The sequence below is a fragment of the Eublepharis macularius genome, chromosome 17 (assembly GCF_028583425.1).
Source record: "Eublepharis macularius isolate TG4126 chromosome 17, MPM_Emac_v1.0, whole genome shotgun sequence".
Taxonomy (NCBI): Eukaryota; Metazoa; Chordata; class Lepidosauria; order Squamata; family Eublepharidae; genus Eublepharis; species Eublepharis macularius.
Window position 1 is genome coordinate 12,828,964 of NC_072806.1, and position 71,248 is coordinate 12,900,211.

At 44.8% G+C, this 71,248-nt stretch overlaps 3 protein-coding genes across 4 annotated transcripts; all 3 read left to right on the plus strand.

Moving 5' to 3' along the window:
- Window positions 1-16,855: 16,855 nt before the first annotated feature.
- Window positions 16,856-41,643, plus strand: LOC129345064 (arylacetamide deacetylase-like 4). The gene is made up of 4 exons (XM_055002050.1): window positions 16,856-17,304; window positions 26,748-26,964; window positions 38,216-38,279; window positions 40,851-41,643. Exons 1-4 carry the CDS (start codon window positions 17,128-17,130, stop codon window positions 41,620-41,622), a joined length of 1,230 nt encoding a protein of 409 aa, XP_054858025.1. The 5' UTR covers window positions 16,856-17,127; the 3' UTR covers window positions 41,623-41,643.
- A 3,627-nt stretch (window positions 41,644-45,270) lies between these two features.
- On the plus strand, window positions 45,271-55,384 carry LOC129344700 (arylacetamide deacetylase-like 4). Its single transcript, XM_055001538.1, has 4 exons — window positions 45,271-45,496; window positions 48,564-48,780; window positions 50,734-50,797; window positions 53,681-55,384. The coding sequence occupies exons 1-4, from the start codon at window positions 45,320-45,322 to the stop codon at window positions 54,453-54,455; spliced, it is 1,233 nt and encodes a 410-aa protein (XP_054857513.1). The 5' UTR covers window positions 45,271-45,319; the 3' UTR covers window positions 54,456-55,384.
- A 3,496-nt stretch (window positions 55,385-58,880) lies between these two features.
- CFAP107 (cilia and flagella associated protein 107) lies at window positions 58,881-65,981 on the plus strand. 2 transcript variants are annotated; one of them, XM_055001758.1, is made up of 4 exons: window positions 58,881-59,091; window positions 61,307-61,420; window positions 61,823-62,000; window positions 64,877-65,981. In XM_055001758.1, exons 1-4 carry the CDS (start codon window positions 58,981-58,983, stop codon window positions 65,080-65,082), a joined length of 609 nt encoding a protein of 202 aa, XP_054857733.1. In that variant the 5' UTR covers window positions 58,881-58,980; the 3' UTR covers window positions 65,083-65,981. The 2 variants fall into 2 exon arrangements, with proteins under 2 accessions (XP_054857733.1, XP_054857734.1); XM_055001759.1 differs by having other exon boundaries at window positions 59,020-59,108.
- Window positions 65,982-71,248: the final 5,267 nt, after the last annotated feature.

Consider the following 71,248-nt stretch of genomic DNA (forward strand, 5'->3'; position numbering starts at 1 on the left):
TCACAACAAAAGAAGGGTTTGAATTTGGATCTTCTAACTCAACATTGAAAAGACTACACCAAGCTAATCCTGGCTGCAACCACCTTGGTTGGTGTACCCTTACTTTAGAGCTAAGATATGAAGAAAATCGCTACATTGAGTGCGCACATGCATCCCAAATGCACATTCATGTCGGCGTATGAGCAACTGAACCCTTTAAGGTTGTGGCCATCACCCTTCCCTCTGGGCACCTCCTTTCTCTGCTTTTATCAGCTCCTTCCCAGCCAGGCCCACTTCCTGCCGCCTTTACCTTGTTTATGTGCAGGCTTCATTGACAAATAGGTTAATCAGTGAAGGCTTTCTCTTGCTCCTTGGCAACAGCTGCAGAAATGCTGTGACCAGCTGCCACCTTCTCGCCTGGTTGGCAGCTCCTCACTTCTCTTATCTTGTTCTTCTGCTCTGCCCCAGAGGCTCTGAGCAGGTATGATCTGAGTTCTTCTGAGACTCATCTAGTATCTCACTGAGTTTTACAGTCCCAGATTACCTGACCTTGTTTCTGGACTAGAATGGAGGTGAAAGGTAAGGTGCAGCATGAAACCAGCTCCACCCAGCACCACCTACTCTATTCCATTTTGCCTGGTATTCTACACAGGGTGCAGGACAAAAAGCCCTGGGATCATTATCTCAAACATCTTCGCCTTCTCACACCATTGTTTATTTAAAATATCCAGCCCGATGAAGAGTTCTGCACAATTTTGGTATCGTTATTTTAGTTGATCCTAGTGAATGATATCACATGGGTTTAGTTCTGGATTCATTTCGTGAACTTTCATGGTGTTGGGATTAAATATGAGAGGAGGTTGAATTCGAATCCTCAAATTGCCATGGGTGACTTCGGCCAGACGCTTTCCCTCAACCGTAGCCTCAGAGTTATTGTGTGGATAAAACGGAGGCAGGGAGAAATGCTGTGACCCTCAGGGCTTTCCCGCAATGTATGGATGGAAAAATAATAAATAGATAAATAAAGTAGGCTATAAATATCCACGCCCTGACCTGGATAGTCCAGGCTAGCCCAGTCTAATGGTATCTTAGAAGCTAAGCAGGGTTGGTCTTAGTAATTGGATGGGAGACCACCAAGGAAATCCAGGGTTGCTACAAAGAGGCAGGCAATGGCAAATCACCTCTGCTAGTCTCTTGCCTTGAAAACCCCAGCAGGGGTCGCCATAAGTCAGCTACAACTTGACAGCACTTTCCACCATGATAAATATCTAATCAAAATCAGTAAAGAGTCCAGTAGCACCTTTAAGACTAACCGATTTTACTGTAGCATAAGCTTTTGAGAACCACAGCTCTCTTCGTCAGATGCAGCTGGCCATGGATGGATAAATAATAAATAGATACAGTAGGCTATAAATATCCACACCCTGATGCATTTGACAAAGAGAACTGTGGTTCTCGAAAGCTTATGCTACAGTAAAGTTGGTTAGTCTTAAAGGAGCTACTGGACTCTTTACTATTTTGCTACTACAGACTAACAATTCTAACTCCTCTGGATCTATAATCAAAATCAATAGGCTTACAACCATCATTGCTACCTGCAATTGCACCCATTCTATATTCCCAGATTTTACAACAAGTATTTTGTACGCACAGTTGGTTGTTGTTTTCAGTTCCTTCCGTTTATTGGTATCCTTCCCACCCACTGCATTAACAACGCACGTATGTGCATAGTTAGAAAATAGCAAAACCAACAATGAAACTACCCAGTCTAACTTAGTTATTCCCTTCTCCTTTCTTCAAGAAGCATAAGACAGCATACATAGATTTCCCACCTTATGTCCCCTTATTTTCTTTTCATGCCATCCCCCGTGACATCGGTTAGTTGGAGACACAGGGATTGGCTAAAGGTCACCTGGTGAGCATCATAATAGAGAAGGGAGGAGCATGCATATCAATGAACTGAGATTTTCTTCTGTGTGTGTTATGTGTCATCAAGTTGCTTACAGCTTGTAGTGACCCTATGAATTAATGACCTCCAAAATATCCTATCATTGATAGCCTTGCGCAGATCTTGCAAAACTGAAGACCATGGCTTTCTTTATTGAGTCAATCCATCTCATACTGGATTTTCCTCTTTTTCTACTGCCTTCAATTTTCCCTAGCATTATTGTCTTTTCCACTGAGTCTTGGTTTAACCCATTTTCCTGGTGCATGTGTACAAATGAAACACTGTGCCAAAAAGGAGAAAACTGTGATGCTATCAAAAGTACGATCTCACTAAGACAGTTTTTTTTTCCAAAAAAAAAAAAATTGCAGTATATTATCAAGGCACACATGCCCATTGTGAAATGGGGGGCTGCATGAAGCAGAAGAAGCTGTGACCATCTCTACATGCTCCGATTCCAGTTTCAGTATTAAGCTTAGCTAAAACGGAAAACAAGAGGAGTGGACCCCAAGGCAGAACAAAACAGGCAAACAACTCCCCCCCCCCCCAGTACATGGTTAATAATACCTCTATATCAATTCCCTTCATGCAGATCTTCACAGAATGCGGCTTCCATCCAACATGAGGCAGGGCAGTAACCATTTTCACTCACCTGGAAGAGTTCTCTACTTGATATCCACGCCATCTTCTTGAATGCTCATAATCTGGACGCATGCCTACTGTTACTCATTGTCAGCTTTCCTTGTAGTAGCCGTGCCATGATCCAGCCATTACGGCACGAAAAAGGATCCATTCGTAAAGAGCTGAAATCCATCATCATCTCAGAGAGATGAAAATGTACAACAGAAGCCGGTGATCACCTGTCTGGGATCAAGGCCAAGTCTCAGTGAGGTGGAGAAATGGCTCCAGAAAGAGACAGAAAACCATAACAAGCAGAGGCGGTGTTGAGATTTACACCCACAGTGTTCCCCATAATACCTACTGAGAACCTACCATGATTAGGAAAGGTGTTGCAAAACCATCCTTTGCAACTGGATGCTGTTGATGACATCGCTTCTACACCACTTCTCGTAAGCTGTAAGTACAGATGTTAGCTTTTCTGTCCATGTCCATCCCTCTTGTGCGTGTTCACCCAATGCTCCAGGGAACATGAGCATCTCCACACTTGTGTCCAACCCCCTCTGCTTCATCCCTGAAGAAGAAAAAGGCCCAGAACAACACATGGAAGCTGCTTCAATCGGAGTCAAAACACTGGGCTGTCATGGCCAGCGTTGTTGACTCTGTCTTGACAGCAGTGGATCCCAAGCCACTCAGACAGAATTCTCTTACATCTTCTACAATCTGATCACTTTTAACTGGAGGAACCAGGGACTGAACTCAAAACCTTCTGCATGCAAAACAGACATTCCACCTCCTGAACCATGTCTCCTCTTTACCACTCTGTTGCCCCTTCGGTGATTGATATCTTTGTGAAGTATTCTCAACAAATGTAGCTCATTTTTTTTACACAACTTTCTTTTCTCTTATTTAGGTGATCATTCTACCAGACTGTTGATGTTTATGTTGTGGTGTCTCCTGCTGGCCCATTGATGCCAGTACCAGATGAAGGCTTCAGGGCACCTCTGTTAACCGCAGACTGTCTGGAATAATGACTAAGGATGAGCCAATATGGCAGGGGACATAGTCCTCACTGTCCTCTGAAGACCCCCCAAGTTTCAGAGAGATTGCACCCTGGGAAAGGCATGATCCACGTGTCTCCCCGTTGGCTGTCATTTTCTCTTCACAGTGAAAAAACACGGCTCTCTGCTGGAAGTACTTTGAAGGGTTAAAGCCAGAAGGAAAGGCAGAAGGAGTTCAGACAGAGTTCAGTCCCTCACTGCCTCTGGTTGCCAATGGGATTGATTGCAGCAGGTGCCAGACTATCTGGCTTGCCGAAGGGCTGCCGAAGACAATGAACGGGGCTTTTAATGACCACCTGTTCGTTTAGGATGGGGCCTCATGGACAGCTTGTTCAAGAACAGCAGATTAGGCTGTCCGTGGGTGTTTTCTGTTCGTAATGTCGTAATGTTGTCCGTGCCCATGTCTAATCCTGAATCAGACCAGTGATTTGGCACCGGCTGAATTGTCAACTTTGACTGGTAGTGGCTCTCTAGGGTCTCATGTGCAGGTGTTTCACATCACTTGATTTTAAATTTGACATGTTTTGAATTGCTGAAGCGGAATGGAATTTAGGGATGTGCAACTGGAAAGGTGTAAAACAAGTTCCAACTTAAACAATGCCCCATTGGGAAATATAATTAGACCAGAATAATTTCCAATTGTTCAGAAACTTTCCGATCTGACAGTTTTGAGTCTGGATTAATTTCTCTGGGCAGACAAAGGCAGGAAAGGCAGCAAGAGGAGAAAGTGATTTGGCACGTATGCGCCTAATAAAGGCATTGTCCAACAAGAACAGATTACTAATATTCCTGCCAAACAGGATTGCCCTGATTAGCACTCATCTATACAGAATTTGCACTTTCTGGCAAGCATTACACAACCTTCATGGTTTTGCAAGGGCTTTCTAATTATATAAGTACCTATTTTGTTCAGCTGAGCTGCTTCATGCTCTGGGCTGTATGTTCAACCTCTAAGGTTTGGACAAATCTTTTGCTTGCATACGTCAAAAGGCAGAGCAGACGGGGAGGAATGAAGCAACGTCCTTCCCATGATAAGTAGCTCACAAACAGGGGCAAAGGATTTCCTTGCACATGCTGACATGCAGGTTGTGCTGCAATGACTGGGGGTTGAAGTATAGATGCAAAGGTCTAGGCTTACCCCTTCACAAGCAATATGAATGCCCAGTGGACTGGGAGGATTTTGGAAGGGGCTACAGTTTCCCCCTCCCTAGCTAGCCTACCGACACTGCAGTGGGCTTTGCTTGAACATGCAAGATGGCAGGCAGGATTGGAGGCAGGGTTCCAAGCATGCGCACAAATATCCACCCCAATGATCGGCAGTCTACCTACCTTGCAGGCAGGTGAGGGAATAGAGGCAGAGCACAACATTTCCCTCTGCAATGACAAAGAGAAAACACATACCCTGTATCACATAAGACCGCTCATTGCTGGTGATTGATCAAATCTATCTGAATGGGGGGGTGGGGAATCACGGATTTCAGGATCTGACTCGACCAGGCATTGTTACTGTACTGAACGTACGGCAGCTATAGGTGGCCTGGTGCATGAGTCCTCTGTCCATGTGCAAAGCATGAGAAGAATCTTCTTTTAAACAAAACCGGGTCACAAGCAAGGGTGGGGCTTTGCTTGAGGCTGTAGAGGCCCATCATGTCTGGAAAGTTTGAGATCAAATCTCCAAGAAAGAAAGAAAGAAACCCTGAATTGTGACATGTTCCAAAATGTGGCCCACATTCAATAAAAGTCCAGCTCCACAGAGCCAGTTTGGTGTAGTGGTTAAGAGCGGCAGGACTCTAATCTGGAGAACTGGGTTTGATTCCTCCACTTGAAGCCAGCTGGGTGACCTTGCATCAGTCACAGCTCTCTCAGAGCGCTCTCAGCCCCACCCACCCCACGGGGTGATTGTTGTGGGGATAATAATAACCCACTTCGTAAACCACTCTGAGTGGGTGTTAAGTTGTCCTGAAGTGATATATAAATCAAATGTTGTTGTTGTTGTTGTTGTATTTTCACTTTGAGGATCTGTTGCTTGCTTGGATGCTGAGGCTTTCTTCACCCAGCACAGCAGAGATTTTGGAAGGAGAACCTTGCTCCCGAATCCATCTTGACTCCTAAGTAAGACAAATATCCCAGCTGCAGCTCTGAAGATAGTTGCCGAGTCATGCAATGTCATGTTCACGCTGCTGCTATTTAGATTCCTGCTACAACTTGTCACCTCATTATTCACATCAGGTGTCCCTCACACCTCCGGTTCTGTTAACACACATACAAACACCTTTTTTTTTACCACTACCAAAGTGTTGCAAGGATGGGAAGAAGGGTGCCAGTCAGCTGCTTGACTTCCATGTGCTCAGCATGGGCAATTTCTCATCTCTTCCAATCCCATTAATTCTTGTTTCTCCTCCACTCACCCACTTTACCAATGCGTGCATGCCTGCTGATAAAACACAACAACAACAAAAAAAGGAAGAATAAAAAGCAACCATCTCAATGTGATTGGGCAGCAGCAGTGCTACAAAGATTATTTTTGTGTGGTGTTTTACCAGAACACACAGGCACCTCTGTAAAAACCCTACACAAAAAGCATCAAAATGAAATGTATGTTTACATCAAGGCTGCTTTTTGAACACACGACGCTGCCTTATGTTGAATCAGAGCAGGTCTACATTCCTGTCCTTGACTGGTCCAGTAGACCTAGCCTCTGGTTGGCATTTTCTAATCAGGCTGGCAGTGGCTCTTTAGGGTCTCAGGTAGAAGTCTTTCCTACAGCTACTGCCTGGTTCTGTGAACTGGAGCTGCCAAGGAATGAACTCAAGACCTTCAGCATCCCAACCAAAGGCTCTTCCACTGAGCCGTGACCTCATCACACCTCTGATGTTTTCTCAACATGCATGTGTACATTCTATTTATTACATTTTGTCTTGCTGTGCTCCCAGGAGCTAAAGGCAGCACATGCGATTCCCCTCTCCTCTATTTTATTAGTGTGATGCAGTGATTAGAGTTAAACTCGGACTGGTGAGGTCCATTATCTGCTCACCGGGTGACCTTTGGCCAGATACTCTTTCTTAGCCTCAGGGGGTTGTTGGGAGGATAAAGTGGAAGCACCACTGGTCCAAAGCACCTTGGGATAAAATTACTATATGCATTTTGCAACAGCCCTATGTGATATGCATTTTTACAACAGCCCTATGAGGTAGGTTAGATTAATAATAATAATAATATTAGATTTATATACCACCCTTCAGGATGACTTAACACCCACTCAGAGCAGTTTAAAAAGTATGTTATTATTATCCCCACAACAAAACACGCTGTGAGGTGGGTGGGGCTGAGAGAGCTAATTAATATAATTAATTATGGTTTGACCTGGGTAGCCTAGGAGAGTCCGTTTTTATCAGCTCTCAGAAGCTAAGCAGGGTCGGCGTTGGCTGGAGGGGAAACCTCCCAAGAAAACTAGGGCTGCCGAGGCAGGCAAGGGCAAACCACCTCTGTTAGTCTCTTGCCTTGAAAACTCCCGCAGGGGGCACCATAAGTCAGCTATGAATTGACAGCTATCACATAACTATGATGCTAGCTGACGAGACGAATGGTGCTCTGAGTCTGCCTTTTCTGGGTGAGGGCTGCAAATATAAAATCTGTTGATTTGGATCCTCTTCCCTGTTAAGGATGCTTCCTTCTCACAATATGTATTTATTTATGTCATTTATAGTCTGCCTTCCTCACTGAGACTCAAGGCGGATTACATAGTGTGAGATTAGTACTATGCTAAATTAGTACTATGCTAAAGTTTCCTTGTCTCTCACAACTGCCTTGCAGAAAGAAATTCACTGTGAACTTCCCCTCTTCCCAAGCTTTACTCAAGGCACACAGCCTTGAGTAGCAACCCTACCTCCAGGACAAGATGCCTATCTGTGGAGAAGAATGTACCCAGAGCAGCTTGTATTTCTTGACAATAGTAAGCTGGTTGGTTCAGCGGTGCCCATTGCAATTCATACAGCGATGGGAAGGTGGCGCTATGGTGCACTGGACAGCTGAGCAACCAAATAGAAAATAAGGTTCAGTTGAAAGTATGTAGCACAATCTCGACAGGTCTCAGTAGCTAAGCAGGGTCAGCCCTGGTTAGTACTTAGATGGGAAACTACTAAGGGAGGGGGGGTTGCTACGCAGAGGCAGGCAATGGCAACCCACTTCTGTTTGTATCTTGCCTTGAAAGACTTATGGGGTTGCCATAAATCCGCTGTGACTTGATGGCACTTTCCACCACTATTACAGTTGCCAGCACAGGTTGGAAAATTCCTGGAGATTTGGGGAGTGGAATCTGGAGAAGGCAGGGTTTGGAAAAAGGAGGGACCTTAGTAGGTTATAATGCCATATAGTCTACCCTCCGAAGCAGCCATTTTCTTCAGGGGAACTGATCTGTATGGCCTGAAGACCAGTTATAAATCTGGGAGATCTCCCACCACTACCTGGATGCTGGCAGCCCTAACTATCAAAAAGCAACAGAGACCTCCCCCCCCCCCCAAAAAAAAAGTCCTTACTCTGAGGCTGCAGAAGTGCGTACCACAGATTTTTGGAGGGGGAGGGAATAGTTCCATCAGTGGCTGTAGACCATAATGGCTCTATGAAACCAATATTTAGAGAGGGAAATCTGTTGGGGTCATATCGTGTCCTATGGGCTTTGCAAAATCATCCAACTTGCCACTATGGGAAATGGTGTACAGGAATAGATGTGCCCTTGGACTTGATTCAGCAACTCTTCTTTGATATCCTTATGTCCTCTGTATGTAAAGGTTTCTGGAACATTGGTCATGAGATTCCAAAGCATCACTATGACAGCAATTGACGAATTGTTGAAGTCCACCCACTTGAAAGCAAAGAGCAGAGGTTGTGAATATATTTGGCAAGAGTTTTTTTTTTTTTGTTCCACCAGGTGTCACCAAAGCGTCAAAGAAAACGAGGTGCCAAACTTGCAGGCAGCATGAAACTTCATTGATCCTCAGGTTGTGGATACATTTGTTTCTTTCGTAGCTTTTTATGGCATGTCTACACCATTTAATGCCATCTATACATTAAATACTTTATATATGCAATGAACCTGAAGTCATGGCAGTATCGCACCAATGCTCTTGGTGGCATAAACATTGATGATTTTATGTATTTATGAAGCACACACATTTATAAGCACACTTTTCTCCCATTGAACTCAGACCCAAGGCCAGTAACAGATTAAAAGACAGATAAATCACAAAGAGTTGAAAATATCAACATTTTAATACTGTGATGAAAAAGAAAGTTTTTCCTACCTCTGTTATTCTCTTAAATGCCTTTAGGACGCTTCTTAAATAAATTGGATAATCAGAGTCTGAATTTACCCGTGCTCAAAGGGAAGTAGGATTTGGGGCACGTATATTGTTGGTGAGCAATATATGAAATTAGTAACAAAGCCCGTTGTGGGGGGGGGGAATACAACAGGCTCTAGAAAAGGCAGGTGGACCAGGCATTGCTGCCTCTGGCCATCCTGGCCATCCTGCCGCTGTGGCTCCCCTCTGGAGGGGTGGGCAGGCTCGCATGGCCATTTTGGAGCAGCGGTGCCTTCTGGAGGCCTCATTGGCCCCAATGCACATTTTATCCTGTTGCTCCCGTGCAAGCGCACCAAGATAAAAGTGCGTTGTCTCGAACACACTTTCTCAATTATATAGATAGATTCTCCTTTCTCTGGCAATTGACTTAAAGTGGGTAACAAGGAATTTTAAAAACAACCTGTTAAAAAAAGACATGCAAAAATGAGATTGCAGAGAAAAGACCATAAAAGTTAAACGTCGACAAAACCACAAACAACAGTAGCCAGAATGTTTAAGCCATTTCACAGGCCCTTCTAAACAGCTCTATCTCACATAATTTCCTGAAGGTCAACACTTTGGTACCGTGTTCAGAAAGAATATTTTACAAAGTGGGAGAATTCCTCGGGAAAAAACTCAAGACCAAGCAGATTTAGCAACCTTATAGGCAGGGACAGAAAAGAAGGCACTGGTTAAACTACTGGAGCTGCCACACAAGCTCGTATTGGGAAAGACATTTGAATCAATATTCCTGCCCCTCTACGGACACCATTTTGTGCTTTTCAGCTCACCCTCCTCCAAAGGAGCTCCTGGTTCTCCTCTCCTCCACAATAGCCCTTGAGGTCAATTAGACTGAAATGACTGGCTGAACATCTGGAGAGAGGCTACAGCTCAGTGGCAGAGCATCAGCTTTTTATGCAGAAGGTCCCAGGTTCAATCCCCGGCACCCTCAGTTAAAAGGACCAGGTAGGAGGTGATGTAACAAACCTCTACCCAAGACCTGGGAGAGCCACTGACAGTCTGAGCAGACAATTATAACCTGAATGGACTCATAGTCTCACCCAGGATAAGGCAACTTTGTGGGATGGGGCCATAGCTCAGTAGGAGAGCATCTCCAGGTAAAAAGATAACAGCATATCCAGGTAAAAGGATCAGGTAGTAAGTGACATGTTTTGCCATCTTCTGGGCATGGAGCAGGGGTCACTGGGGGTGTGGGAAGGGGAGATAGTTGTGAATTTCCTGCATTGCAGGGGGTTGGACTAGACGATCCTAGAGGTCCCTTCCAACCAGCAGCGTAGCATGGGTTGCAATTCGGGGCAACTCCCAGCAGGAGGTGGTGCCTGTGAAACCATGTGTGCATGCACGCTCCTGGGCCCTTGCACAATAAAGTCACTTCCAGGAAGTGACAGCATCGCACAGGGCACAGCTGCCCCCCACGAGCGCTCTCCTGATTTGTGGCCACTCATCTCCTCATCCCTTACCCCTCCACCGCAGCCACTTGCCACAGTCGCCCACACCACCACCGCCCGCTTGGCACACTCCTTAGCTAGCAGACACAGAGGGCCAATTCAGTGCCCAGCAAGCCGGCCACCCCATCAGCACGGCAGGTGGTCAGGGTGGTGCAGGTGTCTTCCCAGCTCCTGCAGACATGGCACAGGCTCTCCTCAGTGACAGTCGCCCCCTAATAATTTTGCACCTGGAGCAACCGCCCCTCTGCCCCCCATGCTATGCCACTGTTTCCAATCCTATGATTCTAAAGATTTCTGCCTAAGACCCTGGAGCGCGGCTACCAAGAAGACCGAGAGTCTGATTCAGTATAAAGCAGTTTCATGTGCTTCAGGTGTTCAAGTGGACACAGTAAGTTTCATGGTAAGTGGGGATTTTGAAACTGGCTGTTCCTGGCCCTAGCCCTACATTCTAACCACTACACCATTTCAGATTTTTAAGGCATTTCGTAGTTCCTGCCCCCTGTGCCACTGGAGGAATTTTTCAAGTTTTTTAAAACTGGCAATTGACATATCATTTAATGTGATTAAAGGATAACAACCTACTGGGTTTTCTAGGTCTTATTTAAAAAGAAGAGTAAGGCTCTAGCCTGTTTCATTGTGGAGATATAAAGGGAAAGGCATATTTCTGCAACACAAAAGATTTGCTTTTTATATGAAAGCTGAGATTCAAGTAACATGATAAGAGAGATTGTTACAACAATGTGCTAATTGTTATAACAACAACATATGCATAACAATATGCTAATTACTGATTTAACACTCCCCCCCCCAAACCCTCCAGTCATAGGGGAAATGGCTGCCGGGTGGGGGGGACTGGGGCAAGGAAAAAGGAGTTAATGCGGGCAGGACTTGGAAGATCTGTATTTCCTGTCCTTATGGATGCCACCCCAGCTTTGCCGTAACCTTTCACAAAACAGTAGAGCCCAGCAGATTTGGGAAGATAGCAGGAAAGATAAGGAAAATCTGAGAGGTGGGGAATGCTGTGAGGAAGCCGGAGGAGGGAGGGGGGTCATTGCTAAGGCACATGTTTTTCTATGTCCTATGATAGCCACAGGATGATTGTGGCCAGCATCTAGGAGGAAACAGGCTCAGCAAGGGAGTTAGGAGGAAAGATGATAAACACTCATGAGTCAAAATGGTCAGGGAGTAACCATATTCTGCCTCTTAAGGTATCCCTAGTGGTTGACACCTGGAATTTGGAAATTGTTGACAAACATGATTAATTGCATTCATTCTTTTTTCCTCCCCTGTCTCTGGCCTCTGAGGAAGCAATACTTCTTGACAGGGCTTTTTTTCAGCGGGAACGTGGTGGAACAGAGTTCTGGAACCTCTTGAAAATGGTCACATGGCTGGTGGCCCCACCCCCTGATCTCCAGACAGAGGGGAGTTTAGATTGCCCTCCCCGCCACTCAGCGGCGCGGAGGGCAATCTAAACTCCCCTCTGTCTGGAGATCAGGGGGCGGGGCCACCAGCCATGTGACCATTTTCTCCAAGGGCAACCCACTGAGTTCCACCACCTCTTTTCCCAGAAAAAAACCCTGCTTCTTGATATGTTTTATCCCTTTTCAGTTGAAAACTTTTCTCTCTAATCTCAACTGATTGTTGTCAGTAGCAATCACTTTAATTCCACAGGTGAAATACTCTCCAAATCTGAGCAGAGTTGAATTGACAAAAAAAGTCCTTTAATTTGATAGCTTACAATTGTTGTCATTTATACCCTGCCTTTCTCCCCAATTGGGATGCAAAGAAGCTTACCTCATTCCCCTCTTCTCCAATTTATCTCCTTTTGGAACTATACTAACCTGGGCTTTTTTAGGACCAAGCAAATGTTCGCTATTTTGTGTGTTCGGTATCTATTTTTTACTGACAGTTTGTAGACTCATTAGTCTGTCGGTCTGTCTGAAGAAATTTTATCCCACTTTTCCTTCATGGAGCTCCTGCCCCATTTTCTTCTCACAACAACCCTGTGAGGGAAGTCAGGAAGAGACAGAAAGATTGGTGCAAGATCACCCAGCAAGTATCTATGGCAGATCTGGGATTTGAACCTGGGTCTCCCAGATCTTAGTCCAACACTCTAACCGCTACACCACACCAGCTCTGTGATAATATTCTGAACAGGTGTTTCAGTTATACATATGATTTATTTTATTCATTATTTATTTCAGACACATATATTCTGCCTTTCCAGAGACCCGTTCAAAGTAGCTCCCAAAATGCAAGATAAAATCATAAAAACAGAAAATAATTAAAATTCACCAGCAGCTATGTGAAAGCATATAAAATCATGAAAGCATAAAAGCACCAGAAGTACCACATGTGTGTCATTTTGCCTACAGCATACAACAATGATGTACAAAGAATATTTAAAATGCATACATTTTACAGTTTTGCAAAATGTACGCATCTTTCCGCATCGCTGGTGTATCACAAAACTGGCACTGCCATCTTGTCCTGGAATAAAGATGTGTGACACCCATACGTGGGTTAAACTAGGTTTACTAAAATCTGATCTTCATAATTGTTAACTCTTCCTTTCCTTTTAGTGTGGTTTACCACTCCAGGGCAGACTTGGGTGGCTGCTGGCATTTGGCAACCCTACCCTGGCTACAAACACAACCAGCGTCACTGCTGGCCTTGTTTCTCCTCACTTGTACACAAAACTGTGCTGAGAGGTGCCAAGCCCTTCCTCCTCTTCCCATGCCATACAGCAGTTAAGAGTTATCTGGTTCTCCTCAGCCACCAACTCCCCGTTGCACAAGCCGACAGAAAAACTGGGAAAGCCTCCCTTCCTCCTTAGATGGTCTGGGGTGGTCCCAGTTATTCCTGACTATGAGTGGAACTACAAGTGACAAAAGGCACAGGTTGGACACTTGCCAGCTTCCCTCAAGCTTTGATGGGAAATGTAGGCATCCTGGTCTGGCAGCTTGGCTCTCCGACTGCTGTCCAATGGACTTTTCAACTGTCACTTGTCCAACATTCCGCCAAGCTGCCTACATTTCCCATCAAACCTTGAGGGAAGCTGACAAGTGTCCAACCTGTGCCTTTTGTCACTTGTAGTTCCGCTCTCAGTCACAGCGAAGTGCACATTTCCTGCCATCCTTGGTTTATTTCATTCTTTTGAACTCTCTATATCCCACCTTTCCACTGAGGAGCCCAAGACAGCATACAGAAAATAAAATATTATGGACCCCCTTCAATCCCCCACACTGAGGCAAAATTTCCCACCAAGTTCACGTGCTGTAGCAGAGCAGCCTCAAGAAGCGTGTCTCTGTTAATGGTTGTAAAGTTCTTTTTGTCCCATCCTGATAAACAGTTATATTTTTGGCTTTTCAGCCCAGTCCAGAAACTTGATAGGGGAAAAGCAGGAGCCCTCTTCTTCTTTGTATGAAATGGCACTAGAGGCTGAACAACTCTCAAAAGAAACAGCAGCTATATTGATCAGGCAGGGATGGAAGATGGGTAGTCAGGGATTGAAACGGCTGAAGTAAAATTTGTTGGTAGAATAGAAAACATCTACATCAATATCAACTATTCAAAGCTTATTAGCATTCAAGTCATTAAATAGAGCCACCACCAGCCCATATCCCAAAGGACAAACAGAAGTCCTGACATACCACTGAAATGCTTTCTGGAACAAAATGGTTTAACATCTCTTCCTCAAAACTATAGAGATCACACTGTCCTATCCTCAAGTTGGCCATTCCATGAGGGCAAAGCCACAACCAAGGAAACACATGCCTGAGCCAAGAAGGATCAAATGCTCTTGAGAGGCAGGGGCAAGACAGCAAACAAGAGGTGCTGGTATGAGTTTATCAGAGAGGTATGCTGGTGTTTAAAGGCAGGAATCATCGCCTTAAACAAATAGCTAAGTTGGTTTGGAACTGGCATAATGGCTGATTCTGCACACGTTGGATAATGCACTTTCAATGCACTTCATCAATCGTTTGAGGTGGATTTTTTGTTCCGCACATGAAAAAGTCCATTCCAAATGATCTATAAAGAGGATTGGAAGTGCATTATCCAACGTGTGCGGAATCAGCCTATGTATACATTCTGGCTTGTTCCGTTTAACAAAGGGACATCTGCATTTTGCACTCGCTGCTGTTTCCAAGAAGGAGCGTTCTCCTCTTGAGACCAGATCTAAGGCATGTGTTATGGCCGTGTGTAATTCGAGTGTAATTCGTCATTCCTAGCTTGGCCCTGAACTACAACCTCTCCCTGAAGTACCATCAACCCTGAGTCTCTCTACATGAGATGTTTTGGCACGTGTTCATCAAGCATAGGGAGACGCAGCGTTAGCCAGGAAGCGAAGTTTTAAAAAACAGAGCCGGCAGAGATCGCTCCTCAGGTTTGTTAATTTGTTTGTTAATTTCATCTTTGCTGCCAGGAAGGCTCTGTCAATTTCACCTCTCCAGTCTAAAACTGTGTGGGATCGCAACCAGAGAGCAGCGAGGAATGGAAATGGGCTGGAACTGCCCTCCAGCTGCCAGGCTTGGACCTGGGAGGTTATAATGGGCTGGAGTTTCCCTTCTGGCTTGTCACAGCCTCTTCACACAGCTGCAGTGTTTAGCAAAGCCTTTGCCTTGCTGCTGGCTCTGTCTTTTTAAACTACCCTTCCCAGATAACGTTGCATCTCCCAACACATGTTCTTCACATGTCAGATGTCTTGTGTAGAGAGGCTCCCTGTGTCTAGATGCAGGGTATATGGTGCTTATATCTGTGTAACATAGGTATGCAATACAAAGGAACCATCAAATGTGAACAGCTAAAAGCTGAAAATGTTGAAGAACATATAAAAGAATATACAACCAAATGAAATCTAGAACGTGTGCCCATCTGTAGAACCACAGTAGTCTGAGGGCCAAGCTACACATGACGAATGACACTTATAAAAAAAGAAAATCAGTTGAGAACACCGCCAGTAAAAATGAAGGAATTAAAAAGGCACACAAAGACGCTATGCCTGAAACCCCCGGAATATGCCCCATTTTAACAGGGCATATTCATACATCCTTAGTTGTTAATAATGATAATAACAACAACAGTGTGCTTATACACCACCCTTCTGAACAGACTAGTGCCACACGCAGAGCAGTGGATAAATTCAGTGTTGTTATGATCCTCACAATCCATCTGGGGCTGAGTGGAGGGTCTTACTCAAGGCCACCTGCTAAGCAAATGGCAGTAGTGGAAGTCAAACTAGCGGAGTGTTAATTTGCAACCCAACCACTTAACCACTATACCACAGCAGCTCTCCTAACCCTGTAGCATGAAGACAGAAGGCAAAATCTTGTGGGAAGTTCATCTATACAAGTTTTATTAAAATAAATAAGAGCTGTGCGAGAAAATCAGAATGGAGGTTTTCCCACTGGTCTATGCCCCGCACAGGTAAGGACAATAATAGTGCAATCCTAAACAGATTTATTCACTGTTAGTTGCATTGAAATCAATGGGCTTAGAAGAGTGTAAGGCTGTTTAGAATAGTTTCAGGTAGGTAGCCGTGTTAGAGCCCCGTGGTGCAGAGTGGTAAGTTGCAGTACTGCAGTTCAAGCTCTGCTCACAACCTGAGTTCGATCCTGGCAGAAGGCAGGTTGAAACAGTCAGCTCAAGGTTGACTCAGCCTTCCATCCTTCCAAGGTCGGTAAAATGAGTCCCCAGTTTCCTGGGGGTAAAGTGTAGAGGACTGGGGAAGGCAATGGCAAACCACCCTGTAATAAAGGTCTGCCAAGAAAACGTCGTGATGCGAGACGTCCCCCCATGGGTCAGTAATGGGACTCGTTGCTTGCACTACCTTTACCTTTTTTAGGCAGCCAAGTTAGTAGCAGCAGAACGAAATTCGAGCCCAGAGGAGCATTTTAACGATCAACATTTTTCAAGGTTTCATAAGTCAAAGCTCACTTCGTCACGGTATCTGACTCATGAAAGCTTATACCCTAAAAAATGTTGGTAATTATACTGGACACCGATTCTGTTTGGGATCACGCTGTGCTATGAAAATGCTTGAGGCATCTGGCGGAATCTGGGGGAAGGGTGAAACCTCTCTGATTCAAACTCCTAGCCCTTAGTTTCAGTCACCAAATTGCTTCGCTTTGGGTTGTAGAACTGCAGATCCCACAGAAGATTTCCTCCGTGTCACTTTGCTCCTTCCCACGGCATTCTTTGTGGATCGTGCTTTGTTGAGTCATGCCTTTACAATGAGTCACTCGGGATGGTTTCTTTTAAACCGTGCTTCCCAAAATTTCTGCCATTGGCAGTTTGGCAATTCCTTATTTTTTTTTTTTTAAAAAGTCAGCAATTCCAGGGGATCCCACGACATGTGGCAAATTGTCAGACGGCTGCAGTTTTGCAAAACCTCAGCAATTTTGCCTCTGCTGTCCATGGGCATCACTTGCACAACTGTGAGAAACGTGATGCATTATTGACACCACTTGCACAAGCGTAGGAAATGGCTTGCTTTGTCAACATCCCTATTTTTCCCTCTCTGGCTCCCTCCCCCCCTCTCTCTCTCCCTTGTAGTTGCAGACTTCCTGAATTTCTGGTACAACCTGAGCCAAGTCAACCTGATGGAATACAGAGCTTCCCAAGGATATACAGCACACTCCAGTGGAAACCACATAGGAGCAGGAGATCAAAATCCCTTGGAGGCTTAAGCCAACCAGACCTCATCATTTGAAAGGAAAATGGAGACAGCCTATGCCTTATTTGTTATTATATTGCATTTACTGATTGCTCCTTTTGCCCTGGTCTTTGTTTGGGCCATTTACTATGACCTTTCTACATCAGAGATCCCTCCTGGAATTGACCAGCCTATGAAGCTCCGTATCCTTCACTGGTTGTTGCTTGTTTCGGCTTCTCTGGTAAGTGGATCCAGTTTGAAACAACTTTAGGTGGTTCTTTCCGAGATGGTACCTAGATGGACACTCGTGTTTGCTGACATTGATATATTGCAGGATTGTGCCACTATGCCATCTTTCTTTTTCTTTCATTCTTTCGTCCTTTCGTCCTTTCGTTCTTTCTTTGTGATGCTGTTGTGATTTCTTTTTCATTTCAGCAAATTCTATGGCTTGTGTTCCCAGTTTGCTACATGCAACAAAAGCAAGCATCAATGTTACTGGAACAGACTGGCGTCTGCCAATGTTTGCTGGGCCCCCACGGCCACTGGTTGGCCGCTGTATGAAACAGGATGCAGAACTGCCTGGGCCACTGATCTTGTGCAGGAAGATATAACTTGGTATTTTATACCGCACACAAGGCAGTTATCCTCTAATCCCTTTGAAGACTATTTTGAAGCTTCAGTTCATGCAAAATACAAATTACAGAGTACATGTCTTGCTGGCATTCAAAGATACTCACCGATTGCCTGTTTGCTTCCAGGCACAATTCATAGTGCTGGTTATTTCTTTATTACAGTCTGGGACCACTTGCTTACATATGAAGCTGATCTTCTGTAGAGGCTGAGTTCCACCTGCTGCCACTGCCTACCATAAGAATGGTGCTATAAGGGGACACAGCTTTCTCGGTGGTGGCACTTCAGCAGCAGAAAAAATTCCCTACTGTTATTCAACTGGTGCCAAACGGGCTACATTTCAGGCACAAAATTGTTTTTATTTATCCAGGCTTTTTATTGAGTTGGTGGAGTTTTCTCTCCGTTTTCTAATCTTTCTCAATTGCATTGGTTTTTATCTTTGTTCTAGCAACAAAGCCCATTGTGGGGAAAATACAATAGGCTCTAGAAAACTGATTGGGCTGCGCTCCGCAGTGGGCTGAATCAGCCCCAAATGGGCACAATTCGTGCCAAATTGGGCTGTTGTGGAACCTGGAAGTGTTGCTGGGGTGGGCACCATGGGCCATGTAGTGCTCCTGTGCTCTGCAGCTGCTCGATTCGACTCTGATTTGGGTCACTTCAGAGCCCAGGAGCTCTGTCAGGGAGGCTGAAAGGGCCCTGGAGGGCTTCTGCGCTTTGCAGCTGCCCAACCCAGCCCTGATTCAGGCCGGATCGGGTGGCTGTGGGCCGGGAGCACTGCAGGGGGGTGCAGAAAGGGCTCTGGAGCACCCCTGCACTCCGCAGCTGCCGATCTGGTGAGTTGTCGGGAATCACACGACTTACCTTTTATATAGTAGGATATTTCTGCTACTTTTTAAAAGGCTGTTAATGGGTTAGTTTATCGGTATTAATTTCAATCTCTTGCTTTTTAAATTGATGATTGGCTGTGTTGATGCTAAGATGTTTTTTTTTGGCTTTGATGAGCTTCTCTTTATGATCTACTGCTGAGGCGAATTGGCTCCTATCTATATTACTGTTTTTTTAAAAAAAAAATTCTGGCTTACTTCTGGTGCAATTTAATTGTTTGGGTGTGGTTTTTAATGAATATTTTTCCTGGGCCTTTGAACTGAGTGTCATTAATAACAAATGCGATGTAAATAGCAAATAAATGTTAAATTTTCCAGTGTTTACATATTTTCATATCAAACTGAGCAAAACCCCCAAAATGGTCTAGGGTAGAATGACTATTCAAAAACCTGCTTGTTCTTCTGCAAGTAGATCATTCTCCAAATTTTATTCCTTCAGTTTCAGCAGCCTGAGCATAAAGATTTGCCAGGCATTGGGAAATCACTTCCAGTTAGATTTGCAAACCTCCAGACAGCTCTACTTCCAGTGCATTACCAGAAGTGATGACATCAAATTGGACAATAGGATTCACCCCAAAGCGTTTTAGGTGAATCTTAAAGCAACGCTCTGATATGATTGAGTCCCTTCAAATGTTGTGCCAAAAAGCTAGTATGCCTTCCCCATTTTCACTGATTTGCTGAAGTGGCGGCAAGGAAAGGAAGCCAGTGCCAGGAGCTCTTCCACTATAGCAGGAGACCCAGAGCCAAGCTACAAGTGACGCCTTACACAGGTTGGACACTTGTCAGCTTCCCTCAAGTTTTGATGGGAAATACAGGTGTCCTGGTTTTACAGCTTGGCTGCAAGACCAGGATGCCTACATTTCCCATCAAAACTTGAGGGAAGCTGACAAGTGTCCAACCTGTGTAAGGCGTCACTTGTAGCTTGGCTCCTAGTTCCCCTACAGTTTACCTAGGGATGTGTGAGTCCTTGCATATTTTGTTGTTTGCACTAAATAGTATTGGCTGATGGGTCCTTATTTTAGCTTACCTGTTTGATTTTATCAGTATGATAGGCTGCACTCTTTCAGGGTGGAATACTAGGGTCATACTACACACCTTTAAGAAGGGTGATAGGAATCCAGCTTCAAATTATTGCCAGCCCTATCTGTCAGCCCTATAGTTATGCTTATTTCCACCAAATGATGAGCCCTTTGGTGGTAAAGCAATACATCCCCCCCCCAAAATAGCAAAGTAAAACTCACAGCTTCTCAGCCTTTGTACATCATGGACTGCATGTTCCTAGGTTTGTTCCAGCATGTCAGCAAACATTTACCTCACCAGGTGGGAAAGAAATTATTCCCAAGCAAGCCATTTTCTAAGCTGGTACAAACTGTTTCTCTCGCATTCCACACACACCCTGATCACCTTCAAGACCGTTCCCTGACATGTGCTCCGTGGCAACAAAAGAGTCGAGACATGAATGTTGGGAATGAAAGATAACAACACACAAGGAATTGCAAATAGAGGAAAGGAGGGCCAAAGACTCTTCTTTATGTTCTTTGGCCTTTCTCTTTGAACTTCTCAGATGAATAGTCGAAGGGCAGTGGGCTTGAAGCAGGCTTTGTCTAAATCCAATCTCCTCTTCAATGATCAATTCATTGTAGGAGACATTGGACTGAGCAGAAAATTCCTCCGGTTCCCACCTCCAATCCCATTCATGTTTCCCACCCCCAATCCCATTCATGATTGCTGTGAGGATCAAGGAAGCATGGAACCATCGTCCTCGTGTGGGATGAAGGACTGGGATTGCTCAGAGACAACGTGCCTCTTTGCAGCCCCTATTCTTCATACTGCCATTGTGGCCCCAGTGCATTTGCTTACACTTTGCCCTCTACTTCCCAAAGGCATTTTAGTTTAGTTTAGTCTAGTTTAGTTTCGTTTCATTTCATTTCATTTCGTTTTGTTTATTTGGTGTTTAACCCACCCTCCCCACAAGCAGTCTCAGGACAGGGTACAACAATCATAAAATAAAATTGCATAGCAAATTTTACAATAAAATTCAGCCATTAAAATCATATATATACAAAAACCTCAGATGGTTGGCTACACATTCCTGCCCCCAGCATACAAAGAGGACGGAGGCAGACAGACAATCTGTACTCGAATCCCGGAGACCGGTGGGAGCCTCAATGATGGTCCTGATGCTGGACTCAACCGTAAGCCTGGCAGAACATCTCCGTCTTGCAGCCCCGCCAAAATGATACAAGATCCTGGCGGGCCCGGGTGTCCTCAGAGAGTTGCACCAGGTTGGGGCCAGGACCGAAAAGTCCCTGGCCCTGGTCGAGGCCAAACGAGCCTCCCTAGGGCTAGGGATCACCAGTAAGTTCTTACTCACTGAACGACGTGCTCTCCGGGACACATACTGTGAGAAGAACTGCAGCCCAAACACTCCCTCAGAGCTACTTCTGAGGGTCTCACCACATGAGACAAAATGCACTCGAATTACATGGGTAATTTGAGTGTATTTTGTAATTCAAGGGTATTTGAGTGTAATTTGAGTGCAATTCGAGTGTATTTCAAGGGACAAAATACACTCGAATTACACAGGTAATTCAAGTGTATTCTGTAATTTGAGTCTAATTCAAGTGTATTTTGTCTCGTGTGGTTTGACCTTGAGAAGAAGCTATGGTTATGCCAATCCCTGTTTATTTTTCTGGAAGGGTAGAACTTCTCTACCATCCATAAAGAACACCTCCTTCCCTCTCCTGCCATTTGTGCCTGTAGAATGTCTACCTGCAGATATCCCACTTGAAAAATGTAAGAAGTTTTACAGAAAGAGACCTGGGTGATAGAAATGAAGGGGAGTGGGACTGAGAAATCCACCAGAACCAAGAGCCAGTTACCAGTTGGGTAGGTAAGGGTAAAATAGTCCCCTGTGCAAGCACCAAATCATTACTGACCCATGGGGGAGACGTCTCATCACAACGTTTTCTTGGCACAGGATGTTTTGTTACAGGGTGGTTTGCCGTTGCCTTCTGCAGTCATCTACACTTTACTCCCAGGATCAAAAAGAGTCCAGTAGCACCTCTAAGACTAACCAACTTTATTGTAGCATAAGCTTTCGAGAATCACAGTTCTCTTCATCAGATGCAGTTTTACAGAAAGAGACCTGGGTGATAGAAATGAAGGGGAGTGGGACTGAGAAATCCACCAGAACCAACTGGGTACTCATTTTACCAACCTTGGAAGGATGGAAGGCTGAGGGCCAAGCTAGAAGTGACAAATGACACTTGAACGGCAAGTGGATTGAGTGGAGGGCAAGTGAACAGGGAGAAATACACTTGCCATTCAAGTGTCATTTGTCACTTGTAGCTTGGCCCTGAGTCAACCTTAAGCTGGCTATCTAACCCTATCTTCCGCCAGGATCGAACTCAGGTCGTGAGCAGAGCTTGACTGCACTACTGCAGCTTACCACTCTGCATCATGGGCCTCTTTACCAGTTGGTATCTAGAAAATTTTAAAAGAAAGTTCTAGTAAAGTGTTTCAGACCAGTTATACCAATATGACTGTCCCCTAACTATTGATCGATGTGATAGTCATCAACAAGAATGCACTCTTTGTTTACAGGAGTGTAATCATATACAATTATCTAGCTCCACCTGAGTGAAGAGCTATCAACCCCCAGATGCCCGAACGCCCGACTTACCGGGCGTGATGTTTGCTGCCGATGGGGGGAAAGGAGGGCCGGCGCGGCTGCTGCCCCGGGGCTGGCCGGCCCAGCATGCAACGGGCCGGCCAGCAGCCAATAGTTTCAAAACTCAGGCGGCCAATCAGGGGCCGCCTGGGGGGGGGGGCCCTGCCGGACCTGGGGGAGGTAGTCTTCCCTCAGGTCCGGCAGTGCAGCATAAATACCAGCCGCCGGCCCTTCGTCCCCGCATTCGGGCTCGCCGGCGACATCCCCCCCTCCGCGCCCCTCTTTTTTTGGCACATGTTTTCTTTATGTTTGTCTCAACGGTTTGGCGGTGGTCATGGGATCGGATCCCTTTTCGGGGATCAGGGCACGCCCTGGTCCCCTGGTAGGGGATCCCCTTATGGGATCTTGGGAGTGAGGACGGAGGTGCATGCCCGGCTCGGGGGCTGTCAGGGCGGACTCACTCCCAGGTGGCAGGGGGATCATGCAGGGGTGTACACCCAGATGATCTCCCCTCCAAATGCCACTCCTGGTCCCCCCCTTCAGCACGGGTCTGAAGGGGGAAGGGGTCATCGGCTGGCAGGCGGGCCAGCCGATGCTTTTGCGGGATCCGATCCTCATGACTGCCAATGCTCCTGTTTGCGGTTTTTTCCTGTCAATAAAGTTTGGCCATTTTCCTCCATGTGCGCTGTGTCTGGGGTTGTTCTTGCCGCGCCGCTGCACTCCTGAGCCCTTAGCAATAGGCAGCAAATGCATGGCTGTGCTTGCTTCCACAAAAGCAACAGCCAGAATCTTCCAACTCTGTTTGCAAGCCCAAAGGCAATACATAGTGTGGGTGTGTCTATCGGGACTTTCAAGGTATGCAAAATGCAAAAGGCTATGATGAAAATTACATGTGCTTTCTACCCTTGACTTAACCCAAGAACCTGGTTGAAACTGGGGATTTATGGTTTGTCCTGGAAATCTGGATGTGTGATTATTAGTGCTCTCCCTGGAGGGGTGAATCCTCTTTAAGACTTCTTGAGCTCTGCCTGAGGCAAAGGGGAAAAATTAAAATAACTTTAAAATATCTTCAAAACACCAAGACAATTGTTTTGGGTAAATGCCTGTTATGCAAAACAGGGAATAGCAAGTGTTCTCTGAAAGATTTCCTTTTCTGCATATAGAGATGATTTTGACATCCTGTTAAATCAGGTTTTGTGATCAAATGTGGGTCTCCATTCACGCTGGAACACTTACCCGACCAAACCCAATTTGTGGCACTCTAAGCGCTTGATTTATTTTATTTATTTATGTCATTTATAGTCCGCTTTTTTCCACTGAGACTCAAGGCAGATTACATTGTGTGAGATTAGTACAATCAATATCAAGGACATTTCTGTAAACAGTGCCATAGGGTAAATAAATACAAGTTTACAAAGAAATAGGGTCTCACCACTCGAGACAAAATATACTCGAATTACCAGTATTCGAGTGTCATTCGAGTGTCATTCAAGTGCATTTTGTCTCGTGTGATTTGACTGATAGCATTAATAAGAATCCAATACAGAGTTGAAGAAATGCTGGAACAGAGCATAAGCAATTCTAGGACCGACATTAGACAACATTGAACTACCCAGTAGGGTCATACTTGCAGCACAAGTAGCACATAGAAGCACATACTTACGCAACAGATAGGACGTAAGGTGAAGTCTATGGGTGCTGACGCCTAGGGGGTGATTCCCCCATGGTTTTTTTCCCCTTTGTATTATGGAGACTGCGCACATTAGAGAAAACACTTCAGTGCCCTGGCGCATCCTTCTCACAATTCAGGTATCTTCACAAAAGCGCACTCAAGAATTCAGTAGCATTCACTGTGGCAAGTTCAGTGACCCTCTAGTGTCATTGTTCTCAGACTTCCTGAAACAGGATACAGGATCTCCTTCTAAACTGTTTTTGTTACACTGTTCTTCTGTTTATACAGTTTTTCTAGGGCATCCTCTAAATTGGGAATCCAGTTTATATTGTGTTGTTTGTATGTATGCTGTTAGGGCGTGGGGGGGTTGTATATTATTCTTATTGAATTTTTAATTCTGCAATTGCCTTGAATCTCAGAGAAAGAGACAAACTATAAATGAAGTAAATGATTTAAGTACATAATAAATAAATAAATAAACTATCTTTTAGGACCCACCAGCACAATATGACAGGCTGATGGCAATTCAAGTCCAAAGAGGCAATGGTCTTAGGTGGTACCGTTGGCAGTCATCAGGGCTTTTTTTCTGGGAAAAGAGGTGGTGGAACTCAGTGGTGGAACTCAAGACCGCACAATGACATCACTTTGGGTCAGCTGGAACAAGAGGGGAGTTTTTTAAAGTTTAAATCGCCCTTGGTGAAAATGGTCACATGGCCAGTGGCCCCTCCCCCTGATCTCCAGAGAGAGGGGAGTTTAGATTGCCCTCCGCACCACTCAGCGGCATGGAGGGCAATCTAAACTCTCCTCTGTCTGGAGATCAGGGGGCAGGGCCACCAGCCATGTGACCATTTTTAAGAGGTGCCGGAACTCCGTTCCACCGCGTTCCAGCTGAAAAAAAGCCCTAGTGGTCAGGACAGAACTGAGCCCTTGAGAATGGATGGAGAGGAAGGGCGAAGGAAAGGAGTAAAAAGGGATGTGCAGCTCCATGCACTTTTCCCTTTCCCCGTATCTGAGAGCATCTTCTGTCCCTGCTCAGGTATTTAAACCCTGCAACACACCTATGAGAGAGCGGTGACCCGCTTTTGGGTCAACATCCTCCATCTGAGAGCCACTGATCTCATGTGAGCATAAAAGGACTATTATATCTGATCAGCCTTTATTGGCATATAACAAAGAAAACTGGATGGTACAGAGAAAAAAGAACAACATATAATATAAAACAGTTGAGTGAAGTCAACGGTTATTTCTGAAACTTCTCCAGGTACAGCTTTATAGTGAGTTGTAAAAACTTTACTAGTTTCATATCAGAGACTCAGGCAGCTCAATCCTAAACAGAGTTATACCCTTCTAAGCTCATTGATTTTGCTTTGGATTGTACAACTAATGTGTATATTCTCTCATGTGATGTAAGAAGTGATGTTTTTATAGTGAACGTATTGGAGATTTCTCTATGTTTTCATGCTTACAACCAGAGAGAAATTATTTTGGTGACATAGATACAAGTATTCCAGGCGTTCAATAGAAACTGAAAATGTATCACAATAAGGTTCAGGAAGGTGTCTTTCAATGGGGCAGGGGTGGAGAAAAAAAGCATATAACTCAAGAGAATTATGAGAGGTTTGTAAAATTATGCCTGGTGTAAGGAAAGTGAACAGAAAGAACTTTTCTCCTCTTCTTCCATAATTAGAGCATCCCTTGAGAGCCAGTTTGGTGTAGAGGTTAAGAGCAGCAGGACTCTAATTTGGAGAGCCAGGTTTGATTCCCCACTCCTCTGCTGGAAGCCAGTGGGTGACCTTGGGTCAGTCATAGCTTCTAGGAGCTCTCTCAGCCCCACCCACTACTCACAGGGTGTTTTGTTGTGGGGATAATAATGATATACTTTGTAAACTGCTCTGAGTGGGCATTAAGTTGTCCTGAAAGGCGGCATATAAATCGAATGTTATTATTCTTTATTATGATTGAAGTTGAGGGTAGTACATTCAGTACAGGCAAAACCCAAAAAGAAGTACTTCTTTATACAATGCATAATTAACTTACAGAACTCACTGTCACAAGATATGGTGACAGGTACTACCTTAGGTGGGTTTAAAGGTTATCCTTAAATGTTCAAAAGCAGAGTCCCGGTGAATACCAGTTTCTGGGATGAAACAGGGGGATGCTTTGGCCTTTGTACCTTTTGTAAAATTTCCAGAAATATTTGGCTGACAGTAGGATACAAGACTAGACCGCCTGTGGTCTGATCCAGCCAGACTCCTTTCGAATTCTTAACCTTACTTCTTCTCAATCGGGAAGAAATCTACAAGCCTGGGTCATCCCCTCAACAGAGCGCACCAGAAAAGAAAATATCATGGGAAATATTCATTCCACGAAGCAAATATTTACTCCATGTGGTCCCTGGTCCCAAGAAGGCCCGCCTGGCCACGATGAGATCCAGGGCTTTCTCGGTCCTGGCTCCTACCTGGTGGAATGCTCTGTCTACTGAGACCAAGGCCCGGCGGGATTTATTGTCTTTCCGCCAGGCCTGTAAGACAGAGTTGTTCCGCCAGGAAATTTAAACACACACACCCGAAAAACTGTCCACCACAGTATGCATGCAAAATATTATAAGTCTTCCTGATGCTGCCACCGCACAATACAAAACATCACTATTTAAATGGTATTTTAATATTTATACAGATGCAATGTTTTAAATTGTTTTTAAATGTTGTTAGCTGCCCTGAGCCTGCTTGCAGGGAGGGTGGGATATAAATATGAAACAATAAATAAATAAATGAAATGTTTTCCAGAGGCTTCGCTCAATATCAGCCTTCTTTTCTTTCCAACAGGGGAAGATTCTGGAGAATCTCTGCTTCTGCTCTCAAATTAATTTCATCCGCTACACTCAAGAAGGCAAAAACCTGGGAGAAGATCCCAAACTCCTCATTAAGGATCTAATATTTGATGACATTCCAGTGCGGGTTTACCAGCCAAGAGAATCCAAATCCGAGCGAAAGAGAGGAGTTGTCTTTTTCCACGGAGGAGGCTGGATGTTTGGCAGTATCAGTAAGGCATCCTAAAAAGTCAGCCAAATATTATACACCTTTCTTTTTTTAAAAAAACAACAAAAGGAAATCACGTGGTTTTACATTCCTTTGGGTATTCTTTATTTCATACAATTTGCCCCCTTTTGCACCATGCTGCTACTGAAAACAATGTTCTATCTTGGAAAATGAGCAAATTTCCCCCATTCACTTCTATTTTTGTCCTCTTCATGTGTACTCTGGTTTGCCCTTTCTTAGCCCTGCATCCAGAGAAATTTCTAAAATCTGTTCCAGAATTCAAGCATGAGTCATTCCTTGCAGCTTTCTGTTCCTCCAATCCATCAACATCTTTTCCCCGCTACATTACAAGTGCATTTCTGTGGAGTGATAAAACCCTGCCCTCCCCAAAGCACACTTGATTATGATTGTGTCGAGATTTTTTTTCTGTGGTGTTTCCCTGATAGTCTCTCTACATGAGACATCTGTCATGTGAAGAACATATGTCAAAAGATGCAATGTTACCCGAGGAGGGTAGTTTACAGAGACGGCGGCAGGGCAAAGGCTTTGTGTAAAGGGCTGTGAAATGCCAGAAGGGAAAATTCAGCCCATTATAACCTCTCCAGGTCCAAGCCTGGCTCTGGAAGGCAGCTCCAGCCCATTTCCATTCCTCTCTGCCTTCTGGTTGTGATCCCATACAGTTTTAGACTGGAAAGGTGAAATTGACAGAGCCTTCCAGGAGGCAAGGATGAAATTGACAAACTCTCTGAGGAGCGATCTCCGCCGGCTCTGTCTTTTTAAATTATGCTTCCCAGCTAACATTGCATCTTCCTACACTTGATGAACACACGCTGAGGCATTTCATGTCGAGAGACACTAAATGAAAGAGTCATCTTTTTCCATGTAGAAGGCAAAAAGAAATTTGCTGCCACCATACGCGTCATCATATCAAGACTGCTTTGTTTGTGGCATGCATTAGTAATCAAAGTGGGGAGAGATAAAAGAACTGAAAGCTATGAGAATCTGTGCATGCTCTAATTCTGGAAAGAAATTTAGATACTCTCCTAATTAAGCTGGAATTCAGAAGAGGGAACATACAAAAATACTGGTTGGGGATGAAGGGTAAAAGATTCCGGGAGGGGGGGGGCGCTAGAGAACAAGACAATATGCCATTGGAGGATGGCAGCAGCACACCTGTTCTAATCAAATATTTTGTGCATGTTCTTCTGAACATGAGGGGAATCCAGGGGGAAATTTGGTGGCTCCATGCTAGCTCTCAGCAGACATGGAACCCAGGAAAGAGTGAAGAACAATAAAGAAACAGAACAATGAAAACCCTCTCAGGCCTAGGTGTACCCACTGCCGGTGCCAGAGTTTCTGGTGCCTGCAGCCACCCCCATATACACGTGCACACAGTGTGCATGCACGCTCCCGGACTGCGTGATGATATCACTACATGATGACGTCATCGCGCAGCAAAGCTGGGCCCACTGACTGGCGGGTGACTGGTGTGGCACACGGAGGCTGTCCGCGCTCTGCACGCTGCCCCGGCTGCCTACCATGCCTGGCCCGCAGCTGCTGTGCCCAGCCAGGGGCGTGTGGCAGCGGCGGCGGTGGCACGGGGTTGGCCAGCTGCAGCAGCTGCAGGCCAGCCATGCTAGCTCCGTGGCATGTGCCTCCACCCCAGCACCCCCTCCGGCACCCCCTCTGGCACCCCAGCGCCCACGGTGCCTGCCCCACCTCCTCAATGGTGGTGCCAGCTTTGTGTGTAACTATACAGAATTTGGTGAATGGAGGAACATGCATATTTGTTACCTTTGAGCTATGCTCACTTTAGCCACATCAGACCTCCAGTTATTTGTCTTGTGACTGGGGGCAATGATAAATCCTAGAAATGTAATGCACACAATTGGCTAATGTTAGGATGAAGTTCCCAAATGCACACCATGCTTAGTTCTATAACAGTTCTTAGGATGGAGCTGCCCACATATAAACCATCCCTATTTTTATAACAGTTCTTCCTGAATGACCAAATCTAGATGCCCCTCTGCATATGTACATATTTGTAAGAGTTAAACAAAAAGGGCTTAGAGGAGGGGAACAAGATATGGAATAAGGAAGGAAATAGAATCAAGGCAACTGTCAAGACAGGAAGAGTGGGCAACCTACCAGTGTTGCAATGATGGGTCAGAAGAACTGCCAACCGTTTTCAGGAAATTGGCAACAGTTTCTGCTGTTTGCAGCACACTCTGTGATCAGTGCACAGCAACTGTGCAGGAATTCCAAACACAACAAAAGCTTCTTAGTTTGTGGAATTTTCAGGATTCTGAGCTTACAACTGAGAAGATAGTTAGATAGGTAACCGTGTTAGTTTGCAGTAGAATAGCAGGATTTTCATCCAGTATAACACCTTAGAGAGAGCCCCATGGCGCAGAGTGGTAAGCTGCAGTACTGCAGCCCAAGCTCTGCTCACGATCTGAGTTCAATCCTGGTAGAAGCCAAGTTCAAATAGCCGGCTCAAGGTTGACTCAGCCTTCCATCCTTCCGAGGTAGGTAAAAAGAGTACCCAGTTTCCTTGGGGTAAAGTGTAGATGACTGGGCAATGGCAAACCACCCTGTAAAAAGTCTGCCAAGAAAACATCATGATGCGATGTACCCCCATGTGTCAGTAATGTCTCAGTGCTTGCACAGGGGACTACCTTTACCTACCTCACACTTTGGAGACCAGTAAGATTTTCAGAGTGTAAGCTTTTGAGGTGAGGGGAGGTGGCATGGTACAACCTGATCTTGTCAGATCTCAGAAGCTAAGCAGGGTCAGTTCTTGGATGGGAGACCATAAAGAGAGACTCTGCAGAGGAAGGCACTGGCAAACCACCTCTGCTTTTCCCCTGCCTTGAAACCCCCTTGCTGGGGTTGCAAAAAGTTAGTTGTGGTTTGACAGCACTTTAAACATACACACACAAGCTTTCGAGAGTCAGAGAAGAAGGAAGTCTAACTCTCAAAAGCTTACCCTGAAAATCTTGTTGGTCTCGAAGGTGCCATTGGACAAAAATCCTTCTGTACAACTGAGAAGATTTACACAAGAGGCTAGAAGCATCTTAAAGACTAACAAAATTTATTTCCATGAGTTTTGGGGCTGAAATAGATTGTGTTAGTTTTTAAGGTGCTCCCAGAGACTCTTGGGTAATTTTGTGACTACACAGACTAAGGCAGCTGCCCCTCAGCTACCACTGAGAACTATAGACAGGGTGAAACTTCATACGATATTGAGCTGCATATGTTTTTAAAGTTTGTTTTCTTCTTACAATATGTCAAGACAGGAATGCCAGTATCATTTCCCTAGAAAGGGTAGCAGTGGGAAAATGGAGAGAAAGGGTTAAAAAGTCCTTCTCTTCTCTTCTCTCCTCCCCCCCCCCCCCCGCCATCACAATATGGGGTGAGAGGCTGTAGTTCAGCACCACGTGTGGCTTGGCCCTGTATGGGTCAACAACTTCAATGTAGCTTATCACTCTACACTTATCGGTACCAATTTGCTTAGTTCCTTTGTTAGCAAATACAAACATACCTACTTGGCACAGGGATTCAGAAAGCTGAGTTTGACCCCATCGTACGATCTCAAGGGGCTACAGTCCAACCTAGCTCTTGGACTCTTAGGATAAATAAAGGACTCTGAGCAATTTCCTACAAACAGAGGAGAGAAGAAAATCCATGCGTTTCACAACAGGGCCAAGAGGTTTTTTTTGTTGATCTACTTCCATTTTGTCCTGCGCCAAAGACGTAGGGATAATTTCGAACATCTCATCTCTGTTGTTTGGGCCCCCCAAATCTACATTTTGATTTTGCTCTCTTTCGTGTGAATTGAACCCTTTATTTGGGGGAGGGATGTTTTCATTTACTGTTTCCTTGCACCCAAGTTTTCCAAATGGTATTTATGCATATACGCACACACCAGGGCCGTTTTCACACTACTCACCTTCATCCGGAATGCTGCAGAATGTCGCGGAAAAACTGCGGAAGATAGCCTTCCGTGGGTTTTTTGCAACATTCCGCAGTGTTCTGGATGAAGGTGAGTAGTGTGGAAACTGCCCCCATTATAGATGGAGCACCATAGGTGTATAAATTGCACATTAAAAACCATACAGCATGTGTACATAACACAAACCAATGCACAAAATTAAAATCTCATTCCAAGAATATGAATATGTTAAGACTGAGAACTAAAGCTGCCAGTCATCAGGCAGGGACTGAAGATCTCCCAGAATAACAACAGATGTCCAGACGACAGAGATAATAATATTTGATTTATATACCGCCCTTCAGGATGACTTAACACCCACTCAGAGCGGTTTGCAAATTATGTTATTATTATCTCCACAACAACAATCACCCTGTGAGGTGGGTGGGGCTGAGAGAGCTCCGAGAAGCTGTGACTGATCCAAGGTCACCCAGCTGGCTTCAAGCGGAGGAGTGAGGAATCAAACCCGGTTCTCTAGATTAAGGTCCCGTGCTCTTAACCACTACACCAAACTGGCCCTCTGTTCCCCTGGAAAAAATGACTGCTTTAGATAGTGAACTGTATGGAATTATAACCAGCTAAGACCCCACCCCTCCCCAAAAAACCCCAGGCTCAATATCCAGGTATTTCCCAACCCAGAGTAGGCAACCATACTGAGAACATATGACTGCATTTGCAGCTGTGCTTATTCAGGAATCCCTGAATGGAGCTGAGGAACCCCACTGAATTCTCAAAAGTCCTTCTGCACACTTTGTTTTGGCGACCCAGCTTAACTGAACTCCTAATTACTTTTAAAAGCTGTTTTTAAGAGCTAAGCTACAAGAGACGAATTACAGGAGGAGGAGCATGTGAAGGGAGTCACAATGTTAGCCAGGAAGCTGAATTTTAAAAGAGATCGGCAGGCTTAGTCAATTTTTCCTTTCTACAGATAACTGCTTAGAAGAGTTGTTCATTTCCTCTTTGCCTCCTAGAAGGGGAGGTGAAACTGACAGAGCCTTTGGGAGGCCAAGAGGAAATTAACAAATCCTCTGAGCAGCAATCTCCCTGGCTCTGTAGAGGGGGGGAAATTGAAAAACCCTTCCGATCTCTTTTAAAACTCAGCTTCCTGGCTAACACTGCAACTCCCCACACATGCTCCTCCTTGTGTAATTCATCTCTTGTAGCTTGGCTCTAAGTGTAGCGGCCATCACAGTAAACACCTAGCAGTAGACAGAAATAGATCTCACATAGCTAAGAGGAGGAACATACGAAGAGAGACAGTCCAAGAGACGAAGGTCCTAGGTTCTGAAAGCCTTTAAAGTAGGAATCTGAGGTGCCTGTCGGTGGTGGGCAATCTCCCAGCGGTTTACCTGCTTGCCTGCTGGACATTGGCGACTGACAAGAGGTTTCTGGTCACCTGGAGATTGCCCGCCACCGGCAGGCACTCTGGGAACCTGTGTGGCACGTGTGCTCCTGGTGCATGCGACAATGTCACTTTCAGAAGCAACAATGCAGCACTGGCTGTGGGAGTGCTCCCACGCTTTCTCAAAGAATCGGCCCCACACAGAGTGTGGGAGTGCTCCCATGGCCAGCATGATGACGTCACTTCCAGAAGTGACATCATCACACTGGTGCCAGGAGCTCATGCGTGCTTTGCGTGCACACATTTACCAGATTCCAGGGAAGCACCGGGTCCCCCATCCTCCCGCTGGGAGGGTATAGAGACCTGGGAACCCTACTTTAAAGGTGTCAGCACTTCGAAGTGGAAACAGCTGCCAGTTTGGTGTAGTGGTTAAGAGCAGCAGGACTCTAATCTGGAGAGCAGGGTTTGACTCCCCACTCCTCTGCTTGAAGCCAGCTGGGTGACCTTGGGTCAGCCACACAGCTCTCTCAGAGCTCTCTCAGCCCCACCCACCTCACAGGGTGATTGTTGTGGAGATAATAATAACATACTTTGTAAACCTCTCTGAGTGGGTGTTAAGTTGTCCTGAAGGGAGGTATATATATCAAATGAATGAATGTTGTTGAATGTATGAATGTATAAAATAAGATCAGTAACTGGCCAGGAGAAAACGTTCTGTCCCTTAATACTTAATGGACAGCGTAGCTTTTCAAGACATGGAGCTATAACATCACCTGATAATCTCCGTGGACCAAACTGTTCAGGACAGCTAGAGGAACCAGTTTAAAATTCGGCGCTTCCAAGTCAGGCTATCACCTTTTGAATGGCAGCTTTGGGTGTGTTTTCAAGGCCAGCTCCTCACAGAGCGCCGGTGTAACAGTCTAGCCTCTAACAATCCCGAACAGAGTTCCTCTCCTGAGGAATTCATAATCTGAAGTTTGTCACAGAGGGAAGAGGACGGTGTTACACTACAGCCTCCTCCTCAGAATTAGTCACAGCCTTTAGGTTCCTTTAGATTTCCTGCTGGGAAACGGAAACCAACCTCCTATTACCATTTACACTTTAACCGGTTTATTAAGAACAATGAGACATTATCCCAAAGCCAGACGAATGCACACGACACGCTAAATTATCTCACCCACCATAAACTGCCGATGGAGATGGCCTCCAAGACTGACTTTGTGGCCAGGCTGGGAGGCCTCCTCCGCCTGGTGGCAAAGAGCCTAGCCTGGTCGTCTTAGATAATTCCCAAGCTCCCTTTTAGCCTTTTCTCCTCAGGGTGCTCTCAAGCCAGGGGTACACAGTACAGCTGCAGGACAATGTGGTGGTATAACGAGGAGGTGGAAGGCTGAGGTGATGGAATGGACTTCAGTATTTCAAGCTACAGGTAAAGGGTTGTTCAAAGTCTGCTAAATTAATAATTCCCTGAGAATGGAAAATTAGCACAGCATGCAAAGGGGCCGGAGAGCCTCTCTCTCTGCTGCGCTTTTTAAAAAGAAATATGTAGGGAGATTTTTACAGGGGCGGAGCATTAAAAATGTAACTGTCCCCACCTACAGTCTATAGTGGTACAGCCCATTCCACCCCCTCAAGACTACCATTTCTTTCCACAGTTCGAGAGGGCCGAGTACTAGGGTTGAAAGACAGCAGTTCGCAACCAGCGGGAGTCTGGGGGAGCAGAGACACGGGGGCGCCATCAGTGCAATAGTGTTACATCACTTCTTGGGAAAACCTGGAAGTGACATCACACCACTCTGGGAATTTCTGGGAAATCGCTAGTAAAGCCATAGAGTTTCTGGTGATTCCTAGAACAGCATGACACCACTTCTGGGTTTTCTTTGGAAGTGATGTAACATCATCATGCTGGTGATGATTTTTAATTATTATTTTTTGGCCTCCAGACAATGGTGGAGCAGCTGGCAGTGGAGGTTGCCAGTGGTTAGGCCTGCACCATTAAAGTTTCACCCAAGTTCTTGCTGAACAGTAGTACAGACCCTAAATTGTATGATGCTTTTCCACGTGCAAGGGAGATGGAGGCTGGGATAACCAGGAGAAGACTATGCATTGATTCCAGTTAGATGTAAATAGGCTTCATGTAAGGTTGCCAATTCCAGCTTTGGAAATTCCTGGAGATTTGGGGGCACAGCCTGGGAACCAGAGTGTTGGGGGAGGAGGGAAGTCTGCAGGGATGGGATGTCATTAAACCTACCTCTGAAGCTCTCATTTTATCCTGGAGAACTGATCTCTGTCATTTGGAGATCAGCTGTAATTCCTGGAGAACAGCCCCCACCCGGCAGCTGGCAATCCTAGCTTCCATATCCCAAACCATGCAAAAATAAATGGCTTCTACATGTCCCATGCAATCATGCATTAAGCATACTGTTGAGGCTACAGATAACATTTTAAAACATACCATAAAGGTCAGCTTACCATTCTCTATCAAACAGCCTTGAAAGCCTGGAGAAATGACCATTTCATTTGTATTTGACTTACTTTATATTTATTTACTTACTCATCTTGAGTGGTAAATAAATAAGGTGAGACTCAATGTGGATTATAGAATTAAAAAAGCAATGCAGTGATACAGCATAAGGCATCCAAAACAATAGGACTGGGAATAAAAAATTAGTAAAAAACACAACAAACTGCCTAAGGCAGCATGTACTATAACCAACTAGCAACAGAGCCCGTTGTGGGGGGGGGGGACAACAGGCTCTATAAAGGGGAGGGCGGGCAGGTGGGCATTCCCTCCTCCTCCTCCATCACTGATCCTGGCCAGATGAAGGCAGGGGGGCAGGCATGGCCTCCTCCTCTGCGTCTGATCCTGGCCAAGTGAAGGGGGTGGGCATTGCCACCTGCTCCACACCGGATCCCAGTTGGGTGAAGGGGAGTCAGACACTGCCTCCTGCTCTGTGCCTGATTTTAGCTAGGTGAATAGAGGCAGGCATTGCTGCCTGCTTTGCGCCAATCCCTGCTAGGTGAAGGGGGGGAGGGCATTGCCACCTGCTCCACACTTTATCCCAGCTGGGTGAAAGTGGGGGCAGACGTTTCCACTTGCTCCACTCCTGATCACAGTTGGTTGAAGGGGGATGGGCATTGCCATGTGCTCCACTCTTGATATCAGCTGGGTAAAGGCAGGGGCAGGTATTGCCACCTGCTCCGCTCCTGATCCAAGCTGGGTGATGGTGGGGGGCGGTTATTGTCCCCTGCTCTGTGCCTAATCCCAGATGGGTAAACGGCGGGTGGGCATTGCCACCTGCTCCGCTCCGGATCCCAGCCTGGGCTTCCCGCCATGGCACGCTCTCTGGAGGACTGGCTGCCTCAATTGGGCTTCCCTCCACAGCTGCACCCTCTGGAGGCGGACCAGGGTAGGAAGTGAGCTGTCTTGAATACATTTAGCCTTTTCTATGCAGAAAGGCAAGAAAAGCAAAATACTACTTAGAATCATCATAGCAGTGGATGGCAATACCATATTTATACCTGGCACCTAAAAGTTTTTCAAGTAGACGGACAAAGAGAGGGAGATACATAAACGGAGAACCAACCTGGGAAATTCTGCATCTTTGGTAACATACCAACAGGCCTGGAGAAAACTCTCCTAACGATATAATAGAGGTGTGGTGAGCTATTCTTTTAGCAGGTGCTGTTATTTAACTCTGCCATGAAGAGCTTTTCCAGCATGAAACCTCTACTAAAGGGGCCGGACATTTTATTCCAGGCATCTCCTGTTTTCTTCTGTTGGCAACTCTAATCACTTCCCAGAGACACAATTCATACCCGCATTTTTGATGTGTTCACAAAGGATCTGACCTATTGTCTCTTGTATCAATCAATACTACAACTCAAAACCCTCAAAACCCCATCCTTCCAAGGTCGGTAAAATGAGTCCCCAGTTTCCTGGAGGTAAAGTGTAGATGACTGGGGAAGGCAATGGCAAACCACCCCGTAACAAAAGTCTGCCAAGAAAACGTCGTGATGCGACTTCCCCCCAGGGGTCAGTAATGACTCGGTGCTTGCACAGGGGACTACCTTTACCTTTATACTTGGTTAGCCTTAGTAAATAAATAGAATGGACTGATGGATGCATTCACAACATAATCCTGAACCCTGTGTACAAGCTGTTTAGGACGGTGACTATAGCCCTACACTGGGGTAAATCAGAACTATGCTAATGTATGTTGAAGCACAGCAGCCTATCTGCAGATTCAGTGGGATGTGATAGATTCTGGTGCAATTGCAATGATCTCTGTCCCTTGTTGGGTGGGGCTTCCGACTTGTATTTTTGCGACTCTGAGAGCCAAGCTACAAGTGACGAATGACACTTGCCTGGCAAGTGACCAGATTCGCGTGTATTCCTCCCTGTTCACTTGCCATTCACTTGCGCTCCACTTGATCAAGTGAATGGCAAGTGAACAGGGAGGAATACATGCGAGTCTGTTCCGTTGCCAGGCAACACTTGTAGCTTGGCTCTCAGAAGAGTGAGATCGCGCTAATCTCACAAGTGTGAGATTAGGATACCACCTAGCTGCACCAGAGCAGCCTCTGAATTTTAGGGTTGGACTGTCAATCTGCATAACTCTGCATAGGAACAAAAGAATAGTTTTAATGTAAAAGGCATTCTTTGTTTGTAAGATTCTGCCCAGCAGGCACTATCTCCAAAAAGGCATTCCCTCCAGGGTGTGAGCAAAGGAGGAATGCCCCTTCTAAGTAGCTACCTGGCCCCATGGAACAAAAGAAATTACATTAAAATGCGGGGGAGGTGTCTGCTGCCCAGCTAGTCAATTTACACACCTCCCTCATTATATCCTGGCTTGCCCTTTATACACAGAACCTAGGAATAAATTCCCGGCTAAGATCTTGCTTGCTCTACATCCCCTGTCTGTCTCTGATAAGATTGTTACGATGCTCTCCGACGAGGATTTGTTTATTTCCCTAAGACTGGCGCTTTTTTGCTTTAGCTGCTAGGAAGATCAGAGCAAAGGAATCAGCCATTGATTTGCTGTGATTGCTTTTAAAAGGTTTTATTAATTTTAAAGGTGTTTTTAGTAGGGCATTTTATGTGGTTTTGAAGTGTCTGATTACCTGATCATTTTGATTATGTATTATACTGACATTTGAGAGTGTTTTGACATTGTGAAGGCCAACGGCCATATACAATAAAACGATGCAGAGGAGTTGCATCTGACGAAGAGAACTGTGATTCTCGAAAGCTTATGCTACAATAAAGTTGGTTAGTCTTAAAGGTGCTATTGGACTCTTTTTGTTTTTATACAATAAAACGAATCTGAATCTGAACTAGTCAATTTAAACAAAATATGTTTTTCATAAGCACACAAGGTTTCTTCCAAATATTAGCAGAATGGACAGCTGTCAATATAGGAACAAATAGGTCCAGCCTGATGCATGAAAATGCGGCTTTAGATATTCTCTCCAGAGTTGAAAACTCTGGACTTACTAAACTCTTGAAGTTAATGCTTTTTTTAAAAAAAATGAGGAAGTCAAAAAATATCACAGAAAGTTAATATTTTGCATTGTCACCCATTTCCTGTAGTCAAAAGCAGAAGTGGAAGGGCCACAGTGGCAGGTTCAATTCTCAACATCTGCAGAGAGAAGACATCTGCAGAGATGGTTCAGTTGCAAGAATATGGTTCGATTTCAAAATATGGTCTAGCTTTAGGGCTAAAGCCCCGTCTTTCCTTTCCATCTCTTTGGGTTTCTCCAGGACAAGGAGTCTTCCTCTAGAATATGCCTCTTCTGCTTGAATACTCCATCTCTAGCACAACAGGAACTTTGATTCCCACACTTGGTCTAGATTAGATCCAAAAACAAACCAAAACCAAACTAGACTAGACTCTCACTTTTCCATGTGCCTTTTTTCAGATTCATATGATCATGTTTGCCGGTACATTGCCAGAGAAAGCGATTCAGTGCTGGTATCTGTTGGGTAAGTACCTAGGCAGAGCTCGTATGGGGTAGTGGTTTGAAAGACAGAGTAAGTCCTGGGTTCAAATCCACAGTCCGCTCTGAACTGGCAACTTTGAGCCAATCACGCTCTGGCCTATTTTGCAATATCGTTGTGAGAAAGAAGAAGGTGTAGCCATTCTGAATTCCTGAGAGGAAATGGAGGTCAAAAATCTCGTCATTTGCACAGCAAAAAATGTTGCCATTTGCCCAACAACAATAAAAAGCAGTGAGATGAAAATTGCCATTTTTCTTTCTGGCTTAAGCCCAAAAACTGTGATAGGCCTTGAGAGGGGGTGTGAATGGAAGACCAACATATTCCCTCCTCTTTGTAGATCTGTCAGTGAAGTTCACACCACCCACAGGAGAAAATAAGAAATGCCCAGTGGATCAGAACAAAAGTCCATCCAGACCAGTATCCTGTTTCCATCAGTGGGCAGCCATATACCTCTGGGGAGCTTGCAAGCAGTGATAGCAGGCCATCAGGTGGCAAGTTTAGTCCTTTCAGGAAATTTAGAAATGCATCCAAAAATCTGTTCATTTGATTTTTCTCCCCCACTGTTTGAGTTGTGTTGTAACTGACCAACTAGGTGGGCCTTGTTTGTTTGCTGAGGACTTCACCTTGTGGTTTGGTTCATTCAGAGCTGTTTGAAGCTACTTGTTTTGCCAGGGTTGTGTACCCGATTCACTCTGACCCTGGTTTTGGCACACTTGTTGGTACGGAACGTTGTGTTTCGGCATCATACATTGCTGGCAGCCTACCAATCACGAGCTTTCCAAAACAAACTCTGTAACACAGTATGCCAGGTTCCCTTCTTTTGGGAAGTGGCCGCTTTTCCCCGTTCCCTCTCTTGCCCAATAGGAGCAGTTGTTCTCTTGCAAGCACTTCTTTAGCATAGTGGCAAAGAAACGTATGTTTTACTCAGGAAGCCTCCAAGTCAAAAACTGCTTTTGTAGGACTCGCATTGAGAACTGACACAGTTATGCATCTGCTATGACCTATAACCGCCCTGACCTGGATAGCCCAGGTGAGCCTGAACTTGTTCAATCTCAGAACAGCTAAGTAGGGTCAGTCTTGGCTAGTAATTGGATGGGAGACCTTCAACGAAGTCCAAGGTTGCAGAGCCAGGCAATGGCAAACCACCTCTGTTAGTCTCTTGCCAGGAAAACCCCACCAGGGGTCGCCATAAGTCAGCTATGACTTGAAGGCACTCTCTACCTCCACATAACCAACTAAAGGGCGAGGTGGTCCATCTGGAAGGAGCAATTGTCCTACAGGCGCAACTGGGTTATCTCTGGAACAATCTCCCATTTCCTGATGTAAGAGCACAGTTTTCTTGTGCTGTCTTAGGAACATCAGACATGCAGCTTTGTTTCCTCCACAGGCTGCGTTGGTAGCCCAGGTGCCCATCCGAAAGGAAACGGAAGATAGCCCAGGAGGAGAGCGCCACTCCCTGTCTCAGCTAGAAATAGCCCTGGGAGGAGCAGAGCGCAATTCTTCTGTGCTCCTCTAAGCCTTATTAGTGTCAGCAAGACTTAAATGTGTGTGGGAGAGAGCTGCATTCCAGTGCCACCTCCAGGCAGGGTTTGTATGTATGTGCACACATGTGCGTGCATGGATACAGACACAAGGGGGCAGTGTGCTCAGTGCAGAGTGGGGTCTGTGGCTCGACGTCTGCTTTATATGCACAAGACCCCAAATTTAATCACCAGCAGCTCCAGTTTTAAAAGGACCAGGCAGTTTATTCAGATAAGACCTGTTTGGAGAAACTTTGAATAGCTGAAAATCCAACTATCTCCAGGCTTATAGCCAAGTTTTGTGCTCATATGATAAAAGCTTGGAGCAAGCAACAAGATCATACACAGAGACCTATTGCTCCCTCCCTTTTAGAAGGATATTAATGATATTTATGTTTTTAAATATGTATTTTAAATTCTATGATGTATTTTCATAGCTCATATTTTATATACTGGAATTTAGGACTGTTGTAACTGTTTTTGTTGGTCCTAATTGGTCATTCACCATAAACAGTAAAACAAACAAAACAGACCTTTGCTTGCGAGTCCACAGATCTGCTGCCAGTCAGAGTAGACAATCTTGCCCATGATAGATCAACGGTCTAAGGCAGTTCCATGTGTTCATGTGGAAGCCAACTGGAAAGTATCTTGCCCGGGGCACCCCAGATGTCAGACCTGAATATCTCTCCCAAAGTGTAAAACAGAAAGCGGACACATTCCATATATGCAGCTTTGGATTCCTTGGAGGGTTAAAATATAACCAAAAAAAAATTAAGACTGAAGTATTGCACCTAATTTCTTCTGCAGTAGAAAAGAGCAAGAATCCAGTTGCCCCTATAAGACTAACAACATTTGCGGTAAGGTATGAGCTTTTGTGCGTCACAGCTCACTTCTTCAGATACCTGTGACTCACGAAAGCTCATACCCTACCACAAATTTTGTTAGTCTTATAGGTGCTACTGGACTCTTGCTCTTTTCTACTGCTACAGACAGACTAAAACGGCTACCTGTCTTGATCTAATTTCTTTTGATATAGATATCAGCTGGCCCCGGAGCAGAAGTATCCATCTCAGTTTAAGGATTGCCTATCTGCCACTGTCCATTTTTTGAAGAAAGCTGAAGACTACAGCGTGGATCCTGCCCGCATTATCATCAGCGGGGACAGCGTCGGAGGGAATTTTGCTGCTTCCGTTTGCCAGGCTTTAGTCAGCAGATCCGATGTAGTCAAACCGCTGGCTCAGATTCTCATCTATCCTGGTCTTCAAGCGATTGATTTCAACTTACCTTCCTACCAGCAAAACCGAGCTGTCCCCATCTTGTACCGAGAGCACGTCATCTGTTCGGCTTTGCAGTATCTTAATAAGGATTTGTCCGTTTTACCCAGCGTCATGCAAGGGTGTCACGTTCCAAGCGACATCAAAATGAAATTTGGGAAATGGATCAACTCTGAGAACATCCCAGAGGAATTTAAGGCCAGAGGCTTCAAGCCATTGGAGGCCACAGCCTTCTTAGATGAAGTCTATGAGGTGGTGAAGCAAGCTTTAGAGACAACTTTCTCTCCTCTCATGGCAGAAGATGCTGTTATTGCTCAGCTTCCCAAGGCTTGTGTTGTAACTTGTGAATACGATGTTCTAAGAGATGACGGGATTCTTTACAAGAAACGGCTGGAGGACAACGGGGTGCCGGTCACTTGGTACCACATTGAGGATGGATTCCACGGAGTGATCAACCTTTTCAGTGGTTTTTTGTCATTCCCTTCGGGGAAAAAGGGGGTAGACAGCATTGTGACTTTTGTAAGAGGTTTATGAAGTGATGTTTGATTAAATAGAGATTTGTACCGCTGGCTGCTTGTTGTTAATTTAAAAAAACACAGTTTAATGTAGCTTTGAAGGTGGGAGAGTAGCTCGGTGGTAAAACAGACGCCGTTTGGTCCCAGGTTCATCCCCTTCTAGGATTGCCAGCCTCCAGGTAAAGTCTGGAGAGGTCTCAGAATTAAAACTGATCTCCAGACTACAGAAATCAGTTGCCCTGAAGAAAGTCGCTGCTTTAGAGTCTAGACTCTTTGCCACAATAACCCACTGAGGTCCCTCCCTTCCCCAAACTCCACCCCTCTCCCAGCTCCACCCCCAAATTTCCAGAACTGTCCATTAGAAATGGATGCCCAACATTCAGAGATGGTCTTAAGCACAGGGCAAGTGGGGCTGCCTCCCCAGGTCCCACTAGAGTTGCTAGCTCTGGGGAGGGATATACCTGGAGATTTTAGGGGTGGAGCTTGAAGAGGGTGGGGTTTGTGGAGGGGCTAGAGCTCAGTAGGTTATAATCCCATAGGATGCAGCCATTTTCTCCAGGGGAACCGATCTCTGTCATCTGGAGTTCAGGGGTAATTTCGGGGGATCTCCAGCCACCACCTGGAGGTTGGCAAACCTAGGTCCCACACTGGGGGTGGCACCTCCCTGCAGCAAGCTGCCCTCATCCCACTGCTGCCCTGAAGCTCCCACAGTCATGGAGCTGCAGCAGCGGCTTCACTCAGATGGCAGCCAATGAGACATTGCCTGAAACTCAGGAAACGGGGAGGCGATCAGTTGCATGGGGTGGGAGGAGCCAGCAGCCCGAGCCCTGCAGGAACGCACCACCTGCCCAAACCCCTCACCACGTAGGGAGAAGGTGCCCACACTAGCATCTTCCCACACAAACCCGTGGCCACACAAGGAGGGAAGAGGCACATAGGAAGGGGGGAGTCACCCGTCTGGCAAAGCCCCGAGAAAGGCACCCTGCCTGGTCAAGTCCCACAGCTGGCTGGACAATGGGGTTCTTTCTACCTTCCCCCCTCTCTCCTTTGTGGGGCGATTCTGGGGCTGCATCCTCAAGTTTTGCCTGGGGCCCTGGAATCATTAAGACCAGCCTTGCAACCACTGACGGTTCATTTTCTGACAAACGGGCCTTTTTTTCTTGCAGGCACCACCTGGAAGCTTATTTCTGTGGTTGCAATTATTACATGAATATATCTTACAAAAGAGCGGCGCCTTCGGCAATGCATAATTGGGAGGGGAGAGGATCAGGCATTGGTGTGAGAAAAGGATTCTACTCAAGCTGTCTTGGTTTTCGTCTGCGAAATATTGGAGGAAATGGACCTGGGGGCCAAATCAGACCTGGGGCTATCTAATAAAGTTCCTTTGGTGCAGTATGAGAGGTCAACCTTACATGCAGCTCAGCCAAGACAAATGTTTTGGGTAAATGTCTGTTATGCAAAACAGGGAATAGCAAGTGTTCTCTGAAAGATTTCTTTTTCTGCATATAGAGATGATTTTGACATCCTGTTAAATCAGGTTTGGTGATCAAATGTGGGTCTCCATTCACGCTGGAACACTTACCCGACCAAACCCAATTTATGGCACTCTTGAGTACTTTATTTATTTAATTAATTCATTTATGTCATTTATAGTCCACCATTCTCACTGAGACTCAAGGCGGATTACGTAGAGTGAGATTAGCACAGTCAATATCAAAGACGTTTCAATAAACAATGTCATAGGGCAAATAAAAAGGTAACGGTAGTCCCCTGTGCAAGCACCGAGTCATTACTGACCCGTGGGGGGACGTCGCAAGAAGAGCCCTGTGGCGCAGAGTGGTAAGCGTCAGTACTGCAGCCCAAGCTCTGCTCACACGACCTGAGTTCGATCCTGGCGGAAACCAGGTGCAAATAACCGGCTCAAGGTTGACTCAGCCTTCCATCCTTCCGAGGTTGGAAAAATGAGTCCCCAGTTTCCTGGGGGTAAAGTGTAGATGACTGGGGAAGGCAATGGCAAACCATAAAAAGTCTGCCAAGAAAACATCGTGATGCAATGTCCCCCCATGGGTCAGTAATGACTCGGTGCTTGCACAAGGGACTACCTTTACCTTTACCTTAGGGTAAATAAATGCAAGTTTACAAAGGCATAAGATTAGCAAAAATCCGATACAGAGTTAAAGAAATGCTGAAATAGAGCCTAAGCAATTCCAGAACTGACATTAGACCACATAGAACTCCCCAGTGGGGTCATACTTAAAGCAACAGGTAGGACATCGGAGCACATCCTTAAGCAAATGGCAATATAGAGGTGACGTCTATGGTCCCTAACTCATTAGTGAAGCATTTCTTTGAGATGCCCTCCCTACAATACAGCCCTCCTCTCTGTGTAAAAAGCCCCTTTGAAAAATTCAAATGATCCCTGCCTCCTCCCAGGGATCATCAGTCAACAGCTGGCATGGAGGCAAATCACTGGAAGTTTGCCTGCCACTGGCAAGCACCTGGCAATGCTAAGCAACCCCCGGGCGGAAATGGGGGGGGCAGGGCCTGGTATGCTGGCATTGCACCAGTGCACTTACGTGACTTTTGGTAAAAACCCAAAATGACATGGAGGATGCTTTAGCATTGCTAGAGCATTCGCTATGTCACTTCTGGGTTTTACAGGAAGTGATGTAAGCACAACGGCACAATGACAGTCCATGTTCCTTTCCCATTTGGCACTCGAGGCAATGCTGTAGCAGGAAGGTCCTTGCAGAGCTGTAGTGGCAATCCTTAAAACTTAACATAAAAATAAATTCCTATCAATGGGACTTGCTCCAGTAAATGAGTTAAGGCGGTCAATTAGTTCATAATAGATGGCCTAGCATCCCTATTGAGATGGCCTCTGGAGTTGCCAATTCTGGGGTGATAAATTCCTGGAGATTTGGGGCTGGGAGGGTGGAGTTTGGGGAGGGCTCAGAGCTTAGCACAGATTTGATGCCATACAGTCCACCTTTTCTCGAGGGAAATTGGTCTCTGTAGATTGGAGATCAGTTGCAGTTCTGGGAGATCTCCAGGCCCTGGCTGGAGGTTGGCAACGCCAGGGACTGTCCAAATGTCATTTCTTTTTACCTTTAAACTAATGCCTAATTTGTTCTGAGATGTGATGAGATCAGGCTCACCAGGTCAGGGCGAGTTTATACAGTGGCAGATGTTAAATTTATATCTTTGATGATTCATTGAGGGTGTTATTGCCGAGATTCATTTCCCCCTCTGCTAAGCATCCATTTCAAATCCATTTCAAAGGGATTCTTCTACCTCCCGTAGCAATTCATGTGCTGCAATTCGTTTGTTACTGTATTCAAAAATTTGCACATAAATCAGAGGAAGATAGTAAGCGAGTACAAAATCCAGAATCCTGTTGTCTCATTGTGTTTTAATATCTTTCTGTGTGTAATATTCGCCAGACAGATTGTGTACCTTTATCTCCATTCACGGCAATGCCTGTTCCTGCTATTCCTTTGGTCCCTTTTCATGTTTTTACACAACAGCTGTCGAGCCAGATCAATGGCACATTCTTTGATTATGCGGCCTTTGAAACAGCACAGCCGCCTTCTGCAAGGGTGTGGGAGGAGAGAAGTTTCTGTCTTGCGCTGGCACATGAGAAACAGGAAATCAAATCAAACCAACCTCTCGGAGAGCTAAGACACAGCCAGTTTCTCCTACAGACTACAGAGACCATGGGATTTCTTTACGCACTGCTGCTGTTAGTGGTGGCTGCTTTCATTGGAGCTGTGATACTGGTGGTTGTGGGGAGCATTTATTTTGACGCCACCAATTCAGAGATTCCTCCAGGAGTGGAGCAGCCAGCAAAGTTACGAATCATTCATGCTTTTCTGATAGGCTCGGCAGTCGTGGTGAGTCGATTCAGGCCCTGAGGAATGGTGGGGTGGGGAGATCAAACCAGGAAGCAGGCGGGAATAGCCGGGAGAGGGGAAGGGAGAAGAAAATGAGCTTGTAAATGTTTAAACAGCATGAAAGCAACCTTGGGGGCTAGGCTGGAAGATTTGTGCTAAAAGTTCAAAGTTACTGACAACTTTGAGATCAAAACTCCAGGTTCAATTGAGCAGGCAGACTTTTTGCCAAGTAGCTTCTGGGACTGTTTTATTTTAGGAAGGAGCTAGGGTTGCCAGCTCCAGGTTGGAGAATTCCTGGAGATTTGGAGGTGGGGCCCAGAGAGGTCGGTGTCTGGGGAGGGGAGGGACCTCAGCAGGATATAATGCCATAGAGTCCACCCTCCAAAAAAGCCCTTTTTTCCAGGGGAACTGACCGCTGTGCCCTGGAGATCAGTTGAAATTCCAGGAGATCTCCAACCACCACCTGGAGGTTGGCAACTCTAGAAGGAGCAGCCTTCTTCCATCCTGTTCCTCCATTGTCCCCTATGTTTTTTTAAAATTTTCCTTATACTTTTTATACTTTTCTAAAATTATTTACTGGAGCATGTTCAGTTTGCCATAGGTCCCCTCTACACACGTGCCTATTTTAAAGGGCTATCCAAAAACAACCTTCCTATAATCAGAATGAGATTGCTTTTTTAAAATGTGTCATTCACCCACACGTCAGTAAATCAGAGACTGAAAGGATGCTTCCCAAATTCTCCTCCTGTTTTTCTTTATGGCTGTTGAACTTCTGCATTACCTGGTCTTGTATCTGAACTGGAGATGATACACTAGACATCCTCCATTGCCCACCCACCCACCCCCCACCACAAACGCAGTTTGTTTTCTGTTCCTAAATTTCACGTATCTTTCTTTCACCTCTGCCTTACCAATACGTCTGTAAAAGAAAGACCAATCAATTCATTTATATGTATGATTGTGTCGAGATTCTTTTTGGTACCAATGTGTTATGCAGGGTTTTTTTTCTGGGAAAAGAGGTGGTGGAACTCAGTGGGTTGCTCTCAGAGAAAATGGTCACATGGATGGTGGCCCCGCCCCCTGATCTCCAGACAGAGGGGAGTTTAGATTGCCCTCCACGCCACTGAGTGGCGCGGAGGGCCATCTAAGCTCCCCTCTGTCTGGAGATCAGGGGGCAGGGCCACCAGCCATGTGACCATTTTCAAGAGGTTCCGGAACTCCATTCCCCCGCGTTCCCCCTGAAAAAAAGCCCTGGTGTTATGAATCAGTAAAACCTGGCACAAAAATAACCTTTTGTTATATGAGATTATCACCCTGACTTCCTCCCAGACACTTGATTCCACCCACCTCCAGTCTTCACAACAGTCTTATAAGTATGGCTGAGAGGAACTAGCTCAAGGTCGCCCAGTGAGTTTCATGGCAGAGTGGGCGGATTTGGACCTCAGCCATCATGGTGCTGGGCTGACAATCTATCCACTACACCACTAGCAATTGTTTGCATGATTAAGACTAGCCTTGTGAAGTGTTTTATGAATGTGCAGTGTCTATGGAGTTAGGAAGTCGCAGCCAACTGTTGCATGCTCCCGACTCAGAACTGGTTTTAGAAATTCTCTAAATTAACTCTCCAACTTAAGCATGGATTTAAAAAAAAAATTAAAACTGCTCTTAAGTCATAGTTGTTTTATGGAAAAAGCCATACTTGTCTATCCCTGCTATAAACTCAAGGAGGTTGCTATTGTGAAAAATTATCAGAATATTGGAAGTACTTAAGTTACAGCATATCTAATTCAGAAGTTGGCCACAAAATGTGGATCAAAAAATCCACACACTGGGGCTGGGTACAGAACGAGAATATGTTTCTATGAACTCCCAAGCTTGTAGGAAAATCCCCAAAGTACAAAGGGGGGGGGGTTATCCCCAAAATGAAGAGATGCTGTATCCAGGGCTTTTTTTCAGCTGGAACATGGTGGAACAGAGTTCTGGAACCTCTTGAAAATGGTCACATGGCTGGTGGCCCCGCCCCCTGATCTCCAGACAGAAAGGAGTTTAGATTGCCCTCTGCACCGAGTGGCATGGAGGGCAATCTCAACTCCCCTCTGTCTGGAGATCAGGGGGCGGGGCCACCAGCCATATGACCATTTTCTCCAAAGGCAACCCACAAGTTCTACCACCTCTTTTCCCAGAAAAAAGCCCTGGCTGTATCTAATTTGATGGTTTTGAAGAGTGCCTTCAAGTCATAGCTGATTTAGGGCAACCCTGGTGGGGTTTTCATAGCAAGAGACTAACCGAGGTGGTTTGCCATCTGCAACCCTCTGCAACCCTAGTCTTCATTGGAGGTCTCTCATCCAATTACTAACCAAGGCCAGCCCTGCTTAGCTTCTGAGATCTGGCAAGATAGGGCTTGCCTGTGCTGTCCAGGCCAGGGAAAGGAGTAAAATGTAGGACAAATGTGTTGGATGAGAAGGAAGCTGAGCAGGGGGTAACCTGCTCAGCCCTGCTCATGCCAAAGAGAAAAGGACAAAGTGGACCATTAACAGACCCAGCAAGGGAAAGTCCTTCATCTGTATTTCGAGAGAAGAAGTTGTCAATAGTTGTTAATGCAGCTACAAGTGCATTAGTCTGGGCCAGTTAGACAAACTCGATATTCAAAATCAGATGAATTTCATAGCCAGTGGTTGCATCCTTAAATTTGCTGTTTCTTACCCAGAACTATGGAGCACTTGCATATGTAGAGGCATATAGGATCAGACCCACAGGTGCTGGCCTCAGTATTGACATGTTGACATGTTTGGTTGAATGTCTGCATGGAATCCAGCACACATGAGTTTATACACGGGATCAGGAGTCTAGTTTTTGTAGCATTTCCAGTCAAAGAAGAGCCTATGAATTGGGCTGACAGCAGATGTAAGCTGAATACTGAGTTGTTAAAGGAACAGGGCAGGTAGGCTCCCCCCCCCCTTCCCTCTAGGTATATATACTGTATGCATTTTTTAAAAGTTTATAAAGCACAGGGAAGAAGGATACAACCTTTGACTAAATAACTCTCTCTCTCCCTCTCCCCACAAAGGGAAGGATTTTGGAGAATCTGCATATCTGTAGTCAACTCCAGTTCATCCGGTATTTGAGAAGCGGACCAAAGCTAGGCAAAGACACTAAACTTTTCATTAAAGATACGAAGTTTAAACATGTACCTGTCCGAATTTACCAGCCGAAAGCTCCCTCTGCTGGCCGAAGGAAAGGCGTCGTTTTCTTTCACGGGGGCGGATGGATGTTTGGAAGCATCAGTGAGTTACATTTGCAGAAGTTTATCTTCACTGAATTTGCACCGGGGAATTAATCCAGATAATGAATTTTTTTCCAGTCCTATTCTCTTACATCCTAGAGGGAGCCTTTTCAGATTTAACTCTCGAAAGCTCATATCCTAGAAATCTAGTTGATCTTTAAGGTGCTACGGTATCCGAATCTTGCTCCTCAACTGTAGACCAACATGGCTAATCACTTGAAACTGTCTCCTAGGAATATAATTTCCAAGGAATATAATCCTCTGGGAGTGATGATTTCCAGTGGTACATTCCTGCTACTTTGACACACATACCCCAGATCCCCATTTTTTATTTCAGTTCTCCCTTGAACATATCAAACCTGCAATTCTTTATTACATGTGACATTTTCGGTTTCCTTCTGCAATCACATATCATCTTCCTCCATAAAATGCAAAAGCATCCTAGGTGGAGGGGCACACTGCATTTGGATGGGGACTCCCTTACAACACAAAGGTCAAAAAACAAATAGAACCAGGGAGGGGGAGATTTAGAATTTTCAAGAGGTTCCGGAACTCCGTTCCCCCGCGTTCCCCCTGAAAAAAAGCCCTGCTTTTTTGCATGGAGAGCGTCACAGCTCCAGGGTTAAGGTTAGTGTTCGGGGAAATAACAGGGGTGGAAATATTTAAAATTCCCTCTGTCCATGCAACCCATAAACACTGCAAATTGCGGTCAAGTGCATTTTGCAAACTTCCCGAGAAATCTGACTTGAAGAACTACTCCATCCCATGTAGTTTCACTCCTAGAAACCAGAAAGAGCTAGGCAGGACTTCTACAGGTGAGAGTTTGACTTCCACATAACTTTCAGAACTGTGGCTGTTCCTTCTAATTAGCCCTCAATGTAGTCTGAAATTCCACGAATTCTCCAGTCCTTCTTCCCATCAGTTCCTTCAAAAATCTGATATTTGGAAGCAGACACAGTAATTACTAGCTGAACAAATCCATAGTCCATGTGCCCACAAGAGAGAATTTCAGGCTTCTCTTCCCTGCTGTTTTGACTCCCAAATCCTTTGTTCACATTTCACGATCTCTGTGTGCATGTTAAAACTATAATTCTTTATTTTCCTTTCTTTACAAATGAGCATTTCCCATATGGCCAGATTAAGATAGGCTGTGCCCCTAAGTTATGTGAAGTTTAACAAGCCCCGTAGCATTATTTTTTAAAATAATTTTTGGTACTTTCTTTAATTTAGAGGCCCCTCTTCATCTGAAACTCTAACTGTAGCTTACTTAGCTTGTGCATAAATCCAGACCTGATTCCTTACAATATATACGCATTTCCCCAATTTTTACTGTGCATCAATAAATCAGCATTACAAAGAGAGAATATAAAAATGGTGTACGTGCACATTGATAAATTGCATATCAACACTGTACACCATAGGTCGACAATAAAAAAAGACTCTACAAGACTAGCAAAGCAATCCTAAGAAGAGTTACTCCAGTCTAAGCCCATTGAAATCAGTGGTCTTAGACTGGGATAACTCTTTTTAGGATTGCACTGCAAGAGTGTAAATCAGATAACAGAAGCCACTGGCATCAATATAAATGAATAGCCAAAGACATGTAATAAGGGAATATTGATTCCTCCCTAATGTTTTACTGGTTACAGGCTGATTCCGCACATGTTCGATAATGCACTTTCAATGCACTTTATCAATCGTTTGAGGTGGATTTTTTGTTCCGCATATGAAAAAATCCATTCCAAATGATCTATAAAGAGGATTGGAAGTGCATTATCCAACGTGTGCGGAATCAGCCACAGTTTCACTGTAACAGCAATTTCACTGGCGTATTTCATGACTGCTTTTTCATAAATTGTTATCATCCTGGGATGGGGTGGGAGGTACATGAATAATGGGAGGTGATCTTCTTTCATTCACAAATAAGACATCTCTGGAATTATTTGCTTTGCAGGATCCTATGACAAGATGTGTCGTTATATCTCCAAAGAAAGTGAAGCGGTGGTTGTGTCTGTGGAGTAAGTCAAGCCCAATGTGTTTCGGGAAGCTTATGTTGTATACTTGGGTCAGGAAACCACTTGTTCCCTACTCCGTCAAAGCAACCTGATTGTGCAGTGGACCCAAGCACAGCTGTTGTCTAACGTCTTTTTGACGGTGCCTCCTTTTTTGAAAGCAGTGAAAACTGCTGTTCTGAATACAATTTCACATATTTTCTACATATTCAGGGGTGCAATCAGATAATTTTAGATTCTGGATTTAATGGTCATAGTATTGTAAAAATGCTTTGGTTTGTTTTGACCTGGTGCTTTTGCCCAATGATTATGCCAAGACTTGGGCCATTTCCACACATTCTTAAAGAGACGGCCCACTCACCGAACTCTGGCTGCTTTCCCCCTTAACTCCAGACGTTGCAGGCTGTTTGGCTTCCATTTTTCCATTCCAGAAAAGGCGCCAAAAAAATGGAAGCCAAACAGCCTGGAACCATTTTGAAAACGGAGACGTCTGGAGTCAAGGGGGAAAGCCGCCAGCATTTGGTGAGTGGGCCATTCCTTTAAGAACGTGTGGAAAGAGCCTTAGAGAACTTTGAAGAAGAAAAGCTTTTATTTTATGAAACAAGGGGACAGAGTTCCAGGCAAGAAAAAACACTCTGAGCCCACCCAAGAAAGGTGGGGGCATATTTTATACCCTGTTCTTTTTGAGACAAAGCCTCTGTTCTGAGGAAAGCCCACCTCCTTTTGTGTCTCTTCTCCAGAGGAACTTGCCCATCTCCTTTAGCTAGCTAGCTTCAGCCAGTTTGTGTTTACTGCATCTACCATCTTGCTGTCTAAACTATTTTCTACACAGTTACATTCTCAAGGCCAAGCAACTGTACTGCTTTGTATTTCAAGCTATAAGACTAACAAAAACTACAGTCGTGTAGTAGATGAAGGCATAGGAGGAATAAACGCAGCGGTGGTCACGCAGTGCTGGTTAAAGAGGTTAAAAAGAGTTTATTTAGGAACTACATACTTGAGAGTAAAGAGGAGAGATAGAGACAGATGCTTGCTATCTGACTGCATCTAGAAGAGAGATATCAGGCGAGAGAAGAAGCAGGATATTGCCCTGTTTAGTCCAATAGGAGACAAGACAAGGAAATGATCATTAGGAAACAAGAGAGATGCTGAACTCACTGTCCTAACTAACTGTTCCTTGCTGACCCCTTTATGGAACGCTCTTCTTCCCTTCTTCCTTCTTGTACACCAGACATTGCTATTTCCAACAGTAAGAAAATTTACAAACAATACCTAGGGTATTTTCCATCAAAATGTGGTTTATAACCAGAATCACGTTGATTTTGTGTTATTGTGGATTGTATTGGATATAAGAACTTATATTTGATGTGTATTTTGCCAGTAAATGGTATTTATTTTGGATTGTATATGACTAGCTGCATTGATTGGGTGAACAGTGGATTATATAGGCTTCTACAAGTTACTGATAGGATCGTTACTAGACACTTATGTGAGGACTATTTCCCCTATGTATTGTTTGTAAATTTTCCTACTACATGATTGTAGTTTTTGTTAGTCTTACATCTAACACCGTGGTCCTTTTTGTTGTGGATTGTATTTCAAGCTAGCAAGAAAAATGGCAGTGCTTTTGCTCACAAAAGGGCACCCCTGTTATCATTAATGTTAGATGCCCCTTCCTTAGAATATTGGAAGGGTCCTTGGAGGTCATTGAAAAGGGTAAGAGTTAGAGTGTCTATCTAAGATCTGGGAGGCTCAAGTTCAAATCCCCACTGGAAGGGGAGAAAGGCAGCATATGAATGAATGAATGAATGAATGAATGAATGAATGAATGAATGAATGAATGAATGAATGAATGAATGAATGAATGAATTTCCCCAAAAGGCTGAGCAAACCTGTAAGGTACAAGCCAATATTCCTGGCTGTTGGAGGACACAGGGGAAAGAGGTGGTTATTTTGTATGCCTAGCTCTCTCTTCCCACTCCCTCCTTAGTTTGCTTGCACCCGTGTGAAGCCACCAAACAACCCCAAAATGTGCAGGAATTTGGGATATGATGTTTGATTTCTGGCTTATTGAAGCAATTTATTTTAAAAAATGAGGCAAAGTATACATTATAATAGTAGTAGTGCCTAATAGAATCAAAGATAATTATTCAATACAATGAAGATCGGAATCTGGTTAGTATCTGAATGGGAATGCTCCTGGGACTTCTAGATACACTAGCCCATGAAGCCAGTTTGGTGTAGTGGTTAAGAGCAGCAGGACTCTAATCTGGATAACCGGGTTTGATTCCTCACTTCTCCGTCTGAAGGCAGCTGGGTCACCTTGAGTCAGTCACAGCTTCTAGGAGCTCTCTCAGCCCCACCCACCTCACAGGGTGATTGTCATGAGGATAATAATAACACACTTTGTAAACCACTCTGAATGGGCATTAAGTTGACCTGAAGGGCAGTGTATAAATCAAATGTTATTATAATGTTATAAGGGAGGAAAGGCAAGATTTGCGTGTATTAGTAAATAAATATTACCAGCTCACAGGAGCAAATGGGCACACCAAGAAAAACACTGCACAAAAAGAATCTTAACCTATTTGTGCACGTGATCACATAGCAATTGCTTTTTTGGAGTGTTTTGTCAACACAACAGAGAGGGGAAGGAAAGATGCACAGGAAGGAAAACTGGATGTTGTCGGCCAACTATGCATGCTTCTGGAATTAATTTTCCTAGTCTTGCCAGAATCGGGGAGGTGAGTAATGTGGGGCAACCCATGGAATGGAGCAAGGGAAGTCTTATGATCTTACTTTGTTATAAAGTACATGATGGTGCATTATGGGTAACCATCCCAACACGATCCAGCTAATGATATTTCCAATTTGAATTGATGTCTTCAGGTACCGCCTAGCTCCGGAATACAAATATCCAGCTCAGCTTAATGATTGCCTCGCTGCCACCACCCACTTTCTTCAGAATGCCAATGACTACGGTGTGGACGAAACTCACATCATCGTTGCAGGCGACAGTGCTGGGGGCAGCCTTGCCGCTGGGGTGTGCCAAACCTTAGTGGGTAGACGAGGCCTCGCAAAAGTGTATGCTCAGATCCTCATTTATCCCGGTCTCCAAGCCATAGACTTCAACTTGCCTTCATACCAGCAAAACCAGGCTGTGCCTGTTTTGTACCGGGAAAAAGCTGCGTTCTATTTTTTGCACTACCTGAATGGAGAAGCGTCCCTACTGGAAGAGGTCTTGCAAGGGTCCCATGTACCTGTGGACCAAAAGCTGCACTACAGGAAGTGGCTAAGTGCCGACAACATCCCTAAAGAATTCAAGGCCAGAGGTTACAAGCCTTCGGTGCCCGTTTCCTGTGCAGAGGAAGTGTATGGAGAGGTTAAGTGCGTGTGCGGGCCAGAAATTTCACCACTGCTTGCTGAAGACACCGTAGTTCGGCAGCTCCCCCAGACGTACATTTTGACCTGCGAATATGACGTCTTGAGGGATGACGGGTTGCTCTACAAGAAAAGATTAGAGGACAACGGTGTCCCAGTGACTTGGTACCACGTTATTAACGGATTCCATGGCATTATAAACTTCTTCGACAAAGGCTGGCTTACTTTTCCATCTGGAAAAAAAGGACTGGATAATATCGTAAGGTTTATTCAAAGTTTATAGAAAGAATCTCGCGGAACTTCAAGCCTGGGATTTTTTGCTGATCTGGATTCTCAAAGGGACTAACGGAGGGTTTTAGTTAATGTTTGGGATGAAGGAATAACTAAGGTGCTTCTGGGGATGATTTTGGTGGGTAAGAGAGTATCCGCGATGAATACGTCAGTATCACAACAAACCAAGGAGCCTTTTACAGACATTTTTATTTGTTATGATGATGAGAAACATGTTTATCCCACTTTCCTTCTCGAAGTCCTGAAATCGGCTTACAAAAAATGTGTTTGTGTGTGCTATGTGCCATCAAATCACTTCCGACTTATGGAGACCCTATGAATTAACAACCTCCAAAGTGTCCTCTCATCGACAGTCTAGCTTAAGTGTTGAAAATTGTAGGCCGTAGCTTCCTTTATGGACTCAATCCACCTCATGTTGGGTCTTCCTTTTTCCTACTACCTTGAACTTTTCCTAGCATTATTGTCTTTTCCAGTGAGTCTTGTCTTCTCATGATGGGACCAAAACTTAATGTCCATGAAATGTTTCTGCTGCCAATGAATGCTCAGAAAGTCTACAGTCTATACTCAAAGGGTCTTTATGTGTTTCTTTCTTCTGTGCCAGCAGTTGTTTGACTGCCTTCAGGGAGGCTCCCACAGGCAGCTTCCAACAGAGTGATTTGCTAATTTAAGTAGACGCTCTGCAGCTGAATGAGGCAAAATCAAGGCATATCTTGACAGTCCAACAGGTAGGGCAGTGTGGTGTTGACAACATTCCTTGATCCAGGCCAGTATTACAGACCTTTCTGGGTCATCATATGCTAACTCGCTCCTAAAAGTGAACATAAAGGATTAAAGGAAATTCTAGAAGGAAGCTAGTCCTGTTTTCACTGTGACCCAATGCAGAAGAGGAACTTCACTATTAAACTGCATCTGTTGCTGCCACCTGGTGTTCATCCATGGAGTCTTCCTTCCTTCCTTATGTTCTAGATACAATAAGGTACCCTAGGGTTACAAACTCTGGCTTAGGAAATTCCTGGAGATTTGGAGGTGGAACCTTGGGAGGGAGGAGTTCGGGAAGGGGAGGAACCTCCATGGGGTATAATGCCATATGGTCCAGCTATTTTCTCCAAGGGAACTGATCTCTTCTCTCTGGATATCAGTTGTAATTACAGGAGCCTGGAGGTTGGCAACTCTAGGCAGCACCAGGATAATCTCCTCTGTCCCTTCAATCACTGGGGCTTGGATCCTAAGTTACTATTCTTTTGGCATAACAGTAGTTTTACTGATGGAACAATGTTCCCATTGCAGGAGTTGGGAGGGAGATTTCTGCCAATTCTCCCTCTCAAAGCAGACCCCTTCCCTCATTTTGCCCCCATGCTGCTCCTGTGGAGATCCAGAACAGGAGCACAATTTGGGAAGGCACAGAAGGATACGGTGGAAAGAAAAAGAGGAATGTTAACTTCCTCTAGCACAGCTCCTCTGACACTTAAGATCTAAATCTAGGTGTTCCAAAGAGCTCTTAGACCTCAATTCTCAGTGTTTGCGACAGTTAATAGAAATACTGAATCAATATTCTTCTCATCGAGCAAGGTGCTTTATACATCACCATACTGAATTCCATTTCCAAAACACATATTCCTTCTGACCCCCCGTTAGTTCCCCTACTCCCAAGAGCTGCTCACCTTTGCAGCTGAGAAGCAGCTGAGAGACCATACCAAGAGTACAGCTGCCTTTTATTGGCTTCTTATTTATATATATATTCTACTAGCACCAAAGCCCATTGTGTTTAACAGTACAATGGGCTCTAGCGGGGCTTTTTGGAGGCATGCACCACCCCAGCAGCATCCCTGTGCTCCGCAATGGGCCAATTTAGGCCTCAAACAGGCAGAAATCAGGCCGGTGTGGAGCACAGGAGCACTCCAAGGCCCATCGCACTCCCCCAGCAGCATTTCTGTGCTCCACACCAGCCTGATTCATCCTCAAATGGGAGGAAATCCATCTGGTGTGGAGCACAAGAGCACTCCAGGGCCTGGTGCCTTGCACTGGCCCGATTCAGCCTCAAACAGGTGGAAATCCAGCTGGTGCAGACTGCAAAAGCACTCCAGGGCCTGTTGCACCACTGTGGCAGCATTCCTGTGCCTCGCAGAGGCCCGATTTGGCCTCAGACTGGTGGAAATCAAGCTGGTGCAGAGCACAGGAGCACTCCAGGGCCTATCGCACCACCCGGGAAGCATTATGTCTGTCAGGGCTGGAAAGGATGGAGCTAAGCTGCTTCAGGTCCTCCTGAGGCTGCAGAGGCTTAGGCGGACTGCAGCTGGACAAGAATAAAAGGTAAGTCATCGACAATATGGCTCACCTTTTATACTGTAGCAGATTTTTTCACACTCCCCTTCCTCCTAAGAGATTACAGCCATACACACGGCTTCTCACTTCCTCCCATTTTATCCCCATCACGACCCTGTGAGGTAGGCTAAGTTCAGAGATGGCGACTGGCCCAAGGTCACCCAGTGAGTTTCAAAGGGGAACAGAGATTTGAACTTGGTTATCTCTGGCCAAAGCCTCACACGGAGCTCTTAAAGAGCAAAGTCCACGGTTTAGGGGCAGAGAGAGGGCCACAGCCCCGTTTTCCACTCTGCAGCACACTGTGTGAAAGGGTTGGAGTTCTTTCTGGTTTGAAAGTTTTCAGAGGGAGGGTCCTAACATGGTTTTTAAAGAATCAGACAAAGCTAGGACTGTTTTAAATAACAGGATAAGAAAACGGAGATGCTTCCAAAATTCTTCCCAACAAATTTCTCCCTTGCTTTTGAAGTTTGGACTTACAAATAGGAGACAATTTGTTTGGAATTTCCAAGGTTCTTTTTTTTATTATTCTGATTTTCTTTTTTTCATTGAACACAGTCCTTATCTCTGTCAATTGGATTATTCATATATTTCTTGAGATATTCAGATGGGTCCAGCCAGTATCTTCTACAAAGCTGAGCAGATCCCTCCTCTTTTGTTCTGTTGTTAGAACTTCTCTCAGTACTGTGTTCCAATCCTGAAAGACAAACCTTTCTCACCACAGCCAGATTAGGGTGTTCTCAAGTTCCATTTATTGCAGGGCTTTTTTTCTGGGAAAAGAGGCAGTGAAACTCAGTGGGTTGCCCTCAGCGAAAATGGTCACATGGCTGCTGGCCATGTGACCATTTTCAAGAGGTTCTGGAACTCCATTCCACTGCGTTCCAGCTGAAAAAAAGCCCTGGTTTATTGTATATAGCCTTTGGCTATTACAAATTAACATTACCCTCAACAGTGAGGGATACAAATTCTGTGCAATATATAAATCAGCAAATACACAAAGAATAGGATGTAGAGCCACAAACCTGTTTTAAAATATAGCTACAAACTCAGTGCAATAGGAATGATAAGGGAAAAAAATGTCTAGGTTACCTTCTTTCACTTTGCCACCTTGGAGCAAATGTTCTTTGCAGCAAGGGCAAATAATGAAACTCTGTAGGACACATACACGCCTGTGTCAGATAACAGAAAGGAAATTTTCTCCCCCACTGGGTATGACCTTGGGCTAGACCCAGATTGGAATGAGAGTGAGTGATCTGCAATAAGTGGATAATAATACTGGCCCACCTTGCAGGGCTGTTTGTAAGGAATACAATACATGAGAAACACTTTAGACTCTGAAAGTGCCATATGAATGTTCAGTATTGTCTATTTATTTAACTTTATTTATGTCATTTATAGTCCAACTTTCTTGCTGAGACTCAAGGCGGATTACATAGTGTGAGATTAGTACAGTCAAGTTCTTGCTAATTCAAGGACATAGAGTAAATAAACACAAGTTTACAAAGACATCGAATTAGCAAGAATCCAATACAGAGTTGAAGAAATGCTGAAACAGAACATAAGCAATTCTAGGATTGACATTAGACAACACAGAACTACCCACTAGGATCATACTTGAAGCACAGGTGGCACACAGGAGCACATACTTAAAGCAACAGATGGGCCATAAGGCAACATAGGGGTGAAGTTTATGGTCCCTAATTCAGTGAAGCATCTGAGACCCCCCTCCCTACCATACAATTCTGGTAAATAAGCAGTGTGTTTTCTGTCCTGAACAGGAATGGTGCCAGCATACTCATCCACACACACAGCTATACACACATATATATTATGTATACAGAGCTTCTTTCCCTTTCCAAATTCACCCCCAAACACACACACATATGATTTTCATAGCCAGAAGCCCTGGACTCGTATTCAATTAAAACAAAGCCACCTTTATGAAAACGTATCTTCCAAAAAGACAGCAGTAAGCATCTCCTTATCCGGTTTCCATGCCACAGCTTCAATGGAATAATAGCCTTTATTTCACAGGGGTAGAGTCATTCGTTGCCTAGAGGGTTACCTTGGAGATGGTCAACAGCGGAGAACCTGAGACCAGGGCTCTTCCTAGGCTAAATGGCCTGCTCTGCACTTACAGAGATGGACATTTAGGAGACTTACCACTTTCTCTTGGACAAAACATGTGAAAGAGAGCTATGATTACAGCATACAGAGGTGCGCAGGAATGGTACCTTCCCAGCTGGAGGGTAGAACCAAAATACTCTACTAAGGTGCTCATTGGCAACTGGCAGGAAGAAAGAAGAAAGGTATGGTGGGGAGAAATGTAAGACAAAATGCCCGAGCCGGTAACTTCTAGGGAAAACAACACACAATTTTGGAAGCGCATTGTCACCAATGGCTTAAATTAGGTGCCACCAAGACGGATCAGGTTGTTTAAACACAGATCTGTACCAATTGTAGAGAAAGAGAGGGGTTGGCTTATTGTAAGAGCAAAATGTGAGTGGAGTAAAGATAGGGTTGTCAGCTCTGAGTTGGGAAATTTCTCAAGATTTGCTGGGGAGGCAGACCTGGGGAGATCAGGGTTTGGGAAGGAGAGGTGGAGAGGAAGAATAATGGGTATAATGTCATAGAGTGGGTATAATACCATAGAGTCCACCCTCCAAAGCAGCGATTTTCTTCAAGGGCAATGATCTCTGTATTCCATAAATTTATGGAATAAATTCATGGCTGAGGCTGGACCTCCACTGGCTGGAAGATATAACATCTACTCCCCTCCCTATGAGAGCTGCCCACCACTGTTCTGAAGTTGCTGCCATGTTCAATTGCACTGTTGCACTTTCTGTAATCAATGATATTGCAGCCACCAAGAAAAGAGTGCTGCTATTTTTAATATCTTTACACAATGTTTTTAATGTTTTATGTTTAATGTTTAATGAAATGTTTTAAATGTTTTAATGTTGTTATCCACCCTGAGCCTGCTTGCGGGGAGGGTGGAATATAAATACGATAAAATAAATAAAAATAAATAAAACAAATTGTGATTTCAGGAGAACTTCAGCCCCCACCTGGAGGTTGGCAACTGGTATAGAGCCATCTCCCTTGACCTCCCCACAACCACTGGGGTGAAGGGTGGAATTAAAGATAATTGTGAGACAAACTGGAAAATGTGTGGAAGAGGCCAAAAAACCCCTCTCTTATGAAATATCTTTTTTCAGAATGATGAATGACTGTTGTTTTACTCCTTTAGAATTCTTTCTAAGAATTGTAAACTGAGAAGTGTTAGGACTTGCAAGGGAGAGGAAATCCCATCCCCTTATTGCCCCCCATTTAATCCTCTTTCTCAGCAGCACCCACCTACCTGCTGCTGTCACCTGTCTCCCACTTCCTGTTTCCACTGCTGCTTCCTTGGGGTTGCCAGGCTGAATCAGGCAACTGATGGAAGGGTTGGTGGGCAGAGAAATGGGGGAATGAGTGACATCAGCTTCCCCATGATATCACTTCTGGGTAAAACCCGGAAGCAATGTAGGGTAGTTCTAGGAATCACCAGAAACTCTATTGTTCCTCTCTTCTTCCTTTGCATCTCAAATTAAATCAAACAGGTAGGGGGAAACCTGTGGAGCTCCTTGGAGGAAATGGAGAGTATAGATACAATTGTAAAATTGATCTGATAAGAAAGTTAATATTGTATACATTTCATTTTTTCTCCAAAATGTCTAGCATTTTTTAAAAAGGTGGAGGGGACAACGTTTTTCTCCACAGCTTCAAAATTCCCAGAAATATTGTGACGGTAGAACCCTTGAAAATGTCACCCGATCGGGATGGAAAACAATAATAATAACAATAACAACAACAACCACATTTGATTTATATACCACCCTTTGGGACAATGCCACACTCAGAGCTGTTTACAAAGTGTGTTATTATTATCCTCATGGCCAGGGCTTTTTTTCAGCAGGAACGCGGTGGAACGGAGTTCCAGCACCGCTTGAAAATGGTCACATGGCTGGTGGCCCCACCCCCTGATCTCCAGGAGTTTAGATCAGAGGGCGATCTAAACTCTCTGTCTGGAGATAATGGGCGGGGCCACCAGCCAAGTGACCATTTTCGCTGAGGATGATTTAAACTTTAACCCCCCCCCAAAGTAACATCATTGCATGGTCCCAGGAACGTGTGCACACTTTGTGCATGCACATGTGGTGCCAGGGGCACTACCTCCTGCCAGGAATTGCCCCCTGTGCTGGCACCCCACTGAGTTCCACCATCTCTTTTCCCAGAAAAAAAGCCCTGCTCATGACAATCACCCTGTGCGGTGGGGCTGGGGCTGAGAGAGCTGTGAGAGAGCTGTGACTGACCCAAGGTCACCCAGCTGGCTTCAAGCGAAGGAGTAGGAAATCAAATCCAGTTCTCTAGATTAGAATCATGCCGCTCTGAACCGCTACGCCAAACTGGTTTTGCAGCATAACAGTATGTGTGTTGAAATGGAAAAATGGAAATCAAAACAGTTTGTTTGAATTCTCATAGTTTATACAACATCCTGAGAAAACCTGCAAGAGTATCTATGGAAGAGATTATGTTCGCTTCCCCCCCGAGATACCAGACCGAACCGTGATACGGAAAAATAAGAAGAAACTGGACGTAAGTAAGGGGAAAGTCAAACGGAAGGTTATACAGTAGTCCTCACCTGGTTTCTCACTCCTTCTAAGATTCCTAAGACTTTTCTTCCACAGAAAGAAATGAAGAATGAATAAAGGTCTTTCTATGGGCCAAACTACAAGTGACGAAGGACACTTGAACGGCAAGTGTATTTCTCCCTGTTCACTTGCCTTCCACTTGCTTTCTACTCAATCCACTTGCCGTTCAAGTGTCATTCGTCACTTGTAGCTTGGCCCTATGACATGCCCAGCCAACTGTCACCTGGACATTCTTACGTATGTTCGGGGGGGGCAGGTTACAGCAAAATGACTGCTTAATTAACAAATGCATCAAAAGTAAAACTTTAAAAAAAATACAAATAAATGCCAGCTCATTCCCTTTTAGGGGCTGCCAAAGCACGTTCTATTGACTCATCACAATGAGCCCCACCACCGACATTTAGTCACGCAATACGACGATCATTTCAGTCGGCAGGGCTATAACCCTTTGCTACCTCCACTTCGCAAATGGAACAGACACAAAATGGCATGGACACCTGAGAAAACAGATTTCCCGCTTGCTGGTATGTACCTGAAGAAACATCAGAGTGATATTCTTGCATGAGAGGCTAGAAACGGTTGACTTGACCATGGGTGCCATTTTGGATTACCATCTCCACTCCTGACAGGTGCCTTGAGGTTGCATCTGACCAACTTTTCTGCTCAGTCTTTCCCAGTCCCCTTCCTGCTTACATCCCCAGTGTCACATGCCTCTTGTCCCTTCATTCCCAACCTACCCTTTCTGCATGGTCAAAGGGGCTGCCTGTTCCACCTGAAGAAAACATAGTAAGATCCAACTAGAGATGAGCACGAACAGAAAAAAAACCCAGACATGATGTTCGTTGTTCGTTGCCATCCACAAACAGGGACTCATGAACAACCACGAACATGACCCTGTTCACGAACATGTTCGTGGTTGGATGCTCATTGGGGCCAGCAGGCTCTCCTCCAGCCATCATCCAAGTTTGGTCAAGATCCCTACCGCATCACTCCCAGAAACCTGACCTGATCAGGCAGCAGGAAAGGTACCAATGATAAATAATAGCTTGGCCCAGAGCCTGGAAGCAGCCCTGGAACCTGAAGGGGTAGATCCCTACCACAACACTCCCAGAAACCTTACCTGAGCAGGCAGCAGGAAAGGTACCAATAATAAATAATAGCTTGGCCCAGAGCCTGGCAGCAGCCCTGGAACTTGAAGGGGTAGATCCCTATCCCACCACACACAAAGAAAATTCAAGCTCCAATGCACTCTCCCTGTCTCTCTATCAAAATGCCAACAGCAGCTGTCTCTCCCTCTCCACTGTCTGCAAAGAAAGCCAGAGCTGGGAGCCCCCCCCCTCCCCGCTCTTTGCTCCCTTGTTGTAACAAATTTGGAGCTCCACACTTGAAAGGAAGACCTGCCTATCAAGCTAAATTGGGCTTAGATTGGGGTTTCCAGGGCAACAGACAGAGTTCAGACAGAGTTCATACAATCCCTGCCTAAGTTGATTGCAGGTGCCAGACTGTCTGGCTTGACGAACGGCTGACGAACGCAATGAACGAGGCTTACAACGACCACCTGTTCATTTAGAATGGGGCCTCATGAACAGTTTGTTCGCGAACAGCAGATTGAGCTGTTTGTGGCTTTTGTGTGTGTGTGTATTGCTGTTCATGCCCATCTCTAGATCCAACCCTTGGGCTTTAAATCTGTTGGCTTCACAGCATGTCCATTTTGTGAACTGCCACAACCTTTGCATTGCAAGCACAATTCTTTGGAAAGGAGTCAGAAGTCATACTTATGACTTTCTTGAGAAAGGAGCGATTCTCCTGATAATTTCATCAGTTTGGTCCCTTGGCCCTAGTGGTGATCTGATGGAGTCAAATTGATGATGCTTAGAAGATCAGGGTCTGGTCAGAGCCTGGGAAGGACCTCTCCCATCCCCCGAATCTTATGTACACCATCTTGAGTTCCACAGAAGAAAGGTACAAAACAAATATATTCAATGACAACTAAATGAGGCCAATTTATTCTGACAGTCTTCTTTGTAAACTAATACTTTTTCTTGTTCTGGTAGCTGTAGACTCTTTCATCTTTTGTGCTTAGATTGATTATATTGTGTTGCCTCTATTTATTTTGATCACCATCTTGATCATCGTTTTGATTCTCTATTTGTTTTGATCCTAATTTGCTATTGAAAAGCAAACTATATTTAATTACTTCATTCATACCCCATTTTGCTCCCCAGTGAGGAGAGGACCCAAAGTGATTCTTCATTTTATTCTCACAACAGCCCTGTCAGGGAGGTTAGGCTGAGACTGTATGACTGGCCAAAGATCACCCAGCAAGATCTGTGGCAGAGTAGGGGTTTGAGTCTGGGTCTCCTAGATCATAGTTCAACTCTCTAAGCACTATGGCGTGCTGTCTCTCAAGATAAGGGGTCCACAACCTTTCCGAAGCTGACCACACTTTTGGAATTCTGACACAGTGTGATTGGCACAATTAAAATATGGTTGCCACAAAATGGCTGCTGCAGATGGTCGAGCCAGCCACAAAATGGCTGCCACAGTTGGTGGAACCAGCCACAAAATGGCTGCCACAACTTACTTTCATCACACAGTGAAGGTCCCTGTGCTGAAGCAATGTTTTTAAAAATCCACACAGCCAATCAAATCTCCAGTGGTCAATCAGAAGCCTCACCTGACCCACTTTCTAAAAACACTTGAGGGGTGCCAGGAAAGGTCTCAGTGGATGCCATCACACTGGTTCCACTTTTAAAAAAACAACACCAAGTCATTCAGAATTCCAAAATCTAGGAATTTCAGGTGGGTAGCCATGTTGGTCTCTAGTAGAAGAGCAAAACTTGGATCCAGTAACAACTTAAAGATCAACTAGATTTCCACGGTACGAGTTTTCAAAAGTCAGAGCTTCAAGGGAAATCTAGTTGGTCTTTACAGTGCTACTGGCCCCAAATCTTGCAAAATCTAGGAGAAATTAAAGACTATTTTAGAAGCAACTATTCTGTTCTTGAATATCAAGTGATGAGCATCCTTGCTCGTTCTTCTTCCCATCACCCAATGCTAAGCTGCCTCCATGCATCGAAGTAAAGAGTCCAGCAGCACCTTTAAGACCAACCAACTTTATCGTAGCATAAGTTTTTGAGAACTGCATATGCATGTGACAAAGAGAGCTGTGGTTCTCAAAAGCTTATGCTACGATAAAGTTGGTTAGTCTGAAAGGTGCTACCGAACTCTTTACTATTTTGCAACTACAGACTAACACAGCTAACTCCTCTGGATCTATCATGCATAGAAGGTTTCGCTTCAGCTATCAAGATAAAATTCATCAACAGGCCTGTCCTCCATGAATCACCAAGAGAGTTACCATCTTACCCATTTTGTATCACACGATTTCCTGTTTCAGAGCCTCCAACAAACTATGGCCTTCTTGAACATCTTATGAGGAAATGGAGCAACAAAGATCCGCCAGGGATGAACAGCATCTACACTATTTCCTACATGAAGCCTCCCGTTTCTGCTTACGCTGTCCACTCTCACCCCTTCACCACTCGCCTCCATAATTCCTCCCATGAGCATTTGCGTCCAAGAACTATGGATGGTTATCTGTGAAAGGGCACAGGAAATCTGTGTTGATGCACAACAGTGGATTAGATAAAGCACTTTGACTTAACTAATAAAAAAGTAGTGTTGCGTGTCCTCCTGTAAGAAAGTGGGGGCAGGCCATTTGCCAGCAGCAAGATAGCATTTGAGGTCCATCAAGGCTGATTTTTTCTGCAAGTATTTAATCTGGGTGGAGACAGAGGCAAGATCCCTTGGGTGAACCAAGGAGCAAGAGGGCTCTTGGCCTTTGGCTCTTAGGCTCAGTGGTAGAGTATCCGTTTGGCATGCAGAAAATCCCAGTTTCATGAGTCCATGTGTGAAACATCCCATATCTCATAACTTGGGAATGTCACTGGGGCAGCCTGTCAGGATTGGTTTGGGTTTTGGTGTGTGCATGCCATGTTTGCCACTTGGAATTTCCTTCCTTTTGTGTACACCTCTTTTGGTTGGAAAGTATCCTAAAAGTTGATAAATGGACGGACAGACGGACAGACAGACAGACAAGCCAAAGTAACTGGTTAGCCAAAATAGTGGTGCTAAGTCTTCTCATTTCTAGCTCTAATGGTTGCATAGAAAATGCTTACCATGCAATCCCATGCAGAGTTATTCCAGTCTAAGCCCCTTGAAGTCCCCTTGCGGACTTCCCAGTAACAATCTGGCAGACCAGGGGCTTGCTGAGTTATTTTATGCTGTGTGGGGCACAGTGCTCTTTCAGGGATGCTGGGCCCAGGCCACACAACGGGTTTGAAAAAATTAACCAGCCCCCTGAAATGAACTGAGAAAATCAGCTCCTTTGAAAACTGTTCCTCATCCAAGTTTCTCTACGGATTTGGGGGTTCCAAATTATCCAGTCTTGTTTCTGATGTAAAAACGATGCCTGGGGAATCTCAGTTTTTTTACAAAATAAAATCTGGCCCTTGTCGAATACTGCACGTGCACGTTGGTGCAATGCTGCCTCTGAATATGAAGGTTCTCTTTAGTTGCCACGGCTAGTAGCCACTGATGGATCACTCCTCCATGAAATGTCTAATCCCCTTTCGAAGCCCTCCATGCCTCTGGCCATCACCCCATCCTCTGGCAGTGAATTCCACAATGTAACTGTTCGTTGAGTAAAGAAGTGCTTCTTTTTCTTCATTCTGAATCTATTGTCTATCAAATTCATTGGATGCCCTCAAATTCCAGTTTAATGGGAGAGAAAGTTCTCCCTATCCACTTTCGCCACCCTGTGCATGATTCTCTCCACCCCCTTAGTCGTCTTTATTCTAAGAAGAATAAGTAATAATAACCCATACAGTCATATTGAGATTGCTTTTTTGCAGTGTTTTATCCAGGCACACATACAGATCAGTAATGCCAGAGGGTAAAACACAAAAATGAATGGAAGGAACTGCTCCTCGAGGTGAAAATATTGCACCCTAGCTGCAGTTGTTTCTGAACATGGGGCAGCCTCATGCAAAATGGACTGTAGTAATCAACCATGGAGAAATTCAGATGGGGATTTTGGAACGTTCTCTCCCTGATTTCCATTCTGTTCCTGGGAGGAATAAGAATTAGACGGAATTGTTCACATAAAAGAGGTTGTTGCACAAGTGCATCAGACTGAATCTAAGATCCAATAGCACAATCCCAAGTAGGGAATAACAAGATATATATATATATTATTATATGACTTCTATGAAGGGAAACCTGAAGTATATTGGTGAACGGGAGTAATAACGGGCTCAAATCCAGGATGAACTGAAGGCTTGCAAATTCCCCATCACAGCTGTTTCTGCTGCTGAAAATGCAGGCAGAGCCTGTTTGGCCACAGGACTTTGCTAACCTTGTCTGTAGGACTATGGAAATGTTCAGACTCCTGTAGGTTCAAGTTCAACATCCTTTCTTGTGTCGAACATGATGGTAAACAGGTTGTTGTGCAAAAGTTTCTATGCGCTGCAAAGCTCCCTGATTCTCCTATGCACACTGCCCCCTGCAGAAAACCAGTTTTCCACTGGAACTTCTTCCTAAAGACGTGCATTGCACACTCCCCAAGACGTGCATTGCACACTCCGTATCATGCAACAGAGGGGGTGGGGGTGGGGGTGGGGAAAAGCTTCTCTTTCGCTAGGGCCCTATTTGATTCATCACATATTTATAATCATTCAGCATCTATTGGGTGTTTACTGTGTTCAGAATCCTTCATGTACAACTGCCTCTAGATTCAATGCTTGTCAATCAGGCTAGTGTTATATAATCCCCATATTATAGGTCAGGGGTCACCTACCAACATCTAAACAAGGGACTATTCATATAATGGCTCATTCCCTTAATTGCTTTGCTACACCAACTTGAATGGCTGCTTCAACCCAGGACTGTAACATTTAGCCAATTAGGGGTGTGATGAATTCCCCCTCGTTGGCAGCTTTCAAGGAGCGGCTGGACGAATACTTGTCAGGGATGCTTTAGGCTGTTCCTGCATTGGGCAGGGGGTTGGACTTGATGGTCTGTAAGGCCCCTTCCAACTCTATGATTCAAAAAATTGACTAAACGGATGTCCCAGTTATGGGTCAGAAGGATTTTGATTTTTTTAAGCATTATTTTAAATCAAACTTCTTTGGGGAAAGTATAGGTTGCAAGAATGATATTAGAATAAGGGAAAGGGGGGTGCTAAGATCTCCTGTCTGGAAAACCAGGGGACAATGTCTTTCAAAGAGGGAGGGATGCCTTTTCTAGTATTCTTTCCTGTGCCAAAGAGAAAGAGGATTGCCTCTTCTATGATGGAAGAATGCCTCTTCTAAAATTCCCTCCTGCGTATGAATGGCCTCGTGTAAGAAGGAAGAATATCTCTTACACGCAGCAAAACTACTACTAAGGGCCAAGCTACACATGACGAATGACACTTGAATGGCAAGTGGATTGAGTGGAGGGCAAGTGAACAGGGAGAAATACACTTGCTGTTCAAGTGTCATTCGTCATGTGTAGCTTGGCCCTGAGACTCCCTCCAATGCGTGTGAGAAAGGGGAAATCCTTTTCCAACAAAAATAAATGCTTCTTCCAAAATTACCTGCTGTATATGAGAGAAATGCCTCTCCAAAGAAGATTCTACAGAACACAAGAGACCACGGTGTAAATTGAAACATATACAAAAGATCACCATATACAGATTAAAGGTCTAATGAATCTATAGTAGATTTTTATATAATCAACCATAACTAATTGTTATTTGAGATATCTGCTAGGATATGAAATCCTTGGTGTACATGGGCAATTATATTTAATTCAATGGTAAACTCCACATCAGAAAAATCGCCTAAAGTCAAGAACAATGACATTCAACTACAAATCATATATCCAAGAAAGAACTACATCACGTCTCCATAATACTCAGGCTGCTTTAACTGATTAACTAATTTTCTCCTCCTAACCCAGGAGGTTGTGAAGGGTATTGGGGCACAGGAAACCAAGATTATGACCTCTCTTTCAATGCAGTAGGCAAATAGACCTTTATACATAGTCAGCTTCAATAGACCTTTATCTGCCCTTGGATTCTGCATTGTCTACATGGCACGGAGCTTGGAGAAGCGAGTGAGATACCAAACAGTAAGAAATCTGGCACCAAGGTCCTTACTTTTACATAACTAAAAAACAAATGAGGATATGACCTTTGAATTGGGGTCGCTAACTAGACTGGTGGGAGCTTTCCATAGCATGAATCGCGGCATTAGGACCAGCTTACATTGGTGGAGCCAGTGGCTGTTAAAAGGCATATGAAGCAGGGCAGCTGTTTTAAAAGTTGGCAGTCTTACCTTGAGCTTGGGTAGTGTTGAGAGTGAGTTATAAATGGCAGCAAGTCCATCCTCAGAATCTCAAACCTGCTGTGAATTTACTTGATAACAGCAAAAAAAAAAAAGGCTGTTCCAGTACAGGGAACACAAGCCAAAGAATGAAAAGCCACACCGGAGACTCGGAAGAAAAAGTATCCAAAGCTAGCTATATATATATATATATATATATATATATATATATACACACACACCACTTTTTTTCTAGTGTACCTATTACCAATGAATAAAGTGCAAAGTGCTTAATGCCAGTATAAATATTTCACATATACACAGTACATTCAAAAGTCAGTTCATTCCATAAATTCCATAAATACTACTACAACTCCTCTCATATTCAAGGTCAAAAAGTCTATATCAAAACTCTTGGTTGTCCATAAATGTGTCCTCCAGAGCTGGGGTCCTACCTGCAAAGAGAAGGGAAACAGCAGTTAATATAGGTTTACTTGTTGGAACTAAGTGGACCTGCAGGATGGATACCTTTGGGGTCCTCCACAATGTGCTGAAAAGACAAGAGAAAAAGGAGAGAACTATGGTTGTTGTGGGTTTTCCGGGCTGTATTGCCGTGGTCTTGGCATTGTAGTTCCTGACGTTTCTCCAGCAGCTGTGGCTGGCATCTTCAGAGGTGTAGCACCAAAAGACAGAGATCTCTCAGTGTCACAGTGTCTTTTGGTGCTACACCTCTGAAGATGCCAGCCACAGCTGCTGGCGAAACGTCAGGAACTACAATGCCAAGACCACGGCAATACAGCCCGGAAAACCCACAACAACCATCATTCTCCGGCCGTGAAAGCCTTTGACAATACAAGGAGAGAACTCTTAGCGCTTAAGTGAACTTTCATCTATTTATAGACAGCCAAGAGTTTTGATACAGACTTTTTGACATTGATTATCTGAGGAGTTGGAGTAGTATTTATGGAATGAATTGACTTTTGAATGTACTGTGTACATGTGAGATATTTCCACTGGCTTTAAGAACTTTGCACTTTATTCACTTGTATAGCCTAACATGAATTCTCTTGATGGCATTCAACTAAGAACAAGCCAGTGTTCCTTCTCTAGTTTCATGCACGGCTTTTCCAAAGTTGTCGCTCATCCAATCTTGAATGAAGTTTGAAGTCCTTCTCCAACTGAAGGAGCCTTCATCCAAAAGAAGAGCCACAAGTTAGAGGAAGGCTTCTAGACTGAAGGAAGTTCCTCCAGCCTAAGGTTAGATCCAAACCATGACCTTATTTGGTTGCCCCAGATGTGCTGGGGAGAAGGTGGCAAGAAGCTGGGTGGCTTGCCTCTCCAACATTTTAACCTGTGCTCATTTTGCTCGCTCGGCATGCAACGCTGAGCACATTCGCCGAGTGTTCTCAGCAAGTTTGCAAATACTTGCACGCCATTGCTTGAGAATGAGAACTGCAGTAAGTTCTGGGCATGAAGCAACGTGATGGATGCTGCCAGAGCTCCATAATGCAAGAGCAAATGAAGCACATGCGTTCAAGATGTGGGGGATTGAAATGACGAGTCACCTACCCACAATGACCACGAGGCACACAAAAGGCCACTAATCTGGTTCACTGTGGATAGGCAATATGGCTACCCGCAATTGGAATACTGGCTGTGGCTCAGTGGAAGAGCATCTGCTTGGCACGCAGGAAGTCCCATGTTCAATCCCCGGCATCTCCAGTGATAGGTGATATGAAAGACCTCTGCCTGAGACCTTGGAGAGCTTTGGAGAGTAGACCAGAGTGACCTTGATGGACCAATGGCAGCTTCATTCGTCCGTGCAAGTACCTAGCCAAACTGCTACGTTAAATGCCACCCCCTGCGCAGACTCAAAAGCACACTTGAAATACCACTTGCTTTCATTGTGTACAAATGGCCAAGCTGAGTAGATGGGATGACTCAGTTCAAGAAGAAACAGGCATCGCAAGCAAAGCAAGTTTGATTTTCAGTGCACATTATCTACAACAGTTTGGTGTAGTAGTTAAGAGCACGGGACTCTAATTTGAAGAGCCGGGTTTGATTCCCCACTCCTCCACTTGAAGCCAGCTGGGTGACCTTGGGCAAGTCACAGTTCTCTGGAGCTCTCTCAGCCCCACCCACCTCACAGGGTGCTTTGTTGTGGGAATAATAGTAACATACTTTGTAAACTGCTCTGAGTGGGCATTAAGTTGTCCCGAAGGGCGGTATATAAATCGAACGTTGTTGTTGTTGTTGTTGTTGTTGTTGTTGTTGTTGTTGTTGTTGTTGTTGTTGTTGTTGTTGTTGTTGTTGTTGTTGTTGTTAACGATCATAATGCTGCAATTGCTGCAATTTTTAAAAAGGCAGCTATTGCACCCTCCAGTGCTTTAAACACCATCTAG

Coding starts and splice junctions, on each gene's coding strand:
- LOC129345064 (XM_055002050.1), top strand. CDS start 17,128: ATGGAGACAGCCTATGCCTTATTTGTTATTATATTGCATTTACTGATT. Junction 26,965..38,215: donor CTGGATGTTTGGCAGTATCA/GTAAGGCATCCT, acceptor GCCTTTTTTCAG/ATTCATATGATCATGTTTGC. Junction 38,280..40,850: donor TCAGTGCTGGTATCTGTTGG/GTAAGTACCTAG, acceptor CTTTTGATATAG/ATATCAGCTGGCCCCGGAGC.
- LOC129344700 (XM_055001538.1), top strand. CDS start 45,320: ATGGGATTTCTTTACGCACTGCTGCTGTTAGTGGTGGCTGCTTTCATT. Junction 45,497..48,563: donor TGATAGGCTCGGCAGTCGTG/GTGAGTCGATTC, acceptor CTCCCCACAAAG/GGAAGGATTTTGGAGAATCT. Junction 50,798..53,680: donor GCGGTGGTTGTGTCTGTGGA/GTAAGTCAAGCC, acceptor TGATGTCTTCAG/GTACCGCCTAGCTCCGGAAT.
- CFAP107 (XM_055001758.1), top strand. CDS start 58,981: ATGATTACAGCATACAGAGGTGCGCAGGAATGGTACCTTCCCAGCTGG. Junction 59,092..61,306: donor GGCAGGAAGAAAGAAGAAAG/GTATGGTGGGGA, acceptor GAATTCTCATAG/TTTATACAACATCCTGAGAA. Junction 61,421..61,822: donor AAAATAAGAAGAAACTGGAC/GTAAGTAAGGGG, acceptor ATTCCCTTTTAG/GGGCTGCCAAAGCACGTTCT.